The 72,089-nt window shown below is 33.8% G+C and overlaps 2 protein-coding genes and 1 pseudogene across 6 annotated transcripts; 1 reads left to right on the plus strand and 2 right to left on the minus strand.

Annotated features, from left to right (window-relative positions):
• Positions 1 to 27,133: 27,133 nt before the first annotated feature.
• LOC112778413 (uncharacterized) lies at positions 27,134 to 27,699 on the minus strand (annotated as a pseudogene).
• A 3,833-nt stretch (positions 27,700 to 31,532) lies between these two features.
• LOC112775547 (hypothetical protein At1g04090) lies at positions 31,533 to 34,801 on the plus strand. Its single transcript, XM_025819244.3, has 2 exons — positions 31,533 to 31,976; positions 32,521 to 34,801. The coding sequence occupies exons 1-2, from the start codon at positions 31,868 to 31,870 to the stop codon at positions 34,086 to 34,088; spliced, it is 1,677 nt and encodes a 558-aa protein (XP_025675029.1). The 5' UTR covers positions 31,533 to 31,867; the 3' UTR covers positions 34,089 to 34,801.
• Positions 34,802 to 41,649: 6,848 nt separating this feature from the next.
• Positions 41,650 to 67,070, minus strand: LOC112779234 (protein CHROMATIN REMODELING 20). Of its 5 annotated transcripts, none has more exons than XM_025823483.3 (27): positions 66,758 to 67,070; positions 65,841 to 65,977; positions 64,544 to 64,671; positions 64,364 to 64,426; positions 63,016 to 63,111; positions 62,842 to 62,934; positions 61,905 to 62,095; positions 61,590 to 61,830; positions 60,748 to 60,861; positions 59,699 to 59,782; positions 57,594 to 58,016; positions 53,345 to 53,667; positions 52,588 to 52,678; positions 52,303 to 52,506; positions 51,259 to 51,378; positions 50,263 to 50,429; positions 49,514 to 49,655; positions 49,180 to 49,329; positions 49,040 to 49,095; positions 48,650 to 48,950; positions 47,765 to 47,897; positions 46,937 to 46,998; positions 46,563 to 46,789; positions 43,913 to 44,116; positions 43,500 to 43,578; positions 43,185 to 43,426; positions 41,650 to 42,457 (listed from the first exon to the last, which is right to left on the minus strand). In XM_025823483.3, exons 2-27 carry the CDS (start codon positions 65,923 to 65,925, stop codon positions 42,079 to 42,081), a joined length of 4,398 nt encoding a protein of 1,465 aa, XP_025679268.1. In that variant the 5' UTR covers positions 65,926 to 65,977; positions 66,758 to 67,070; the 3' UTR covers positions 41,650 to 42,078. The 5 variants fall into 5 exon arrangements, with proteins under 5 accessions (XP_025679268.1, XP_072084762.1, XP_072084761.1 ...); XM_072228661.1 differs by having other exon boundaries at positions 63,016 to 63,104; positions 65,768 to 65,977; positions 66,758 to 67,066; XM_072228660.1 differs by having other exon boundaries at positions 65,768 to 65,977; positions 66,758 to 67,066.
• Positions 67,071 to 72,089: the final 5,019 nt, after the last annotated feature.

Here is a 72,089-nt window from a genome sequence, read left to right on the forward strand (position 1 = left end):
ATGTGGGTAAAAGATAATAAAATCCCCTAAAATCAATACAAGATAAACCCTACAAATGGGGTTTATCAACTATGTGTCGCCTTTGCTCAGTGAAGATGACGACTTTGTTCCGTAATGGGTTTCTGTTAATTGATGAAATTGGTTTTAATATATATTTTGATTTTTACTTGATGAATTGCTATAAAATTGGGTTTAGGGTATGAATTTTAGGTTTAGGTTTAGGGTTTTGATTCTATAAATTGATAAATTTGGATTATAATACTAAATTTATTGTCAAATTATTACTAATTGTTATAATAGTGTTTATAAATTCTTACAGATTCTAATTTTTTCACACTTTTTCCTCTAAACCTGCGGATATCCACGGATATCCGAATATCTGAAGGGTACCCGGTCCCTGTTACCCATCACGGGGACGGGGCAGGGACGGAGAGTATTTTTGGAGGCGGGGGTCTCCCGCCCCAATAGGAACTCGTTGTCATCCCTAGGAAAAATGGCAATTTAGTAACCCTACGGGTAAAAACGTTACTATAAAGCCTAAGGAGAGTAATTAAAGAAAATGTTAGAAATAAGGGTAAAACAGGAAATTCATAAAATACTAGAGGCAAAATGGTAATTTGTGACAAATGCTTATGAGATTCAGAGATAAGACCGAACACAAGATTTATTTAAAAGATTAAGGGCACATAAGACTCTCAGAGAGAGAATTTATTAAGATGTACCATGGAGAGAAACTCTAAACCCCAATATGCTAGAGATTACCTGGTAGAGCAGACTTTCATGCTACCTAGCCAAAGACTATATGATGGCGGGGACACCCATCAGAATGCACACTATTCATCCAACTGTTGGCATACTATGGCGTCAAGTTTTGCGACTATTATCAATTGCTAGAATGCATGTGGCTTTGTCCATTAGGAACGTATGCTGAACGTATGCAGTTGCGGAAACCATATCTAAGACTAGTTCCTAGGTAATGTCAGGTTGCGGGGTGTAAACCAACACATGAGTTCATGGCCTGCATAGGACCAAACATGCATTATAATTGGTTGCTGCATTTCTCTGTGTTTGTCATTGCTTACTTTTATATGTAACTATTATTTTGTTGTATATTTGTGCTTGTACTTATTTTCATGACTTACTAACATAACTGTGTGAATTCTTAAACTTAAGCTATGGAACCCCTTAGTTTCCAGCTTAGTACCCTGCTAGAAACCTTAGGTTCTCACCCCCTTATTTTTTTCCATTCTGCAGATGGAAAATAGCGTGATCTTCTTTGAGTTCCCAGCATTTGGACAGGCGAGCAACAACATCACGGGTGTGTCCAAATGATTTTCTCCTTGCTTCAGCATAGTGTTTCCTTAGCTATCAAGATATCCATGAAGAGCAGCAATAAAAGTAGTAGTGGTTTTTCCCTTCTCTCTATATAAACTTTTAGAGGGCTAGCTGCTTTTATAAATATCTATATATGTAAGCTAGAACGGGTCCTAGACTAGGGTAACTCTTGTGAGCCATGCCTATTAGTATAAATAATAGAGTCTGTAAATATTAATAAATAAGCAGCAGTGAATTTCTGTATGAGTTATGGTGAGGTACTAAACTGAGCCTCCCAGTATATACGTATGATATTGTTATTCTTTCCTATGTTTATATGCTTTATGTATTATTTGCCTAACTTATATCTATTCCGCTATATCTGATTAAGACGCAATCACGATAAGCGATACAAGCTCATAGGTACATATTTAATATAAGGTCTAGATTCCCTAAGGTGAGCCATGAAGTAGCGCCTGACAACTAGCATTTGTCATGATGTGCTAGAAGTCGGGTCGTTACAGCCAAAATGCTATCCATCTTAGCAAGAATCTGACGTTTCATTTCATATCGAAGTACATAAAGGTGAAGTGTCATTGGATATGTTAAGCGCTTGAGATGAAGTCGTATGTACTTGAGAAGATCCATACTGATGACAATGGTTCAGATATGGTGACTAAGAGTTACCTGTAGTGAAGTTTGATTCTTGCAAAGAGAAAGACAGGCTTGATGGAGCAACCTATACCCGCTTGAAACTTTCAATCTCAAAAGAGGAATTAAACAAAGAGATCTCTTATCCCCTTACCTCTTTGTTCTTTGTATTGAAAAACTTTCTCAACTTATTTTTAAATTAGTGGAGGAAAAAAATCGGAACCTATTATGTTAACTAGAAATGGGCCTAAAATTTTGCATCTCTGTTTTGCATATAATATAGTCCTATTTACTAGAGTAAGCAAGGAACAAGTGAAGATCATTAAAGAGGCTCTCTATTTGTTTTATGGGAGTTTAGGACAAAAAAATCAGTCTCAACAAGTCTTGCGTCTATTTCTTCGAGAATGCCAATCATAGCATTAGACAACAGTTGAGCCAGGGCCTTGGAATTGCATTAACAGCCAACTTAGGAACATATTTGGAAGTTTCCTTCATATAGGAAAAATGCAACCAACAACATTTTCGGTTTATCCTGGATAGAATTCAAGCTAAATTGTCAAGCTGGAATAAGAAAACTTTTTCTTTGGCAGGAAGGTGTACACTAGTATAATCTGTTCTTACTACTATTCCTAGCTACTACATGCAAACTATGAAAATTCCAACAGAAGTTTCTAATAAAATTGACAAGCTCTGCAGAAATTTTATATGGGACAGTAGCGATAAGGAGAAAAAGATTCATTTGGTGAGTTGGGACAACATCTGTAAACCTAGAAAAAGGGTGGTTTGGGGATTTGCAAAGCCCAGGACACAAACCAAATTTTTCTCATGAAACTCAATTGGAATCTCATCCACAATGGGTCCAAATCATGAGTGCTAAATATAATTGTACAAATAGTATGGTATTGAAAGTTCATCTCAAAACTACCAATTCTAATGCTTGGAAAGGAATAGTCAAAATCCGGGAGAAATTCCAAAGCAACTTGATTTGGAAAATTGGAGATGAAAAAAATATTTCTTTTTGGAAAGACCACTAGGTTTCAAAAATTTGCAACTTGAAAAGTCCAGCTACTACAACTCCAGATGATGAAAGTTGGAAGAAAATAGTATTTGATTATACCACTGGGCAAGGCAATTGGAATTGCGAAACTATCTTGCAAGTTTTGTCAGAAGAGATTTTGGATATCTTCCGCACCATTAAAGTGCCAAACCCAAATATTGGTACAAACTCTATTTGTTGGTTACTAACACCTAATGGGGTATTCTCTATAAAATCAGCATATGATTCCTACTTCAATGAGGATATGGAAGGAAAAATGACTTTCAAACAAATAAGGAAAGTTAAAATTCTGCAAAGACTCGAAGCATTTGGATGCCTCTTATGTCATAAAGCTTTACTTACTAATAAGAAAAGAAGAAGAAGAGGACTCACAGAAGATGATAGATTCCCAAGATGCCAAGTCAAAGAAGAGACCATGCTCCATATGAAACATCCTACCACACTAAGCTTTACGCTTAAGTCGTAAAACAGAGGTGGTGTGGTATTACGACCTCTAAAATAAAATGAGTATATATAATTATATATAATAGCAGAAGAATTATAATATGCTAGGAGCCTTGAAGAATAGAGGGAATAAAAATCGCGAAATAAAAGCGCAACGCTCAAGGTACGAGTTAACTTATGTACTAAGATGACAGAAGTAGGAATAGAGTGCCAAAGATACAAAATAACAAGCTCCTAACTCAACCTGCAAATTCAAGACTGGCCGGAGAATATTTACACATATATACATACATATCCAAAACCCAAAAGAACATATACACAATCCTGCCTCTCTATAAACCTCTAAGAGGATCCAAAAAGAACAAGTTACGCAGAGAGAAAACTAAGTACATATATATATATATATATATATATATATATATATATATATATATATATACACATCACTGTATAGAAAAACTACCCAGTAATCACTCCGCTTCAAGAGTCCAGACGCCTAACAAGATGTCTCTCGACCTGCATCTGAAAAACAACAACATAGTATGGAATGAGAACCGGAGGTTCTCAGTATGGTAAAGGTGCCACACACATAATATATAAGGTCTTGAGAATGCCAGAGGCAATCCTAGAACGCCAATACTCAGATTGTAGAGCTTAAAGTATTAAACAAGAGCCATAAAAGGTGGTTTTCTAAGAATATTTAAACCTAACTTAACTTAACCTTAAATCTAAATCCCATACTGCCATTCCTCCACACCTCCAACTCCATCATGCATTTCACAGACAGATAAATAGATAAAGGCAAGCACAAGAAGGTTACAAATACTGCAGGTAACAAATACACATTTAACATGGCAAGTGCATTTAGGCACACCCAATTAAAGCACAAGCAAGTAATTCAAGTAATATGCATATGATGCATGCCTGTCCTATGGCTGATGAGGCTCATCTGTCGGTTATCCAGCCAACCAGACAAGTCTGAACATACTTAGACAGTCCCCCGATGTACATCCCCAAGAGTCTTTGCATAGGTTTTCTCAAATAATTAATATTGCTCAATGGGGGTTACATTCACGGGAATTTATATAGTGCCCGGTCACACATACGTCATAGAGTTAACAGAGTATCGAGTTTTCTACCTAGTACACGTGGTGGCAAGCCACGTCACTTTATCTAGGGAATCTCGTATCTCAGATTATTCAAATTCATAAGCCATATAAATAATTCAATTATAATTCATCAACATCCACATCATTCTCAATCGCATCTCATTCATCATCATACATCAATCATATTTAATCCTTATCCTTCATTATCACACCTCCCATTCCGTCCACTAATAGTTCCAATTCAAAACATAATTCATTCTTTTCTAAATGAATCAAACTTAAAACATGCTCATTTTCTTAATAACTCAAAATCAAACCTTATAACCTTTGAATCTAAATCTTTTTAAATAATCATATAAACAAAATCTCTAATTTTTATAAAATTTCGGCAGCATCTCCTCTAAAACTCAGACTTTGCCACCCTTTTCGGGTCCAAACCTGCATTCTCTTCAATTCAACATACCCTTCCTCATCACTATAACAATCACTACAATAAATCTACCTCAGTCAACAAGTAAACTCATACAATATTCAAATCCAACAACCAAAATTTAACTAAGAATCATAGTTCTCAAATCCTAGTCTTTTAACACAAAATACTTCATTATCACAACAACCTCCACAATAGTTATACCTCAAATCAATAATTCACCAAATCACCAGTTAATCAACAAGCACCAAACCAACCATGTTCATCAACAGGATACTAAGTATTAAATATACACATGCAATCCAACATATCTTATGGTCACCTAGCCTAAGTTTTCACAGAACAGTATATATTAAATGCAAGAAACCTAAACCATACCTTAGCCAATTCCCAAGTATTATTCCAAGACAATTTTCCTAAAAGAACACAGCACTCAAAACCTCAACTAATCTGGTTCAACCGGTTCGGTCCGTTCGTTCCAATCTTGGACCATTTTCTTCGAAATTGGTGTCAAAATTCTCGTTTCGATGAGCTCTATCCTAATTTGATATAATTTTCATATTTCTAATCCTCCTTATTAAAAACTGATTTACTAACTAATTATCTAATAATTAATCGTGGTTTACATTCTACCCACCTAACAAAGAATTTTGTCCTCAAAATTCAAATCTAGTTACCTGAAAAGAGATGTGGATAGTCCTTTCGCATATCTGATTCGAGCTCCCAGGTGTGTTCCTCGATACCAGCTCGACTCCAAGCTACTTTTACCAATGATACTTCCTTTTCACGTAATCGTTTAATACTAGTATCATCAATTCTCACTGGAATTACTGGAAGTGTTAGATCTTCTCTTACTTGGATTGGTTCTGGTTCTAGAACATGACTTGCATCAGGAGTATGCTTCCGAAGCTGTGACACATGAAACACGTCGTGCAAATTCAAAAGATACGGTGGTAAAGGCAATTCTATAAGCCACTGGCCCAATTCTCTTCAGGATCTCAAACGGTCCAATATAACGGGGATTCAGTTTCTTAGTCTTAATAGCTCTTCCCACTCCAGTGGTTGGTGTAACTTTCAGAAAGACATGCTCCCCTTCTTCGAACTCCAAAGGCTTTCGCCTCTGATCAGCATAGCTCTTTTGGCGACCTTGGGCTATAAGCATTCGGTTACGAATCTTCTTTATTTGTTCAGTGGTTTCAGCTATCATCTCAAGTCCAAACAAACTTCTTTCTCCAGTTTCATGCCAACATAGTGGAGACTGATATTTTCTGCCATACAGAGCCTCATATAGAGCCATTCCAATGCTCGCATGATAGCTATTATTATAAGCAAACTCTATTAATGGCATATACCGATCCCAGCTCGCCGGTTGGTCCAATACACAAGCCCTTAGCATATCCTCTAAGGTCTGAATAGTTCTCTCTGACTGACCATCTGTCTGAGGGTGATACGCAGTACTCAAGCTTAACTAAGTCTCAAATGCACGCTGAAAAGCTCCCCAGAACCTTGATGTAAAGCGGGAATCTCTGTTAGATATAATGGTAGAAGGTACGCCATCTAACCTGACAATCTCTTTGATATACATTCGAGCCAATTCCTCCATTGTGCAACTTATTCGGATAGGAAGAAAGTGAGCTAATTTTGTTAGTCGATCCACAACCACCCAAATAGTGTCACAACCAGACCGGGTTCTAGGCGAACCTATCACAAAATCTATTGCGATACTCTCACATTTCCATTGTGGAATCTCTAAAGGCTGAAGGGTCCCCGATGGTCTCTAATGCTCAATCTTAACTTTCTAACATGTTAAACATTTAGATACATGCAATGCCACATCATTCTTCATACCTGGCCACCAGAACATCGCTTTCAGATCTTGGTACATTTTAGTGCTCCCTGGAAGGATTGAAAACCCACTCTTATGAGCTTCCTTCAAGATTCTCTGTCGCAGGTCTCCAATATCTGGCACAACAATTCGGTCCTTAAACCTCCATAAACCATCATGTCCTTCTGAAACTCTCCACTGTTTCCCCTGTTCAACTGCTCGTAATACCTTACGTAACGCTTCACTGTCTCGATGAGCCTTCAGATGTTCTGATTTAAATTCACTTGAAATCTGCAACTGACTCAGACACAAAATTCCATATTCTTCTCTAATTCCCAAATTCAAACCTTGAAATGCCCTTAGTAATTCTTCCTCTCGTAGCATCATCCAAGCTGCATATAAAGATTTTTGACTCAAAGCGTCCGCCATAACGTTCGCTTTTCCTGGGTGATATTGCAATTCAAAGTCATAATCTTTCAGAAGCTCCATCCACCTCCTCTGATGCATATTCAACTCTTTCTTCTCAAAAAGATACTTCAAACTCTTATGGTATGAGAAAACATGAAACTTAACGCCATAGAGGTAGTGCCTCCAGATCTTTAAAGCAAACACAATAGTAGCAAGTTCCAAATCATGTGTCGGATAGTTCATTTCATGGGGCCTTAATTGCCGTGAGGCATATGCTACAACATTTTAGTGCTGCATCAGAACGCACCCCAAACCTTTCAGAGATGCATCACAGTACACTTCAAATGGTTCACTTGGTTCAGGTAATACCAATACAGGTGCAGTAGTCAACCTGTGCTTCAATGCTTGAAACTCTCTTCATACTCCGGAGTCCAAACAAAAGGCGTATCCTTCCTAGTCAATTTAGTTAAAGGTAAAGCGAGCTATGAAAATCCCTTAATGAATCTACGATAATACCCCGCCAAACCTAAGAAACTCCTGATCTCTATCACTGAAGTTGGTCGCTCCCAATTCATTACTGCTTCCACCTTAGTAGGATCCACAGCTATTCCCTGCTTACTCACCACGTGACCGAAAAACTTCACTTCACTCTTCCAGAACTCGCATTTAGATAAATTAGCATATAACTTCCTATCTCTTAGAATTTGCAACATAGTTCGCAAGTGATCAACATGCTCTTCTTCAGTCTTAGAGTAAACAAGAATGTCATCAATGAAAACAATAACAAATTTGTTCATATACGGTCGGAAAATCCTGTTCATATAATCCATAAATACTGTCGGGGCATTAGTTAACCCGAAAGACAACACTGTATACTCATAATGACCATAACGCATCCTGAAAGCAGTTTTTGAAATATCCTCGTCTCTAACCCTTATCTAATGATACCCGGATCGCAGGTCAATCTTAGAAAACACACTGGCACCTTGTAACTGATCCATTAGATCATCGATTCTAGGCAACGGATATTTATTCTTCATAGTGATCTTATTCAATTTCCGATAATCGACACACAACCGCATACTCCCATCCTTCTTCTTTACCAGTAACACTGGCGCTCCCCACGGAGAAACACTTGGTCGGATAAAATTCTTACCCAACAGATCTTCCAGCTGAGCCTTCAATTCAGCCATTTCTAAAGGTGACATCCTATAAGGAGTAATCGAAATCGGACCATCTCCAACCACCAACTCAATTGCGAATTCAACTTTTCGGTTAGGTGGAAATTCATTAATATCATCCGGAAACACATATGAAAATTCACATACAACCGGAATCTGCTCTAAACTCTGATCATCACCTGATACTCCCACAGTTAATAACATGATACCCTGGCATTCTGTTCCATAACATTTTACTATCATAGAATTCAAATAGTAACTATTCACTACAACCGGTGCTTCTGACCCTTCCGGCATAAACTGTACTGACTTTTCAGAACAATCAAGCAAAACATGATTCTTGGATAACCAATCCAATCCCAAGATGAGATCAAGACCAGTCATAGGCAAACAAATCAAATCATGTACAAATTCACGCTGTTGTACTCGAAAGGGAACTTGTTGACATCCTATCCTAGTCACCATAGCTTCATGAGTAGCATTATATACTTTCAAATCATAACCTAAAACCACCATTCTCAATCCTAACTCATTGGCCTTTTCAAATGCAATAAATGAATGAGTTGCTCCTGAATCAAATAAAGCATTTAAGATTTTACCAGTCATTTCACAATTACCTCTAATCAGTGTCTTAGATCCCTCAGCACCTACTGTAGAAGTAGTGTATACTCTCCCCGGCTGCTGCACCCTACCAGCCTCATACTTCTTCTTCTCTGGGAAATTAGTGGCCATATGCCCGGGCTGTCCACAGGAATAGCATACTCCAAGTCCCAATCTGCACAGAACTCCAGGGTGATACTTTCCGCACCTCTGACAATTTAGATCCTGCTGTGGCTGCTTCCCAAACCTTCTTCCTTGATTGACGTTAGTATTCGGCCTTCTGTAATTATCCTGGCCCTGAGTCTGATGTGGAACAAAGCCTCCACGCTTAAAATTCCTACCTCTCGGAGCAAAGTTCCTCCTTGAAGGCCTCTGAAAAGGCACCCTCAAACTTCCTTTCTCTGCTACTGCCTTTCTCACACAATCTTCAGCCACCCTACTCTTATTCACCAATTCAAAAAATACTCTGATCTCCATTGGGACAACGAAGCTCAGAATATTGCTCCAAAGACCTTCCTCATATTTAATACACTTCCATTCAGTAAAATCTTCAGGCGCACCTTGACAGATACGAGAAAAGCGACATAACTCCTCAAATCTGCTAGTATACTCAGCAACAGTCATATGTCCCTACTTTAACTGCATCAGTTCAAGTTCCTTGGCATTTCTGGCTGAATTAGGAAAATATTTCTTATAGAATTCTGTTCGAAAAACCTCCCAAGGAATCACAGCACCATCAGGCTGCAGGATACGTCGGGTTCCCTGCCACCAATACTGAGCTTCGCCTTGCAACTGATAAGTTCCAAATTCAACCCATTGCTCTTCAGGAACCTGTTAGGCCTGTAATGCCTATTCCATAGTCTGAATCCAATTATCTGCATCGGTGGGATTTGAGGTTCCCCTGAAGGTCGGAAGGCGAACTTTCAGAAATGTAGCAAGTGTCATAGGACCGTCCTCATCATTATTGTTCCCATGATTACCCTGGTTTATCTGATTACCCAATGCCTCAGCTGTCGCCTGCATAGCTGCAGCCATATTTCCTAGGGCAGCCATAAAGTCTACTGGATCAGTCCCTATGGGAACAGGAGTAACGGTGCCTGTCCTACATCTACCTCGCCCGCGACCGCGTTCGCGAGTCGACATCTGGTCCTTATACACACCAAACAAGTGATATTAAGTTGATCAGTCTCAATATTGCAGGTCTAATACTTTAAGCTCCAAATGCATGCTCACAAACATTTATGCCATATATATCAGTCAGATATCCTAATAGCACATAAACACATACACAGAGAATGCACAAAAGCACAATCAGTCCGTCTTTCAGGCTCTATAGGAACGAACTGCTCTGATACCATAATGTAACACCCTACCACACTAACCTTTATGCTTAAGTCATAAAACAGAGGTGGTGTGGTATTACGACCTCTAAAATAAAATGAGTATATATATATAATAGCAGAAGAATTATAATATGCTAGGAGCCTTTTAGAATAGAGGGAATAAAAATCGTGAAATAAAAGCACAATGCTCAAGGTACGAGTGAACTTATGTATTAAGAAAACCATAATTATTAACATAAGATGACAGAAGTAGGAATTGAGTGCCAAAGATACAAAATAACAAGCTCCTAACTCAGCTTGCGAAGTCAAGACTGGCCAGAGAATATTTACACATATATACATACATATCCAAAACCCAAAAGTACATATACACAATCCTGCCTCTCCATAAACCTCTAAGAGGATCCAAAAGGAACAAGTTATGCAGAGAGAAAACTAAGTACATATATATATATATAATATATATATATATATATATACATCACTGTACAGCAAAACTACCCAGTAACCACTCCGCTTCAAGAGTCCAGACGCCTAACGAGATGCCTCTCGGCCTGCATTTGAAAAATAACAACATAGTAAGGAATGAGAACCGGAGGTTCTCAGTGTGGTAAAGGTGCCACACACATAATATATAAGGTCCTGGGAATGCCAGAGGCAGACACTCAGATTATAGAGCTTAAAGTATTAAATAGGAGCCATAAAAGGTGGTTTTCTAAGAATATTTAAACCTAACCTAACTTAACCTTAAATCTAAATCCCATACTGCCATTCTTCCAAACCTCCAACTCCATCATGCATTTCACAGACAGATAAACAGATAAAGGCAAGCACAAGAAGGTTACAAATACTGCAAGAAACAAATTCACATTTAACATGGAAAGTACATTTAGGCACACCCAATTAAAGCACAAGCAAGTAATTCAAGTAATATGCATATGATGCATGCCTATCCTATGGCTGATGAGGGTCATCTGTCGGTTATCCAGCCAACCATACAAGTTTGAAAATACTTAGACTGTCCCCCGACGTGCATCCCCAAGAGTCTTTGCATAGTTTTTCTCATATAATTAATATTGCTCAATGGGGTTACATTCCCGGGAATTTATATAGTGTCCGGTCACACTTACGTCGTAGGGTCAACAGAGTATCGAATTTTCTACCTGGTACACGTGGTGGAAAGCCATGGCACTTTATCCAGGGAATCTCGTATCTCAGATTATTAAAATTCATAAGCCATATAAATAATTCAATTATAATTTATCAACATCCACATCATTCTCAATCGCATCTCATTCATCATCATACATCAATCAAATTTAATCCTTATCCTTCATTATCACACCTCCCATTCCATCCACCAATAGTTCCAATTCAAAACATAATTCATTCTTTTCTAAATGAATCAAACTTAAAACATGCTCATTTTCTTAATAACTTAAAATCAAACCTTATAACCTTTAAATCTAAATCTTTTTAAATAATCATATAAACAAATCTCTAATTTTTATAAAATTTTGGTAGCATCTCCTCTAAAACTCAGACTTTGCCACACTTTTCGGGTCCAAACCTGCATTCTTTTCAATTCAACATACCCTTCCTCATCATGATAATAATCACCACAATAAATCTACCTCAGATCAACAATTAAACTCATACAATATTCAAATCCAACAACCAAAATTCAACTAAGAATCATAGTTCTGAAATCCTAGGCTTTTAATACAAAATACCTCAATATCACAACAACCTCCACAATAATTATACCTCAAATCAATAATTCACCAAATCACCATTTAATTAACAAGCACCAAACCAACCATGTTCATCAACAGGATACTAAGTATTAAATATTAGTACACGGAATCATGCTCTCACACTTTTCATACAACTCTGTGCAACTAACCAGCAAGTGTACTGGGTCGTCAAAGTAATACCTTACGTGAGTAAGGGTCGATCCCACGGAGATTGTCGGCTTGAAGCAAGCTATGGTCATCCTTGTAAGTCTCAGTCAGGCGGATTTAATTGGTTATGAGGTATTGATAATAAAAATATAATTAAAAAAGAAAATAAGATAGAAATACTTATGTAATTCATTGGTGCGATTTCAGATAAGCGTATGGAGATGCTTTGTTACTTCTGAACCTCTGCTTTCCTACTGCCTTCTTCCAACCATGCGTTACCTCCTTCCATGGCAAGCTGTATGATCCTCTCAGATGAAAACAAATCCATCTGCAGGAATAGGACCATTGTCCTTTTGCGCACTGTCACTTGCGCCCCACATTCATAGGTTTGAAGCTCGTCATAGTCATCCCTTCCCAGATCCTACTTGGAATACCACAGACAAGATTTAGACTTTCCGGATCTCAGGATGCTACCAATGGTTCTAGCCTATACCACGAAGACTCTGATCTCATGGAATGGAAGGCTCTGTTGTCAGGAGAGGCAACCATGCGTCGTGAACCAGGAGGCCAAGAGATACACACTCAAGCTGTTGCAGATAGAACGGAAGTGGTTGTTAGGCACGCGTTCATAAGTGAGAATGATAATGAGTCTCACGGGTCATCACATTCATCAGATTGAAGTACGAGAGTATATCTTAGAGAAGAAGTAGGCGTGAATTGAATAGAAAACAGTAGTAATTGCATTAATTCATGAAGAACAGCAGAGCTCCACACCTTAATCTATGGGGTGTAGAAAGTCTACCGTTGAAAATACATAAGTGATGAAGGTTCAGGCATGGTCGAATGGCCAGCCCCCTAAACGTGATCAATAGATCAAAAGTTATACAAAGATAGTCTCAATGATCTGAAGATGAAAATACAATAGTGAAAGGTCCTATTTATAATGAACTAGTAGCCTAGGGTTTACAGAAATAAGTAAATGATGCAGAAATCCACTTCCAGGGCCCACTTGGTGTGTGCTTGGGCTGAGCATTGAAGCTTTCATGTGCATAGGCTTTTCTTGGAGTTAAACGCCAGCTTTGGTGCCAGTTTGGACGTTTAACTCCAATTCTGGTGCCAGTTTGGGCGTTTTACGCCAGAAATTTTAGGCTGATTTTGAACGCCGATTTGGGCCATCAAATCTCGGGCAAAGTATAAACTATTATATATTGCTGGAAAGCCCAGGATGTCTACCTTTCAACGCAATTAAGAGCACACAAATTGGGCTTCTGTGGCTCCAGAAAATCCACTTCGAGTGCAAGGAGGTCAGAATCCAACAACATCTGCAGTCCTTTTTCAGCCTCTGAATCAGATTTTTGCTCAGGTCCCTCAATTTCAGCCAGAAAATACCTGAAATCACAGAAAAACACACAAACTCATAGTAAAATCCAGAAATTTGATTTTTATCTAAAAACTACTAATTATATACTAAAAATTAACTAAATCATACTAAAAACTACCTAAAAACAATGCTAAAAAGCGTATAAATTATCCGCTCATCACAACACCAAAATTAAATTGTTGCTTGTCCCCAAGCAACTAAAAATAAAATAGGATAAAAAGAAGAGAATATACAATAAATTCCAAAAACATCTATGAAGATTAGTCTTAATTAGATGAGCAGGGCTATTAGCTTTTTGCTTCTGAACAATTTTGGCATCTCACTTTATCCTTTGAAGTTCAGAATGATTGGTATCTATAGGAACTCAGAATTTAGATAGTGTTATTGATTCTCCTAGTTCAGTATGTTGATTCTTGAACACAGTTACTTTATGAGTCTTGGCCGTGACCCTAAGCATTTTATTTTCTAGTATTACCACCGGATACATAAATGCCACAGACACATAACTGGGTGAACCTTTTCAGATTGTGACTCATCTTTGCTAAAGTCCCCAGTTAGAGGTGTCCAGAGCTCTTAAGCACACACTTTTTTTTTTTTTGCTTTGGACCACGACTTTAACCGCTCAGTCTCAAGCTCTTCACTTGACACCTTCATGCCACAAGCACATAGTTAGGTACAGCTTGGTTTAGCCGCTTAGGCCAGGATTTTATTCCTGTGGGTCCTCCTATCCATTAATGCTCAAAGCCTTGGATCCTTTTTCTACCCTTGCCTTTTGGTTTAAAGGGTTACTGGCTTTTTCTGCTTGCTTTTTCTCTTTTTTTCCCTTTTCTTTGCATTTTTTTCTGCAAGCTTTTCATTGCTTTTTCTTGCTTCAAGAATCAATTATATGATTTTTCAGATTATTAAATAACATTTCTCCTTTTTCATCATTCTTTCAAGAGCCAATAATTTTAACATTCATAAACAACAAATTCAAAATTATGCACTGTTCAAGCATTCATTTAGAAAACAAGAGGTATTGCCACCACATCAAAATAATTAAACTAATTTCAAGATAGAATTCGAAACCATGTACTTCTTGTTCTTTTGCAATTAAAAACATTTTTCATTTAAGAAAGGTGAATGATTCATAGGACATTCATAGCTTTAAGGTATAGACACTAAGACACTAATGATCATGTAATAAAGACACAAACATAGACAAAACATAAAGCATATAATTCGAAAAATAGAAAAATAAGAACAAGAAAATTAAAGAACGGGTCCACCTTAGTGATGGCAGCTAGTTCTTCCTCTTGAAGATCTCATGGAGTGCTTGAGCTCCTCTATGTCTCTTCCTTGCCTTTGTTGCTCTTCCCTCATGGCTGTTTGATCCTTTCTAATTTCATGGAGAATAATGGAGTGTTCTTGGTGCTCTATTCTTAGTTGTTCCATGTTGGAACTTAGTTCTCCTAAAGAGGTGTTGATTTTCCCCCCAATAGTTTTGTGGGGGAAAATGCATCCCTTAAGGCATCTCAGGGATTTCTTGATGAGGGACTTCCTCATGTTCTTGTTGAGGTTCATAAGAGGACTCTCTTATTTGCTCCATCCTCTTTTTAGTGATGGGCTTATCTTCTTCCATGAGGATATCTTCCTCTATGACAATTCCAGCTAAATTGCATAGGTGGAAGATGAGATGAGGGAAGGCTAACCTTGCCAAAGTGGAGGTTTTGTCAGCCACTTTGTAGAGTTCTAGAGATATGACCTCATGAACTTCTACTTCCTCTCCAATCATGATGCTATGGATCATGATAGCCCGATCTATAGTCACTTCGGATCGGCTGCTAGTGGGAATGATGGAGCGTTGGATAAATTCCAACTATCCTCTAGCCACGGGTTTAAGGTCATGCCTTCTCAATTGAACCGGCTTGCCTTTGGAGTCTCTTTTCCAATGAGCTCCTTCCACACATATGTCCATGAGGACTTGGTCCAACCTTTGATCAAAGTTGACCCTTCTAGTGTAGGGGCGTGCATCTCCTTGCATCATTGGCAAGTTGAATGCCAACCTTACATTTTCCGGACTGAAATCTAAGTATTTCTCCCGAACCATTGTAAGCCAATTCTTTGGATTCAGGTTCACACTTTGATCATAATTTTTGGTGACCCATGCATTAGCATAGAACTCTTGAACCATTAAGATTCTGACTTGTTGAATGGGGTTGGTGAGAACTTCCCAACCTCTTTTTCGAATCTCAAGTTGGATCTCCGGATACTCATTCCTTTTGAGTATGAAAGGGACCTCAGGGATCACCTTCTTCTTGGCCACAACTTCATAGAAGTGGTCTTGATAGATCTTTGAGATGAATCTCTCCATCTTCCTTGACTCAGAGGTGGAAGCTTTTGCCTTCTCTTTCCTCTTTCTAGAGGTTTCTCCGGTCTTAGGTGACATAAATAGTTATGGAAAAACAAAAAGTAATGCTTTTACCACACCAAACTTAGAAGGTTTGCTCGTCCTCGAGCAAAAGAAGAAAGAAGGGAGGAGAATAAGAAAAGAATGGAGGAGATGGAGAGGTGTGAGTGGTTTGGCCAAAAGGGGAGAAAGAAGTGTTTATGATGTGTGAAAATGAAGGAGGGATAAGGGGTTTATATAGGAGTGAAGAGAGAGGTAAGGTTCGTGTATTAGGGGTTGGGTTTGGGAGGGAAAAAATTTGAATTTTGAATTGTGAGGTGAGTGTTATGGGGGAGAGAATTGGAGGTGATTGGAGAGGGGTATTTGAGGAAAGGTGTTATGGGAAGGTGTGAAAAAGAGAGAGAGAGAGAGAGAGAGAGAGAGAGAGAGAGAGAGTTGAGGTAGGTGGAGATCCTGTGGGGTCCACAGATCCTGAGGTGTCAAGGATTTCTTATCCCTGCACCATTTTGGGCATGTAAATGCCCCTTGGAGTGCCAATCCTGGCGTTAAACGCCAGGTTACTGCCCATTTCTGGCATTTAACGCTAGCTTTTCTCCCTTTTCTGGCGTTAAACACCAACTTTTCTTCCCTTTCTGGCGTTTAAACGCCAATCTGGTGCCCTTTTCTGGCATTAAACGCCCAAAATGGTGCCAGACTGGGCATTTAACGCCCATTCTGCTACCCTTACTGGCGTTTAAACACCACTAAACTCATCCTCCAGGGTGTGCTATTTTCAATGCTATTTTTTATTTTAGCTTTTGTTTTTGTGACTCCACATGATCATCATCCTAAAGAAAACATAAAATAACAATAGAAAGTTAACATAGATAAGTAAAAATTGAGTTGCCTCCCAACAAGCGCTTCTTTAATGTCAATAGCTTGATAGTGGGCTCTCATAGAGCCTCACAGATACTCAGAGCATGATGATGCCCTCCCAACACCAAACTTAGAGTTTGAATGTGGGGGCTCTGTTTGACTCTGCATTGAGAGAAGCTTATCAAGCTTCTTCTCCATGTGTACAGAAGGAGATTCTTTAGTTTTAAACACAAGGTAGTCCTCATTCACTTGAAGAACCAACTCTCCTCTGTCAACATCAATCACAGCTTTTGCTGTGGCTAGGAAGGGTCTGCCAAGGATGATGGATTCATCCTTACTCTTCCCAGTGTCCAGGATTATAAAGTCAGCAGGGATGTAAAGGCCTTCAACCTTTACCAAGACATCCTCTACAAGTCCATAAGCCTGTTTTCTTGAATTGTCTGCCATCTCTAGTGAGATTCTTGCAGCTTGCACCTCAAGGATCCCTAGTTTCTCCATTACAGAGAGGGGCATGAGGTTTATACTTGACCCAAGGTCACACAGAGCATTCTCAAAGGTCATGGTGCCTATGGTACAAGGTATTAAGAATTTTCCAGGATCTGGTTTCTTTTGAGGTAATGTCTGCCTAATCAAGTCATTCAGTTCATTGGTGAGCAAGGGGGTTCATCCTCCCAAGTCTCATTACCAAATAACTTGGCATTCAGCTTCATGATTGCTCCAAGGTACATAGCAACTTGCTCTTCAATAATATCTTCATCTTTTTCAGAGGAAGAATACTCATCAGAGCTCATGAATGGCAGAAGTAGGTTCAATGGAATCTCTATGGTCTCTGTATGAGTCTCAGATTCCCTTGGTTCCTCAAAGGGGAACTTCTTTTCGTTCAGAGGACATCCCATGAGGTTTTTCTCACTGGAAATCATGTCCTCCTTACTTTCTCCAGGTTCGGCCATGTTAGTCATGGTTATGGCCTTGCACTCTCTCTTGGGATTTTTTTCTGTATTGCTTGGGAGGGTGCTAGGAGGAGTTTCAGTAATTCTCTTACTCAGCTGACCCACTTGTGCATCCAAATTTCTAATGGAAGATCTTGTTTTGTTCATGAAACTTAGTGTGGTCTTAGATAGATCAGAGACTATGGTTGCTAAGCCAGAACGGTTCTGCTCAGAATTCTCTGTCTGTTGCTGAGAAGATGATGGAAAAGGTTTGCAATTGCCAAACCTGTTTCTTCTACCATTATTGTTGTTGAAGCCTTGTTGAGGCTTCTGTTGGTCCTTCCATGAGAGATTTGGATAATTTCTCCATGAAGGATTATAGGTGTTTCCATAGGGTTCCCCCATGTAATTCACCTCTTCCACTCCAAGGTTCTCAGGATCATAAGCTTCTTCAGAAGAAGAAGCTTCTTTATTACTGCTGGATGCAGCTTGCATTCCAGCCAGACTCTGAGAAATCATATTGACTTGCTGAGTCAATATTTTATTCTGAGCCAGTATGGCATTCAGAGTATCAATCTCCAAAACTTTTTTTTCTAAGTTGTCCCATTATTCACAGGATTTCCTTCAGAAGTGTACATGAATTGGTTATTTGAAACCATTTCAATGAGTTCCTGAGCTTCTTCAGGCATTTTCTTCAGATGAAGAGATCCACCAGCAGAGTTGTCCAATGACATCTTGGACAGTTCAGACAGACCATCATAGAATATGCATATGATGCTCCATTCTGAAAGCATGCCAGAAGGACACCTTCTGATCAATTGTTTGTATCTTTCCCAAGCTTCATATAGGGATTCGCCTTCCTTCTGTCTGAAGGTCTGGACTTCCACTCTAAGCTTACTCAATTTTTGAGGTGGAAAGAACTTTGTCAAGAAGGCATTGACCAGCTTTTCCCAAGAGTTCAGGCTTTCTTTAGGTTGTGAGTCCAACCATGTCCTAGCTCTGTCTCTTACAGCAAAAGGGAAGAGCATGAGTTTGTAGACCTCAGGGTCAACCCCATGGGTCTTAACAGTGTCACAGATTTGTGAGAATTCAGCTAAAAACTGATGAAAATCTTCCAATGGAAGTCCATGATAATTGCAATTCTGCTGCATTAGAGAAACTAATTGAGGCTTAAACTCAAAGTTGTTTGCTCCAATTGCAGGAATTGAGATGCTCCTTCCACAGAAGTCAGAAGATGGTGCAATGAAGTCACCAAGCATCTTCCTTGCATTGTTGGCATTGTTGTTATTTTCGGCTGCCATGTCTTCTTCCTTTTCGAAAATTTCTGTCAGGTCCTCTCCAGAGAGTTGTGCTTTAGCTTCTCTTAGCTTCCTCTTCAAGGTCCTTTCAGGTTCAAGATCAGCTTCAACAAGAATGCCTTTGTCCTTGTTCCTGCTCATAAGAAAGAGAAGAAAACAAGAAGGTATGTGATCATCTATGTCACAGTATAGAGATTCCTTGAGGTGTCAGAGGAAAACAAGAATAGAGGGATAAGGTAGGTAGATAAGAATTCGAACATATAAAGAAGGAGAGAGAGTCCGAATTGCTAATTAAAGAGGAGTGTCAGTCCTTAAATAGAAGAAGGTGAGGAGGGGAAAAATTTTTGAAAACAAATTTTTAAATAAAACTAAAGATTTTTAAAATAATTAAAAAGAATTTTGAAAAAGTGGTTGATGGTTTTTCAAAAATTAAAAGTGAGAAAGTGGTTAGGTGATTTTGAAGAAGATTTTGAAATCAGTAATCAAAAAGATATGATTGAAAATTATTTTGAAAAAGAAGGGGTTGAGAGAATATGATTGAGAAGATATGATTGAAAAATAATTTTAAAAATTTTTAAATTAATGATATGATTGAGAAGATATGATTGGAAATTAATGACTTGGCTAACAAGAAATTTAAAAGATATTATTCTAAAATTCAAATATTGAACCTTTCTTAGCAAGGAAGTAACAAACTTGAAATTTTTGAATCAAATCATTAATTGGTAGCCAGGATTTTCAAAAATAGTGAGAGAAAAATAGAAAAAGATTTGATTTTGAAAAAGATATGATTTGAAAAGGATTTGATTTTGAAAAATTATGAAGATTTGAAAAAGATTTGAATTAAAAACTAACTTACCTCCCTTGTGTTGTCCTGGCGTTTAACGCCCATTTGGCTACCTCCTTGGGCGTTTAACACCCAGCCAGGTACCTTGGCTGGCGTTTAAACGCCAGAATTCCTTCTTCACTGGGCGTTTTGAACGCCCAGCTTTTTCTCTGTGATTCCTCTGCTGTATGTTCTGAGTCTTTAATTCTCTGTATTATTGACTTGAAAGACATAATTTTTGAAAAAAAATTTAGAAAAGAAAGACATGCAAGACACAAAACTTAGAAATTTTCATATTAGAGACACTAACAAATTGAGAATGCACATGAGAAACAACAAAAGACACAAAACAAGAGAATTGAAACATCAGACCCAAGAAAATCATCAAGAACAACTTGAATATCAATGAAGAACATAATGCATATATTTTAGAAGAATGCAAGAAAATTAAAAATATGCAAAATACCAAACTTAAAATGTGACACTAGACTCAAACAAGAAACACAAATTATTTTTTATTTTCATGTTTTATTAAATTTTTTTGTATTTTTCAAAAATTATTTGGAAAAAGAAAAAATAAGGATTTCAAAATTTTTAATAAGATTTCCAGGAATCATGCAATGTTAGTCTAAAGCTTCAGCCTAAAAAGATTAGACATGGCTAGCCAAGTTTCAGCAGGACATTACATACAACAGCCAAATTGATGGGAATCAATTAGCTCCTGAGATGATAAAAGCATCATCTGAAACTCTAGAATTCATTCTTAAAAATTCTGAAGATATAGAATAATTTATTTTTTTTGTTTTTTGAAAATTTTTTGAAAATAAAAAGCTTTAAAAATAAAATAAAATTACCTAATCTGAGCAACAAGATGAACTGTCAGTTGTCCAAACTCGAACAATCCCCGGCAACGGCGCCAAAAACTTGGTACACAGAATCGTGCTCTCACACTTTTCACACAATTCTGTGCAACTAACCAGCAAGTGCACTGGGTCGTCCAAGTAATACCTTACGTGAGTAAGGGTCGATCCCACGAAAATTGTCGGCTTGAAGCAAGCTATGGTCATCCATGTAAGTATCAGTCAGGCGGATTCAATTGGTTATGAGGTATTGATAATAAAAATATAATTAAAACAGAAAATAAGATAGAAATACTTATGTAATTCATTGGTGGGATTTCAGATAAGCATATGGAGATGCTTTGTTGCTTCTGAACCTCTGCTTTCCTACTTCCTTCTTCCAACCATGCGTTACCTCCTTCCATGGCAAGCTGTATGATCCTCTCGGATGAAAACAAATCCATCTGTGCTGTCACCGCAGGGCTAATCATCTGTCGGTTCCCGCTAGCGTCGGAATAGGACCATTGTCCTTTTGCGCACTGTCACTTGCGCCCCACATTCGCAGGTTTGAAGCTCGTCACAGTTATCCCTTCCCAAATTCTACTCGGAATACCACAGACAAGGTTTAGACTTTCCAGATCTCAAGAATGCTGCCAATGGTTCTAGCCTATACCACGAAGACTCTGATCACACGGAATGGAAGGCTCTGTTGTCAGGAGAGGCAACCATGCGTCGTGAACCAGGAGGCCAAGAGATACACACTCAACCTGTTGCAGATAGAACGGAAGTGGTTGTCAGGCACGCGTTCATAAGTGAGAATGATGATGAGTGTCACGGGTCATCACATTCATCAGGTTGAAGTACGAGAGTATATCTTAGAAAAGAAGTAGGCGTGAATTGAATAGAAAACAGTAGTAATTGCATTAATTCATGAAGAACAGCAGAGCTCCACACCTTAATCTATGGGGTGTAGAAAGTCTACCGTTGAAAATACATAAGTGATGAAGGTTCAGGCATGGTCGAATGGCCAGCCCCCTAAACGTGATCAATAGATCAAAAGTTATACAAAGATAGTCTCAATGATCTGAAGATGAAAATACAATAGTGAAAGGTCCTATTTATAATGAACTAGTAGCCTAGGGTTTACAGAAATAAGTAAATGATGCAGAAATCCACTTCCAGGGCCCACTTGGTGTGTGCTTGGGCTGAGCATTGAAGCTTTCATGTGCATAGGCTTTTCTTGGAGTTAAACGCCAGCTTTGGTGCCAGTTTGGACGTTTAACTCCAATTCTGGTGCCAGTTTTACGCCAGAAATTTTAGGCTGACTTTGAACGCCGATTTGGGCCATCAAATCTCGAAAAAAGTATGAACTATTATATATTTCTGGAAAGCCCAGGATGTCTACTTTCCAACTCAATTGAGTGCGCGCCAATTGGGTTTCTATGGCTCCAGAAAATCCACTTCGAGTGCAGGGATGTCGGAATCCAACAGCATCTACAGTCCTTTTTCAGCCTCTGAATCAGATTTTTGCTCAGGTCCCTCAATTTCAGCCAGAAAATACCTGAAATCACAAAAAAACACACAAACTCATAGTAAAGCCCAGAAATGTGATTTTTATTTAAAAAATACTAATTATATACTAAAAACTAACTAAATCATACTAAAAACTACCTAAAAACAATGCTAAAAAGCGTATAAATTATCCACTCGTCAAATATACACATGCAATCCTACTTATCCTATGGTCACCTAGCCTAAGTTTTCACAGAACATTATATATTAAATGCAAGAAACCTAAACCATACCTTAGCCGATTCCCAAGTATTATTCCAAGACAATTTTCTTAAAAGAACACAGCCCTCAAAACCTCAACTAATCTACTTCCTCCAAGTTCCAGTATTCACAATTTCGAACTCTAATTATTTATTTTCAACCTAATACACATTCATAACACATATATATATCCAATTTAATACTCAAAGCTCAAATTCAATGAAATTAAAATAAAATTATCGTATCCTCACCTTACCCAAGCTTCGCATAAGCAAGAGTGAACGTTTTCCTCAAGCTAATTGGATCCTAAAACATCAGAAATCAAAGAAATTCAACATTCCTTCTCAAAATTTGAAAATTCGGGGAAAGAAGAGGCTGAGGTGAAATAGAAATTTACCTATAAAATTATTCCGGTAGAAACGTAGAGCTCGACGCAGTGAACGCGTGGCCGCAAATAGTGCAGTAATCGGAACTCGGACGGAGAAGTTACGGCGTACGGAAGATTGCTGTAAGGGTTCGGCGCTACTTCTCTTCCCTGGGTGCTTTACGCTGCATTCAGGTGAAATGTGGGAGAGAAGAGCTGTTGGGCTCATTTAATATGATGGCCCGGTTGGACCGATGGCCCGATTTGGACCCAGTTCAACCGGTTCAACCCGTTCGGTCCAATCTTGGACTGTTTTCTTCGAAATTGGTGTCAAAATTCTTGTTTCGATGAGCTCTATCTTAATTTGATATAATTTTCATATTTCTAATCCTCCTTATTAAAAACTAATTTACTGACTAATTATCTACTAATTAATCGGAGTTTACACCATACTTTGAGGGACTACCCATTCATCCGAACTGTGTGGAATTAGCTTGGTTGACAGGAATTCCCAGGCAAGTTTTCTTAGCCAATCTTTTTAGGAAAATACAAAGTTCAAAAAAGTCTCTCCAAATCAAAATGGAAACTTATGGCCCATTACCTTTATAGCAACCTGCAATACAGCATGGAGATGTAGGAATAAACGTATTTTCAAAGAGGAGAACGCACAGAGCAATCAAGCTTTACAAATGAACAAAGTTCTAACAGAAAATTATGATATGGTTCTTAATCTAATAGAGAAAAGCAAGAAGCTTCTAAGCTTATACAAAGAGGAACAAGTAGGTTGGGAACCACCAGAAGAAGGATGGATCAAATTTAATGTGAATGGATCAGTCTTCAACCAGGAAGCAGAGGAGCTTGCTGCGGATTGTTAAAGGACTTCAGGGGTAGAATGCTTGTGGGCTTCATTATGAATATTGGAACATGTACCATAACGATGCTGAGCTTTGGGGCATATATATTGGAATTAAAATGGCTGTGGAGTTGGGAATCAACATGCTAAATGTGGAATTTGATTCAAGGGTAGCGCTCTCCTTAATCCAAAAGAACTCGATTGAACTTCACACAAATATCTCGAGTGACCTACCAATTCGGTCCTTGTCCATTTCTCAGAATGACAATGCAACTCCTCACAATAAAAACGATCTACTTCGGTTCTTGTCCTCTACTTCGATTCCTGTCCTCTACTTCCGTGATACAACGCGGTTCCTGTGGATGTTTTTCCGTCAACTCTGAACGGAAAATGCTGACGTGTCAGGTTCAGAAATGGACAGGAGCCTAATTGTCTTTAAATTCAAATTGGTTAGGGATTTATTTGTCCTTATTCTTTAAACAATATATTTGTCAAATTATTTTTTTTATCATTATATTAATTTTTTTAATATTTTATTAAATATATGGTATAATAAGTACAAACTAATTAATAAATTATTCAAATTTAAAAATATCATTTATTATGAAACTAAATAAATACTTCTTAAATATAATTTTAAATATATAAATAATAAATATTAAAATACGGTTAATACATTAATAATAATAACTCTATAATATAATATTAGTATTATGATCTAGATATTTTTCACAATAAAATAAAAACTAATAAGCATATTATTTGATATATAGTAAAAAAAATTTTTTTGAGTAATAACAAATTTACTTTTTTTTCTCTCTTTAAACTAAATTAATAAGTCTATTTGATATCTTTGCACTAAAATATACTATGAATAGACTATTAATACTAAATGAAATAAAACATAATATATATATATATTGAAGGCCATTTATAAACTCAATAAACTCAAAGCATTAATAATATTATTAATCTATTAATTTAGTTTAAAGAGATAAAAAAAATTAAATTTGTTATTACTCAAAAAAAATTTATTATATATATCAAATAATGTATTCATTAGTTTTTATTTTATTGTGAAAATTATATAGATCATAATACTAATAATATATCATAGGGATATTATTATTAATGTATTAACCAAATTTTAATATATTTTATTTATATATATTTAAAAATTATATTTAAAAATTATTTATAATAAATAATATTTTTAAATTTAAATAATTTATTAATTAGTTTGTATTTATTATACTATATATTTAATAATTTATTGAAAAAAATATTAATATAATGAATAAAATAAATTTAAAAAAGAATTGTTTAAAGAATAGAAATAAATAAATTTTTAACTAATTTGAATTTAGAAACAATTAGACTTCTATTTATTTCTAAATCTAACACGTCAATATTTTTTCGTTTAAAATTTACGGAAAAATACCTACAAAAATCATGTTGTGTCACAAAAATAAAAAATAAAAACTGAAATAGATATTTTTATTATAAGAGATTGCATTATAATTTTAAAAAATGAACAGGAGCTAAATTAATAGTTAACTCCAAATATCTCCCTAATTCGTTCTATCCAAGAGCTGTTAGTGAAGATTCAGACAATAACAATCAAGCATACCTATAGAAAAGCTCATTCTAGTACAGATTCTCTTGCAAAGGATGCCCAAGACCATCAAATGGGGCTCACTTGCTTCGATGAAGTGCCCTTTGTGCTTCTTCCTCATATTCTCGCTGATAGTAGAAGAGTAGTGGTTCCTAGGATTGCTTTCCACTAATCCAAAAAAAAAAAAATTATTTACAATATAAAAAAATAAATAATACAACATAAAAATATAAATTGTGTTACCTATATTTAAAATATTTATTTAAAAAAAATCCCCCTAAATGTACCCTCCAACGACCACTTCTAAAATGACATGTTATAATTATTAGCTATTAAAAATTTCTAATAGTTAAAACTAAGATATAAGAGACGATAACAAATATGAGAATTTATCATGTTGGCTATGTCTTCATTGCAATTAACGAGATCCTAAAAAGTTAATGTTGTTCTTATCACCAAACAATGTTTTTGGTGCTCGTAACGTTGTCCGTACGTGTCCGGTCTCCCCTAAATTTATTTATTTATTTATTTTTGAGAAAATGACGTTTTCTATTTTTCAGTGATTAAATAATCATAAAATATTTACTTTCTTTTTTAATAAGATTAAAATAATATAATTTTAATTTATTTGATCAAAAATATCTTTAACAATCTTTATAATTATATATAAAATTAGGGATAATTATTTAAATAACAATAATAAAAGAATAATAAATAATTTTTATTATTATTGTAATAAATTTTTATATTTTAAATATTTTATCATATATAAAAAATTGTAACTTGTTCAAAATATGTACTTTAAATTTTTTATATGTTTCACTATTGATGATAAAAATATTAAAAAATTACATTAATAACCATAAAATATATAAACAATTTTAAACTAAATGTTTTTGTAACAAGTTAAAATATTTTATATTATGTAAGAAATTGTTGTTATTATTATTATTATTATTTGAACTCACTAAATAATTATTACTAATTTATATATATAATTACCATGATTATTGATGGTATTTTAGTAAAATAAACTAAAATGTATATTATTTTAATCTTTCAAAAGAAAATATGTATTTTGTAAATAGAGAAAAAGAAATGCTATTTTGACATTTCAAAATGTCATTTTCTTTATTGTTTCCGACCGAATTTCATGCTGCACGGGCTCTATATTTTATTTTATTTTTTTATTATTTTATGATATTGTAGGGAATTGTGTTTAATTTCCTTCTTTTGAACGCGTGTTTATAACCCTTTTTTTTTAACTAAGATACATTTTTTTTCCAATAGATTTGACAAAAAAAATATTTTTTAAATTTAGAAGTAAATACTAAATCAGTATTTTAAAGATATAAAATAGTATTTAATTTTTGTTATTGACAAAATGATTCTCAAAAAATTTTAAAATTTGACAAAAATGACCAACCGTCAATAGAGTTACATGGAGTTAAGATTTAAAGGTGACGTGTTAGTTAACAATTACAATAATTATAAAATTTAATTACTTTTAATTTTTATAATTTTAAAAACACCCCAAATTTCAATTTTTTAAAAATCTTAATCCCCTTTCTTCTGAAAATCTCATCTCTTCCCCTTTCTCATTATCATCCACCAATTTTCTTTCGAAATTAAATCCTCTTCATTTTCATTCGTTGCGGCCTCTACCTTCCTTCTTCTTCTTACTCTTCTAACCAAAGATACTTCTCTAAAATTCAATCCCTTCTTCTCAAGACAAAATCCCTTTTTCATTTCTCATTTTTTTTCTCATATGCCATTAGTTCCTTCAAAAGCTTCTCCACCTTATAGCTCTTCTTCTCCTCTTGATGATGTTGATAACCACTTGACCCACCTGCCAGAACCAAACCCATTCTCAGAATTATCATCAACACAACTCACAAATGGGTCTGCGCTGATGGCACCACCAACATCAATAGCTCCTCCATGATTCAGATCGTAACCAAACTCTAAGTTGAGGTTCAGAGTCCTTGCCTGATTGTTCATGTTGTTGTTGTTGTTGGCATCACCATATTGATACAGAGAAGGATGATTACTCGATTTTCAAATGGGAGGAGAAAGAAGGTTTGAAATAATGTTGTGAGATTATTGAATGGAGTGTTCGTCATCCTCATTGGGAAAATTCACTTTAGCTTTCTTTCCGCGAATCTTACGAGCTTCTCTGTCATAGGTCCTGGCGGCTTCTTTGGTGGTGTTGAAGGCTCCAAGCCAACACATGAGCACCTTTCCTTGGATCGCGAATTTCCGCCATCCATTTTTCCTCTCCACATGCCTTTCCAATCACAAACTGAACCATTGTCTCAAGAACACAGAGTCTTCCATGTGATGCCTCAGCAGCAGATCCCACCCCCTCTATCGCTATTACTACCACCACCACCACCACAATAACTACAACTACAACTACAACTAGAGCCTCGTTAATCACTACCCGATTTCTAAAAATGGCATCGTTGAGAGGAAAAAGAAGAAAAAAGGATATCAGATTTTTAGAAAATGATGATGATTTAGAAAAAGAAATGAGAGTTTTAGGAAAAAAAAAGAGGATTAGTGTTTTTAGAAAAATTAAAATTGGAGTTTTTTTAAATTATAAAAATTAAAAGTAGGTAAATTTTGTAACTATTATAATTGTTAATTGAAACGTCACCTTTAAACTTTAACTTCAGGTAACTTAAATGACGGTTGGTCGTTTCTGTCAAATTTTAAAATTTTTTGGGAATCATTTTGTCAAAAACAAAGATCAAGTACCATTTTGTCAGCGTCAAAATTTTTCGAGTACCAATTTAATATTTATCTCTTAAATTTATTAATGATTACACATTCTCAAAATATTTTAAAATATAACAAAAATAATTAAAAAGTATAATTCTTTTAATAAATGACAAGTGACTTTTGTTTGACAAATTATTTGCGTAATTAATTAAAAATTTTATAGGAATATTTAAATGAATAAAGTTCTACATCCAAACAAAATACTCAATCAAATCTAATCAAGTTGTTATAACCACTTTTAAATTATGCGATTTTTTCTCTGTTTTCTTCTCTTGACCTACTCCTTCTGCTTCTCCATTTCCTCCTCCTCCTCCTTTTAAATTTGTGCACGCAGGTTCTTCTTCTTCTCGTCTCCTCCTCCTCCTCCTCATCCTTCTTTTTCTTCTTCTTCTTTTTCTTTCTCTTTCGTTATCATCATCATCAACAATACCAACATTTTGGTAACATCTTTATTGGTTCTGATTTTTTCTGGTATTATCATTAAATAATTTCGTTTCATTTCTTAGTTTATTTCGGTTCATTTGTGTGTTAATTGAAGTTCATTTGATGCTGCTGATAAGTATTGACCAAATTTTTTATTCTTTAAGTAATTTCGGTTCAATAATTAGTTTAATTGAAGTTAATTTGATCTAGAAATGAATTGGTTGTGTTTTTGTTGATAATTGAGTTTTTTTTACTATTTGTTCAAAACTGAACTAATTTTAGTTCATTTGTGTGTTAATTGAGGTCCACTTAATGCTGCTGATAAGTATTGACCAAATCTTTTAGCAAAGAAGAATAGAATTATTAATTATCACTTTATTCAATTGCATTAGATTTCATTCCATTCCATTCCATTCAATTAGTTCAGTTTTGAACAAGCAATCAAAAAGACTTAATCATAAAAGAAAACACATCGAAGTCATTTTTGGATCTAAATGAACCTCAAATAAACTAAGAAATAAACCAAAATTACTTAAAGAATAAAAAACTTGGTCAATATATAACAGCAGTATCAAGTGAATCTCAATTAACACAAATGGACCGAAATTATTTCAGTTTTGAACAAGCAGTCAAAAGACTTAATCATCAATAAAATCACATCAAATTCATTTTTGGATCCAAATGAACCTCAATTAAAAGGAGAGAAAAAACCGCAGCAACAATAGCAGCGATAAAAGAACGACGATCGAAAGAAAACACACGAAGAAGAAGGTGGAACGCGACGAAGAAGAAGGAAAAACACCAAGAAGAATAAGGAATAACGCGAAGAAGAAGGAACGCGAAGACGAGAAAGTTTGAATAACGCGAAGAAGAAGGAACGCGAAGACGAGAAAGTTTGTGTTAGTGAAGCGCATGTTTACACGCTGGTGTAATGAAAGTGGTTTTTGTTGAGTTTGGACCAACTTAATTAAACTTGATTACCAAAAAACCTAAATGTGTAGTTCAACTATATTTAAATAAAAATTTTTAAAATAAACTGAAAACACAAAATAAAGTCTGATCTTTTGTTTTTCTATTTTGAAAATTATTTTTACTATTGACAAAAAAATTGCAAAATAATAATATTTTTTATCGTGAAATCATCACATTTTTAAAATAAAAATATATTATATTTTTAATTATATTTATAAAAAATCAAATTAAAACTTAATCTCTGAATTGTTTTTGAGATTACATGTTTAACGAACGAATATTTTTGTCAAATTTTAAGATAATTTAAAAAAAAATTGTTAATAACTTTAGAAAGTAACTTTTTCAGCAATTTGACCATTCAGGAGTAATTTTAAATTTTTAATGATTTATCCTCTTTTTTCTCTCTCAATGTCTCTCTCTAGTCTCTTCCTCTTCTCTTCTCTCTCTACTATTTTTTTTTTGTTTTATTTTAATGCTTTGTGATTTCCAAAAATTTAATCTCACAATAATTTTTTTGTGCACCAATCATGTTACTTTAAAATCTTCCAATCACAGAGGAAAAAAACTTCCAATCACATATTAGCACCGTAATAACTACAACTTTCTTATTAATATTCAATTATGTATTATTATATTAATAAAAATAATTAATTTTAAATAAATTACATAAATAATTATCCAAAAAATTAAATATAGTTGTGACTGTTAAAATTGTATATATTTCACGTATTAAAATTAAACTTTTAATTATATAATTATTCCAAATAAAAGTGGCTCAATAATAACAATTAGCCACTTCAAAATGTTCTATAACATTAATTAATACTTTGATTTCCTTAAGCTAGTTTTTTGAAACGGATAGTGTAATCTAGCTCTGTTACAACTCAAAACTTTTATATATAAACTTATCATTTCTTTGTGCTCTTTATTATATAAACTTATATATAAAAATCATTACTAAGAAAAAAGCTTAAAGACAAGTGGGAATGAATGTACAAAGATTAAACATAGACTAATATACTTAAGGAAAATAAATGTATGAGAATGCATCCATTTGCATTGCAAGGGGGTAAATTAACCAAAAAGAAAGAGGGAAGTATGTCTTAATCAACAACAACAAACCTAATAATTGATTCCTCTTTGATGCGTGTTAGAAACTCATTCACCCCCACAAACATTGTATGTACTTTTACGCAAGCTTGCTTGCTTTACTTGCTTATGCCATTGTTGCACTATACTATACTAGAGATATTTATTTCCTCTATGAAGAAATTATTTGTACATTTCATATAATATACGACAAACGACATTGTGTTAATTTATACATTATTTATTACTTACATAAATTGAATTGAAATGAAGTAACAAATAGAGTATGAGCCAACATAATAAAGAAATTATTTGCAAGTTAAATTAACATTAATTTATGCAATTAATTTTCCTTTTTTATAATTGTACACGATAATCAATTAATCATAGAAAAGCATATGGTTATAATTGAATATATAAATACACTTTACATGTGTTTTATACTTTATTCCTTACTTGCAGAGAATATATAGAGAACAATGCTCTTTATAAACTCTAAAAAATAAAATTTTAATTTTTAAATCTTAAATTCTAAATTATAAATTATAAATTTTATATTTTAAATTCTAAAATTCTAAACTGTAATTCTTAAATTTTAAAATTTAAATTCTAAAATAGAGCTATTCATATAAAATATAATAACGAATAACTATAATTTATTTAATTAAAAAATAGAAAAGTATTAAGGGGTTAGTAATTTTTGTATTTTATAATTATTAATTGGTCATCAATAATATTTTTAATGATGTAAAATTACATTTAATAGTAGAAGATCACTTATTTTTTTTATAGTTAAATACTGGTCACAAAATATAAAAGTTGGTGCCTCTAAACTTTCTCTAAAAAAAATATAATACTTTAAGGATGAGCCTCTACGTACCATTCTTGTTAAATTAATAAAAAAGTCTGAAACAAGGAGCAAACTAAAAGAAAAGAAAATTAAAAAAAAAATTATAGCAGGAACAAGGCAACCTCAAAAAACCCGAAGCAAGAATTAAAAAAGGAGCAGCGTCTCTGCAAAAGAACAACACTCCAACTAGAAGAGAGAGGGAGAGAGAAAGTTGACTTTTTCTTTACTGTTACTGAAACACTCTTCTTTCTCTCTTTCTTCTTCATTCTTGAAACTCCTTTGTTGAAGGCAACGGAAACACCAAAAGAAACCCATTTGTTTTGGTGTGTTTGAAAGAAAGAAAGAAAAAGAAGAAAAGGGGATGATGTTGGGTTGTGAGTGTTTCTGTTGGGATTGTATTCCTAACTACGATGATTTCTCTGAGCCACACCCTTTCTCTCTCCCTTCACCTCTTCCACACTGGCCACAAGGTATCTCTATCTATCTACCTCGATATATGTATTTATACCAACTTGTCTTAATAAAAAGCTTTCACCAATTTTCAAGCTGAAATGTGTCTTCTTGGCTTTCATTAATGGGTGCTTTCGTAAATATCATTATTCAGAGCACAAAACAAGCTCCTTTGTATCTCTTGATTGTTCATCTCTAAAAAAAAAATTTCTTTTGGTGGGGGCGGGGGTTGGGTTGGGTGCCATTTTTGTTGAGCAAATATTTAATTTTTATTAATTGAGAGATGTGTATGGAAACTTGCAGTCATCAAAATTCTTTAATCACACAATTACTAGGCTTAGACACTTTTGATTAATATGTATGCATCAAGTAAGCATCTTCAATGCATATTTTGGCATGTGTAATCTATTGTGTGTGTGTTACTAAAAAGATGAAATTTTAAATCTTGCTATCAATAATCTCTTTTGTTATGCTGGTTCTCTTTGATTTCGTCTAGATTTGCCGTTATAAAATTCTATGGCTTAATCATCTGTATTTATCTAATAGTGTATATGATCTGTTCAGGTAATGGTTTTGCCGGTGGAAGAATACGGCTCGGAGAAATCGAAGTTTTGCAAATAACCAAGTTTGAGAGGATTTGGAGATGCACTCAGTTGGCTGGAAAAGCGCAGCCATTCACCTTCTACAGACCATTGGAGATTCCAGACGGCTTCTTCTCCCTTGGCCACTACTGCCAATCGAATGGCCAGCCACTGAGAGGATATGTGCTTGTGGCGCGTGAAATGACTCGTGAATCCGAATCTCCAGCTCTTAAGAAGCCTCTTGACTACACTCTAGTGTGGAGTTCGGATTCACATGACGAATGTGCTTACTTCTGGTTGCCGAACCCTCCAACGGGTTATAAGGCCATGGGAGTAGTAGTTACTAGCACGCCAAAAGAACCGGAAGTTGAACAAGTTAGATGTGTGCGCACAGATCTAACGGAACCTTGTGAGACTTCTAATCTATTGGTAACTATGAAGTCCAAATCTTCAAAGGATCCATTGCAGATTTGGAACATACAGCCCTGTGACAGAGGTATGCTCTGTAAAGGTGTATCTGTCGGAACATTTGTTTGCGGCGCTTATTTTGATTCCGAGGAAGTAGTGGAAAATATTGGTTGCTTGAAGAATCTCGACTCTACCTTGCACGCAATGCCAAATCTGAACCAGATTCATGCGCTTATCGAGCATTATGGACCTACTGTGTACTTCCATCCTGATGAGACATACATGCCATCATCAGTGCAGTGGTTTTTCAAGAACGGAGCGCTTCTGTATTCGGCCAATGGCAAGAAGGGTAGCGCCATAGATTATCAGGGCTCGAATTTGCCTAGTGGAGGAACAAATGATGGTGCATTTTGGATTGATTTGCCTAGCGATAACGATGCAAAGAATTATCTAAAGAAGGGTGACATAGAGAGTTCAGAACTCTATGTTCATGTAAAGCCAGCATTGGGAGGTTCCTTTACAGATATTGCAATGTGGGTGTTTTGCCCCTTCAATGGTCCTGCCACCCTCAAAGTTGCATTGATGAACATCGAGATGAGCAAGATTGGTGAACATGTGAGTGATTGGGAGCACTTCACCCTCAGAATAAACAACTTCACTGGGGAGCTGTGGTCTGTGTTCTTCTCTCAGCATAGCGGAGGCGAATGGTTGGATGCTTCTGATCTTGAGTTTATCAAGGACAACAAACCAATCGTTTACTCTTCAAAACACGGCCACGCTAGCTACCCTCATCCTGGTACTTACCTTCAGGGGTCATCCAAGCTTGGAATAGGTGTGCGTAACGACGCAGCTAGAAGCGAATTCGTAGTGGATTCCAGCACAAGGTATCAGATTGTTGCGGCCGAGTATCTTGGCAATGGAGCCGTGAAAGAACCGTGCTGGTTGCAGTACATGAGAGAGTGGGGTCCTTCGATCGTGTACGATGGGAGATCGGAAATAGAGAAGCTAATAGATATGCTTCCAATGTTTGTTAGATTTTCTGTGGAGAACTTGATTGATTTGTTTCCAACAGAGCTATATGGTGAGGAGGGTCCAACTGGTCCAAAGGAGAAGGAAAATTGGCTAGGTGATGAATATTGCTAGTCCTGCTTTAATCACACCATCTTTGATATATTTAATGTGTGCTCGATGAACATTTACAATCACTCATTCATTATTTTTCTATAATTTTAAAGCACTATAAATGAAAATAAGTGGGTGTAAATGTTCCGAACTCGCATTACATGTGGTATTTGTCCTGCTACTAGCCGTTGTCCCTGAATACTTTTTTTTTAAAAGAAAATAGCTCAACACAACAACATGGAGAATGCTTTTCCACTCGTTGTTACTACGTCCAGTGCACATTATTTGTCAATTTGGAAATTCGATAAACCATAACTCAATGTATTCCGATACATAGGATATGATTTATGAGTGTTCTGAATTTGTTATAGTGACATATTTTAGAACGGTTGGAGTAATTGGAAAAGAATCCAACTTGTGAGGTAGTATCTGTTATTAAATAGTATGTATTAGGTATTATTTTGGGAAGTTGGCAAGGTGAAGAGGATCAAGAAATCATCATTGGTTAATGATTGTAAAGGAGGTGTACCTCAGATAGTGGCAATTTATGTCAACTTGGTGGAGTGAAAATGCTATAGTTGTAACCTGTTCGTGAAATGTAAATGCTAAGGTTATTGGTTGTATATACATTCAATAGTAGTATTCGTAGCAACTATGTTCTTGATGTCATTTGAACACTTTAAAAGGAATGATATATTATTGGTGAATTTCACTCTAGGGAATTTTTGAAGAAAGATTTTGTGCTGGTAATTTGAAATTTTTTTAGTTAACTGATTAAATTGACTTGTTTAAATTTTCGTTGTGAGAAATACATTTTTGAATTTTATTTGAATTGATCTTGTAAAGTTTGATCTCATATTATACAAATATACAAGACTTTAAGTAACACCAATATATATAGGAAAATTTGAAAAGACATATATAGTATGAGACTATTTTATAAGATCAATCCAGATAAAAAAAAATTGAGAAAATTTATTGGTTGTATAGATTTATGTCAAAGAAAAATGTTACTTGAAGTATAATGGTATTTTGTTGTAAAATAAATAATAAGGAAAAGAAAATAAATATAAAATAAAGAAGTATAATTAGATAACTTTAGTAGTAATATTAATATTAATATTTATCACAATTAATATCTCAATATAATAGAAATGATTCATATATATATATATATATATATATATATATATATATAGTAAAGTATATAAATGAGAGAGAAGAGTGTTTTGGTAGTATAAAGAGAAAGAGAATTGTTATTGATTGTTGTTGTTTATATTGTTTCTGACTATGCCTTCTATTTATACATGTAAAGTGTTTTCATTTTCAACATTCATTAATTTAAATTCTTCTTTGAAAATGATTCCTTTAATGTTTAATCGTCCAAGTCATACATAGGCATCCAGGTATTTGTTCTTATCCATATAAAATCTCTTCAAAATATTTTCTGTATATGTTGTTTGATGAATGAAAATTCCATTTTTTGTATGCTCGATCTGCAAGCCAAGACAAAATTTAGTCTTTCCAAGATCTTTCATCTCAAACTCTTCTTTTAGAGTTTTTATAATTGTTGGAATCTCTTCAGGAGTTTCAATGATATTTAAATCATCAATGTACACAGTAATTATAATGAATCCAGATGCAGATTTTTTTATGAAAACACATGGGCAAACATCAACATTCTTGACTCCGTTTTTGGCCAGATACTCAATAAGACGATTATACCATATTCATCCAGATTGCTTTAAATCATATAAAGATCTTTGCAATTTGACCGAGTATAACTCCTGTGAATATTCATTGGATGATTTAGATATTTTTAATCCTTCAGGGACTTTCATATAGATATCACGATCTAATAATCCGTATAAGTAGGCTGTTACCACATCCATTAAATGCATATGTAGTTTATGGTATGCGAATAAACTAACCAAATAACGCAATGTTATTGCATCCACTACAGGGGAATATGTTTCTTCATAATCTATACCGGGCCTTTGTAAAAAATCTTGTCGCACAAGTCAAGCTTTGTAGCACACAACTTCATTTTTCTCATTTTGTTTTCTCACAAATACCCATCTGTATCCAGCAGGTTTTACATCTTTTGGTGTACGGACTATAGGTCCAAAGACTTCACGTCTTACAAGTGAGTCTAACTTAGCCTTCATAGCTTCTTTCCATTTTAGCCAATCATTCCTTTGTCAACATTCTTCGACTGTTCTTGACTCAAGATCCTTACTTTCATGCATGATATTTAATATCACATTAAATGCAAATATTTCATCGAAAATTGTCTTATTTTGGTCATATTTCTCTCCCGTAAAAACATAATTTATCGAGATCTCATCATTTTCACAATTTTCAGGTACTTGAACGTCTTTTGGCGTCAAAATTATATCAGAATTTTGGACAAACTACAGATGTCTTTACTATATCTTTTTCAACAGGAATAGTATTTATCTCTTTTATTTTTCGAGAATTTTTGTCTTTGGAACTGATAGGTTTACCACGCTTCTAACATGAATTTGTTTCGGTGGTTATTTGTCCGACTGGGACATCTATTCGAATTGGAGTATTTTCAACTGGTATATAGGATTTAATTTTCCTTTTTGTATCAGAAAATGTATCAGGTAATTCATTTTCTATTCTTTGCAAATGTATAATCTTTTGAACTTCTAGTTACCCTGATCGAGGATCTAAATGCATTATGCATTCTAATTAAGTTCCTTTTCAAGAAGCTTATTTTCTCCCCCTAATGTTAAAAATTTTGATTCATCAAAATGACAATCTGCAAATCGAGTTTTAAATACATCTCCAGTTTGTATCTTAAGATACCTCACTATAGAGGGAGAATCATATCCAACATATATATCCCCAATTTTCTTTGGGGTCCTATTTTGGTGCGAGGTGGTGCAATGGGAACATATATCGCACATCCGAATATTCTTAAATGGGAAATATTTGGCTGCTGGCCAAAAGCTAATTGCATAGGAGAGAACTGATAGTAACTTGTTGACTTCAAACGAATAAGTGCTGCAGCATGTAAAATAGTATGCCCCCAATCCAAGGTTGGGAGATTTGTTCTCATAAGTAAGGGTCTAGCAATTAACTGGAGGCGTTTAATAAGTGATTCTACTAACCCATTTTGTGTGTGAATATGAGCTATCGGATGTTCAACGCTTATTCCAATAGCCATACAATAAGCATCAAAGGCTTGGGAAGTAAATTCACTAGCATTATCAAAACGAATTGCTTTGATTGGATTTTCTGAAAACTGTGCTTTTAATCGAATAATTTGAACAAGTAATATCATAAATGCCAAGTTGCGAGAAGACAACAAGCATACATGTGACCATCTCGAAGATGCATCTTTTAGGACCATAAAATATCTAAAAGATGCACATAGTGGATGAATAGGTCTACATATATCACCTTGAATCCCTTCTAGGAATTCAGGGGACTCAAATTCTATCTTTACTGGTGATGGCCTTAAAATTAGCTTTTCTTGAGAACATGTAACACAATAAAATTTACTAGATTTAAGAATCTTCTAGTTCTTTAGTGAATGTCCATGGGAGTTTTTAATAATTCTCCGCATCATGGTTGTTTTCGGATGACCTAATCGATCATGCCAAGTTATTAATTCATTTGGTCTAGTAAACTTCTGGTTTACAATGGCATGTGATTCAATTGCACTAATTTTAGTATAATATAACCCAAATGAAAGTAAGGGTAACTTTTCTAATATAATCTTTTTATTTGAATCTTAAGTTGTGATACATAAGTACTCATGATTTCCTTCATTCATAGTTTCAATATGATATCCATTTCGATGAATATCTTTGAAGCTCAATAAGATCCTTAGAGACTTAGTAGATAATAGTACTTTATTTATTATGAATTTTGTTCCTCCAGGAAACAAAATTATAGCTCTTCTGGAGCCTTCTATCATATTACTGAAGCCAATAATAGTATTAACATATTCTTCTTTTGGCATAAGATGAGTAAAATCTATTTTTAATATATAAAAATAGATACATAAGTTTACCCATATTACTTTTAAGACATCTTTCTTCTCCTACTAATGCCATGTCAGCAACATCGCTTACTTGACAAAATTTTAGAATCAACCACTCAATTTTTGCCAAATCATCTATTATTTCCATATATATACAAAAAACAATAAAATAATTACCAACTTACAAAGACATTAAATCCATATTTCTATATTTATTATATCTTACCGTTGTAAACAATACAATAAATTTATAATTCTAATAATTAATTCATTAATTTCTATAAATAACTCATTCAATGTAATAAACATCCATATTACAAATGTCATATTAATATTATTAATCATAATAAATTTTACGTTACAAATTTTCAAATTCCATATTATTTGAATTACTTATATAAGTCTCTTATTACTATTCTTTCAAATAACATCAAATTTAGCACAAAAAATTTATTTTCGAACTACACACCATCTCAAACTTATTCAATGGAGATAATTACGTTGAATGTGAAAAGTGTAACAAGAAAGCATATGAAAAAAGAGATAACTACATTTGTGACACATGTAATCAAACACCACACTATCCAACAATAAAGTAACTCTATATATTTTTCATAATCCCATCTATCAAATTATTAGTTACTAACTCAATACTTATTTTAGGTTCAAAATTTAATTAAAGGTTTTAGATCAAAGTAGTACAACAACTTTTGTACTATTTGATGGCAAAGCAACGGTTTCAAATTTAATGGTACTCCAGAAAAATAATGACATTGAAACACCACCCCAATTAAAAAATTTGTGCAACCTCACTTATATTTGAAGTCAATGTAAATGATTTTAATCTTAAAGAAAGTTCTAAATAATACACTATTACCAAGACATTTGTTCCAACAAAAAACACTGAACCTCAACACTCATTATAACAAATAAAACAGGTAATACTAAAAAAAATCACTTATTTTAGTTATTTTAGACATCATTTTTATTTTTAATTTAAATTATTTATTGATTATAGGAACTAACTTCGCCAACACTAATATCATTAGATGAAGATCACATACCATCAAGAGATTAAGGAGAAAGAAAACTATATAAATTCAAGACACATATTCGGAAGAAGAACATACTTGCAAAGATGGAACAAACAACACAATAAAAAGTACATATAACTCAACAATTCATAAAGAACATGTCTTCACAAGAACCTGCACAGAAAGAAGAAAGTAACAACTCTAACAACAACCAATAAAAAAAAGGAGGACGAGCGCCACATAAGAAGACTAAGTTCATCAACTAAAACAAATGCAAAAATCAAACCACCAAATAAAAATGTCATTTTGTACATACAACTCTAATATCCAAATTTTTTGTACTACAAATTATTTTAAATAAAATACCTTTTAAATTTAACTTTAGTTTACATATTTAATTTAATTCTACAAAATATAACAATTTTTAATATTTATTATATACTATCATTAATTTACCGCCCTGCGCATCGCGCGGGTCTCATTCTAGTATATATTACTTTTGAGAATGGTGTGCGAACTTGCACTATCCGCTAGGCAAACATCTTCATTATATGTCCTTGCCATTTTCTTCAAAGACAAATAATAACAAAATGAGTAGAAATATTTGCACAGTAAAATTATTTTCTTGATTGAAATATTTTTCTAAGAAGTATAGTATATACTAAAAATTTTATTATTATTATCTTAGCACATTCAGTAATTTTGAAATTCATAAATATTTTATTATTTATATACATCATACTTAAAATTCAAATGCATAGAGAATAAAACTTAACAAGAAATTTTTTACAAACCCACATATTAAACTTTTTCATCATTGATCAAATGGCCAATATTTCTTTAAAGATCCTCAAAGAAATCAGATACATCATAATGAGTGGTGTAATTTTCAGCAGCATCATTTGAAACAAAATTCGTTTTCTTTCATTTGTCGTCCTTTTTCGAAGATGTTTGATAAAGATCGACTAGGTGCCTTGGGGTACAATAGGTATGCGACCAATGGCCCTTTCCACCACAATAGAAATATTTATTCTCTATTGATTTATTTTGCCCATTGTTTCTTTTTTTTCTTTTATCCTACTTCTGGTGAGATCCTTTCTTGTGAACATAATTTTTCTTCCTTTCATAATTTTTCTTGTTACTAAAACCTTGCTATTTACATCTTCTAGAGTAATAATTTGTCGCATTTTCTTCAAAAAATGGGGCAGCGCCAGCTGGACGCGTTTCGTGATTGTTTAAAAGCAACTCATTGTTGCGTTCAGCAACAAGAAAGCAATAAGTTAACTCAGAATATTTTTCAAATCTTTTTTTCTCGATACTGCTGCTACAGGAGCACATTCGAAGCATGGAAGGTCGAGAAAGTTTTCTCTAACATATCATTATCAATTATCTTTTCCCCACATAATTTCATTCATGAGGTGATTCAAAACATTGCTGAATTATATTCACTTATGGATTTAAAATCCTGTAGACGCAAGTGCGTCTATTCATATCGGGTTTGAGGAAGTATCACTATCTTTTGATAATTATACATTTCTTCAAGGTTTTTTCACAGATCTGCAGGATATTTTAATATGAGATATTCATTTTTCAATGCTTCGTCAAGATGGCAATGAAGGAAGATCATGACTTTGGCTTTATCCTTATGGGATGCATTATTTTCAGCCTTAATGGTATCTCCAAGATCCATTGAATCAAGATAGATTTCAGTATCTAGTATCCATGATAAGTAGTTGTTTCCAGATATATCAAGAACATTAAATTCAAGATGAGAAAGCTTCGATATAATGAAAATTTGTTACCTAAGTCCTCTTAAAATTTGATCAGAGTCTTGTACTGATAACGTATTGTAAAATAAATATAAAATAAAAAAAAGTATAATTAGATAACTCTAATAGTAATATTAATATTCACCACAATTAATAAGTATAATAGAATGATATATATAGTAAAGTATGTAAAAGGGAGAGAAGAGTGTTTTGATAGCATAAAGAGAAAAAAAAATCGTTATTGATAATTGTTGTGTATATTACTTTAAATGATGCCTTCTATTTATACATGTAAAATGTAAAGTGTCTTCACTTTTAACCTTCATTAATTTAAATTCTTCTTTAAAAATAATTCCTTTAATGTTTAATTATCGAAATCATAAATGGACATCCAAGTAAACCCTAAACCCTAAACCCTAAACCCTAAACCCTAAGTATTTGTTCTTATCTGGATTTGTTCTTATCACAACATTTTTAAGTTAGTGTAATTTATTCACTATATACAAGAGATTTCAAACCTTATGGAATTGTAACTTTTTTTTTTTTTTTTCATAAAACAATATAAAACTTTAGCACTTTCTTCTTTAAATAAGGAAAAGTTCAATGAAAACTTGGCCTCTTCTCTCTCTAATTTATCAAAATCAAGATTCTTTTACATCTAGTCCAAAATATTTCTTCCAAATATATAGAAATAAATAAATAATATTATACGTGAACAATCCAAATATCCTTGCTAAATTTTCTATTTTATCGAAGACAAATTAATCAAGAACATGTTGCACATTGCATTTATAACCAAAAGAATAGATTGTAGATTTGGTTACATATTGACACTTAGGATTGTCTCATCCTCACCTTGTCGCATTTCTATTTTATCTAAACAAAAAAGGAAAATAAATAACATGAATTTCCGAAAATGAGCATGATGATAGAGTGAGAAAGTAACAAGTCAAATTATCCTTAACTTCCATTGTAAGTGCAACTATTGATCCAAGAATAATTAATCTTTTACTTTCTCTGTATCAACATGCTCACTTTAAGTATTCATAATCCCCTTTCAATATGGGGGCAATAATCCCTTTACAACAACCCCAGAAAAAAAAAAGAAGAAAAAAAAAAAGATTAGATTAATATATATATATATTAACAGATAAAACTATATAACCTTTCACCATTGCCCGTTTTCCTATCTATTTAGTAATCTTCAAGTCATCCCACCTGATCTCCTGAGCACATTCCCCACAAACTGTACAGCCACCTTGTTTTATTCTCTGACTTCTGAGTGTGAGCATGTGTGCAAGGTTTGTGCACTTTCTCATGTTAAAACGATTCCTTATCCTACTACTTGACACCATGCTAAGAGGGTCTTTCACCTGTTGTAGTTTTGAACTTGCAGCCATCTCTGCCTTTTGATCAGGCATGGGGTCACTAATTGGTACCCTCCCCACTTCTTCCCATTCAAGTGATTTTTTGTACACCTCCCAAGCCATGTCTTTCTCCTCTTTTGATAGCTTCTCCTCTTCATTTTCTTGTAACAGGGTTTCATGTTCATGATAATTGGCAATCCACCTGGCATCAAAATATTAGGTTAGATACATTATGATTACTTATCCTTGGAAGGAAAAAAAGGGGGAGAAACTGAATTGAAGAATCAGGTATTTTAGAGAACTGAGTCTAGCATGCTATTATCTAGCCGCTCAATCTTGAACAATTTGGTTCAACTGATGTCATAAACATACTAAAGACCGCAACACCTAGTGACCAAATGTCCTAATAGAATTTCTTTTGCCGCTCTTAGGCTCTTACGCACCACAAAATTTGATGGAGGGAAAAGTTGCTCCATTTCAAGTTATGCTTAGGTTGCATATATTAGTATAAGAGATAATATTTAAAGAAACACTATTACCTAAAGATAAACCCAAGACCTTTCTATTGATGTTTGATCAATTGGGCTTACACAGTCATTGACAAACGGGAACTGTTTTCTCAATCCAGTGAGTACCCAGCACAAACATTTGTGACTCTTTTCCATTAAGTTGTACAAGAGTATGTGACTTATGGATAGTAGTTTCGTTTGTCAATTATATTTAAAGTCTTTGGTAATACACTGAAAAAAAACAAGTACTAGAGTTCAATTTTGTTCGAAGATTCAACACTAGTCAAGACCAACGGTTAGGTTAAAAGGGTAAAAAGTATGTGTCATAACCTACCATGATAACTTAGATGTCAAACCTATAAAGACAGCATAGTCGTGGAAAAGATTCATTGAAACAACTTTCAAGTCAAGAGAATGTACCGGGGTTGATGATTTTTAAGTAAGCTTTCCATTAGCTTATCAGAGTTGCTACTTCCATTTGAATGTGGTGTTGTATGTTTAACTGTATTACTACTGCTGCCATTTTCTTGATTAAGTTCAGCCAAAGTCTCAGGGTTCTCATCATCACCAAACTCAAACAGATGTAACATCTCTTCTTTAGATATGGTCCTATGCACCTGTTGCCTATCAACCACTCTAGCGGCAAGCCCCTCCTTTGTTACCTATAAAACCATTTCCATATATCAGAAATACTGAAAAGAGAACAATAGAAGCATATGATGAAGTGTTTATTACCTGGCGCTTATATATTTTCTCTTCCATGGTGCCATGAGCCAGCAATCGGTATGCAAATACAGGTTTTGTCTGCCCATACCTGCAAGTATGGAGATACTGACTTCAATCAGGTTCAAGCGAATTGTAAACAGATAAGCTGTTATTGAATAAAGTGTGCAAACATTTTAAACTTTAAAAATATCTTTCCAAACCAAGAATATTGTGTAACATTAACCATCGAAAAAGAGCCCTATGTAGCACTCTGCTTTTTGTTATGTTTGTCACCCAAAATAAAACTGTTAAACAGTCAACACCACATCCAATTTGAAAGTTGCTTTACCCACATTACTTTAAAATTATATTACAGATCTGATTGCTCAACTCCAAATATATCTAGAAGAAAACTCATTGAGGAAAGATTATCCAGAGCTTACCTCCAAGCTCGATAGATGGCCTGCAGATCGTATGTTGGATTCCAAGAACCATCAATTATAACAACACGGTTAGCAGAATGAAGGTTAATACCCAAAGAGCCTGCTCTGGTTGAAATCAGAGTGCATTTTACCCTCTTATTTGAGGGCTCATTAAATCTTTCAACAATCCTCTGCCTTTCAGAGCTCTCTGTCCTTCCATCCAGCCTGGAGGTTAAATCAAAGGGTAATAATGAATTTAGGAAGGATCATTAATAATAAGAACCATCTAAAATTCAAGTACACCTTGAACATTAAAACATTAAGTTCTAACATAGCAACATCATAAATGCAGATTCAGATGAAACCAACAGAAAAGCAAAGGAAAACAAGAAACAGTAGGAAAAGAAAAGAGTACAAATGTAAAAAATTAAATATACTAAATGACTAGATGAAACAAGAATTTTACTTGTAAATAACATATGGGCCAAATTAACCAAAAGGAAAATAAAAAAAGAAAAAACAGTAGAGACATTATTTAAATCAAATAGCTATTACATATATCTTACTTGGATGGAGAGATAATTGATAACCCTCCCAACCTTTCGATTTTTGGCATAAACTGGTCAGCAATGAAATTTATGCAGTCCATACATCACATAACTATATCACAATATGATGATTGAGAAGTTTCATACATAAGGTTCTATGAGAATACTCTATGAAATGAGAGTTGAAACCGATTTTGGCCCCTGAAATTTTCGACCGGCCTCAATTTCGACCCCTAAATTTATAGTTAATTAACACCTCCAAATATTGGATTATGCCCCCACGCTTGCCCCTGTAGCTATCTCCGTTAACGGAGATTTGATGTGGCACGTTAAGTTGACAGAGTGTGTATCCACGTGGCACCCAACTTGCTAGAATGGATGTGTAATGAGTGAATGACGTGCAAAAGTTGAATGAACTCAATTTGCGATCCTCTTTTCCCAATATGTTCGAGACTTTACTGGAGAAATTGAGTTCATTCAACTTTTGCCACATCATTCACTCATCACACATCCATTCTAGCAAGTTGGGTGCCACGTGGATACACATTATGTCAACTTAACGTGCCATATCAGATCTCTGTTAATGGAGATATCTACAGGGGCAAACGTGGGTCACAATCTAATATTCGGAGGTGTTAACTGGGTAACTATAAATTTGGGGGTCGAAATTGAGGCCGGTTGAAAATTTCAGGGGCCAAAATAGGTTTCAACTCATGAAATGAACATGTCTCTCTAAAAGATATCTATTACTACTACCATATTTTGCAAGACTGTAAATAATAATGTAATCATGCTGATAACACATTAGTGTAATAAATCTAGAAGCAACCAAAACAGAGACTACCCCACGATTTTAAAATAATAATGCCTGAAAACTAAAGCATTTAAGAAATTTCAAGCAACTAAGTGTTCTTGACATTGCTTCTTGTCTTCTAACCCTGAAAGGTTGTGGTCACTTCATGCATCTAGTATGTACAGTTGTAAATCCTAATTCCAGTTTCTAACTCACTCCTTAATCCCAACACCTTTACACCTTGATAAACCCATCTAGAAGTCCAAAGTTCCCTCTATCGTTCGATCCTTTATTTGGACAGCTGTGCTTAACATGATTATTGATTAATCTCCTGATGTGTGTGTGTTTTGTGTCAGAAAAGTTCAGAAACAGATTGACATGCGTTTGCACTGTTCTATGGCTGACTCTTTTTGTAATAGTGAGCTGAGTAAGGGATCTAGAAGAGCCTAGAAGCTGTGAGAATCTAGAAACTGCTAGTTTTAGGAGCTGGCAACTAAGATAGATTCCACCCTAACAGTCCCTAACAAACTAAAGTTGGTAAAGACCCTTCTACCCGTTTGGTCTAGAGTGCCGAAAACTCGCCTTTTCTATGTATAAATACTAGCTCATCACTCTAATAGTACATCCTCATCTTCTACAATTCTCTGCTTCTCTCTCCTGCTCTCTTTCTACTCTGAAACTCTATTATTGTGGAATACTTCATTCAGTCTATCTTAGGTGTGCCTTGCATCCTTAGATCAGTTTCTATTGTCTATGTTCATGGATTTTAGCAGCAGGAAAGAGGGAAAACCTTTGTGGCACTGTACAGTATACAACTATACGCTACTATCTGGAATATTTGGCTAGTGCGCAATATATGCCCCTTTAACAATGGATTTTCCGATAAACAAGTTTTTTTCCTCTTTTACTTTGGGGGGAAAGGAGAGAGAGAGAGAGAGAGAGAGAGGGGGGGGGGGGGGTTATAGAATTAGGCGTCTGGCCTCTATCTATTGCAAATCTCATGATCTGTTTAGAGGACTTCCCCTATCAGAAATGTTGAAAGATTGGACAGCTACACTTCAAAAATCTTTTGTTGCAATCTTTTTTTGTTTCCAGGATCTCTTTTTCTCCACTATAGTGTATCATTCTTTTCTCTATTAATTATATTCTTCTTCTATATCAAAAAGCTAAAATGTTTCAGGAGAGACAGCATAAAAATGGTGCAAGCTAGAAAAAACGATTGACCAATAATTTTTTTAAAAAAAAAAAAAAGAGGGGGGGGGGGGGGGATACAAAATCTGGATAGAAAAGGAGTTTAACAAAAGTAGCAGCAAATTGGGCATGTACTTACCGATACCAATCTTTCCCCTTCTTCCAACGCTTCCCAGGTTTGCCATGTCGAGGTATCTTTGAGAGATAAAGTTCTATGAGGTCTAGCGTTGGTATGCTCTGACTAAAAACTAATACCTTATCGCCCACACTAGAACTCATGGTTAATATCTCTAGTAGCAAAACCATTTTGCCACCATGATCAGGCTCTCTATAAATCTTTCCGGGAAGTAGATCATGCCACCAACCCTAGAAAGATACAGATAAGAAGCATCATCACTATATCAGAAGAAATCGCCAGAAGGCAACACATCATCTCATATTCGAAATTCTAATGCAAAATGAAAAGATTAAGTAAAATATTATATCACGAATCAATTGATAGTCTTTTCATACCTTTACAAAAAAGCCAGTACCATCTTTCTTTTGCGGCAAATCATTTGCATACCTCATCTTCTCTGTAAGGTAATGAGTTGTCAAAAGACATACTGTGGAGAATTGAATCTATTAGAATGCAAAGGAGAACGGGAGGGGGGAGGAGGAGGAGTGTGCGTGCGCGCGCGTGGGGAGGGGGGAACCTCAAAACAGTCCATGAGTTATGCTCGGTAACAAACATCAACAAATGTTTCATTACTATTTGATTACTTCTCTCTATTATGTTTCCCTAGAATCACTATCTTCATGTCACAAACAAACAAACAAGACTCATTTTCATACCTTTTGTTTCTTTTAAAAATACCACCTGAAATTCAGCCTAACCGCAATTATAATTAGGATGAATAGAAGGATATTGAACAGCATGATCATTACATGCTACCCAGACATTTGGAAGAATTATTAGGATTCATTGGTTTTCAGCTGATGCAATAGAGCAAAATGTAACTTGAGCCATTAAATCTATTCATAGTATACTAAAACAAAGACCAAAGTAGTTGCGCATTGCACTATTTACGCTTCAAATTAGCTATTAAGATTGGGATTCTCTAATTCAACTTAGATGTTTTTTAAAATTAATTCCTTTCATTCTAGTTGCTCTTATTCTGTTAAGATGTCAACAACATCAACAAGTTTATACAGACTCAGCGCATACTAATAACTTACTAAGAACAACTCACGATAATTATTGCTTATGCAAATGCTGAGATGCATACTAAAAACTACCCATGGCATATTAAGGAAGCCTTCAGTAAACAAGTAATAATATTTAAAAATATAGAAAACTACCTCCAACAGCATTAATATCGGAATTATCATCACTGCTGCAGTCATCCACGATAAAATTCTCAACAGCTTCTTCCTGTCTTACATAGTCCTTGTCTTCTTTTGTTAATTGCAAGATCCCAGGGTGGTTCCATATCTATCACGCACAACTTTTTATCATCAGGATTCATGAAATACCAAATAAGGTATGATGCAATAAAACAGTTTACCACATTCCTATCACTAAGACACTAATCAAAAGTATTCTGCTGAAAAGGCAAAACATTTATCAAGAACACAACAAATTAACAGAAAATAACTGACCAATATTGACAATATACAATTACCCAAAAACCAATTAAGTTTCTAAACAGCTGCTGCTTGAAATTATACATTAAGAAGCACTGACTGAATTAAAAAGAGATTTATGAGTAAAATAGAGAAAAAGAGACTATATGCATCAACAACTCATTAATTTTTTCAAACTTGAGTCTTACCCTCAACAGAATCCCCCTACCCCACAGCAGGGAAAAAAGTACTATAACTTCTACCATTTCCCTAGACCCCTAATAGTAAGAACCCAAAGAAAAGTAGAGACTATAGAGAGAACAGAAAGTGACTATAACTTCTAAGATTTAGTGTTTTACTATGGTATATATAGGTGAGGTTTGTGTACCTTGCAGTGCAAGGTAATTTGAGAGGATAGTCATATACACTGGGTTTGCTCTATATACAGGTATCAGAGGGCTATAATTCTCTACATTGCAGCAGCTTACAATAACCAACTCTATTATCCCCTCTTGTCAAATTGTTCCTATTTCCTACAACTACCTGTTTCTTTCTTTTATTATCAATACTGACATAGCAGACAATTAAACTGACTACCACATGGTCTATGTAGAAACTTACCCGGGCTAACGCCTGGTAACCAGCAAAAAAACATCTTTTTCCAAACTTTTCATGAGCCCTGTCTTTACTGAACCCATGCACATCAAGGAATCTCTTGTACAGTTTTCTTTGTAACAAAGAAAGCTTGACAGTTACCACAAAGACAGTTTTGGGGGGTAGATCCTTTTTCACCACAGTCATGTCCATTCTTTGGACAAAGCCTTTTAACTGTTCATAGAGAATATGTGATCTTTGGTTCATAATTTTCACATCTGTGAGTGTCGAATTAGTGTGTTGACCATTCTCTATAGGATTCTGGAAGCTGCAAATACAGTAAAATACTTTCTAAGAAACATAAAAGGAAGTAACTCTCAGCAAAAATTAGAGAAGTGAGAGTAAAGAAAGCCTTGCCGGTTTCTAAATTCATGGCTGCTTCCAAGAAAACCTTCTCTTACAAAATCAACCATCTGTTTCAAAGAAAATGAAAGATTCAAAAGTGCATACAATAGCTTATTCATCATCCAATTTTTATAACTTCAATGAAGACTTACACAATAGTATTCCATGAGATTGTTTTGAAGGGGCGATCCAGTCAGGGCAATTCTTCTTTGGCATTTTACTTGTTTCAAGGCATGAGTTACGTCAGCCCTTGTATTTTTAATCATATGGGCTTCATCACAAACAAGAATGTCCGGTCCATCCTACAGTAACAGGTCAACAATTCAGAGGAATGCATGGGTTTAATAATGTAGATAAATACTTTGCCTTAACATAAGTACTGTAGATAAGGACTATACAAGTCTTAGATTTCCAAGTAGTATCATGATAGTTGACAACAGAAAAAGAAATTTTCAGCTAACAAGGGATGCTATTTCAAGAATCTACCTGCAAAGCATGGCAAATCTCTCTGGCCACATTCCGGTCTTTCACATGCTTTCCAAAAGATAAATTACGGAAAGCAGTATAACCAATCAAAAAGACACCACCTTTGGTTCTCCACTTTGCAAGCAGCTCAACCCTCCTATCTCTGAGAAGAGTTAAAAAACCAATGTGATGATGACTGTAATCGTTGAGTTGAAATGTGTGAGAGTGAATAGGGCTCCAGCAACATGGATATTACAGTTTTTTTTTTTTTTTTTTTTTTTTACCAAAGATATGAGACTCGAACCCGCAACCTCTTAATTGAGTATGGGGTGCCATTTGAGCTATTACTCATTGGCTACATGGATATTACAGTTGACTTCTTGTATTTGATGTTTCAAAATCTAATGTAATGATTAAGCTCATAAATAATAAAGTAATCATTCTTATCTCTCTCTCTATTGATCAAAGATAAATACATCTATCCACTTACTCCAATCTTGCAAGTGATGAAGAAAACACTTGAAAATAATTACATTACTATTCATCAACCAATATAAGGCAATTTGAATAAAGAATCAGTCGCAATTTGTCGATACACTGGTAAGAAATTTCAAGAGACAAATACAAAATGATAACCCTTTCCTCAAGAATCAATATCAACAGGTTTACGTGCTTGCATGAATGGGCCACCATATTCAAAGTGAGCTTAAGTAGACAAATATAAAATGTGACAGCTCTCAATTGACATCGAAAGAAAATAATAAGCAAACCTTGGTACATCTTCCAGCATGAAGACTCTGAGTTGCTTTAACTCTGAGGGCTTCCACTTGATAAACTCCTGACGCCAATTATGCAGGACATTGACAGGTGTGACTATAAGTGCGGTCCTTAACCCCAAATCAACACACCTCATTGCAGTGTACAAGAAAGCAATCACCTAAAATAACAGAAAATAATAAATATTTATGATAACAATAATTACTAATAAAATAAAGACATTTTCTATGGAAAATATAAAATGTGATTGGAACATAATATAACTCTTTATGGATCATAATGTTTTCAATATTGATAGTGCATTAAAATTAATCTCTGTAAATAATACAACTTATTTTAATTTCATAATCCAATAAACATTTATAAAATTATATTTTATGACAAAAATTGATTTAATGTTCAATTATGATAAATTGTAAATATTATGATACCAAGAGGTAAAAACTGAGTTGAGAGATTTCATCATTTAGATCAATTTTTTTGGAAGTGATTTGATATTTCATTATACCATTTAACATATAATATAGTTTTGAAAATATAAGTGAATAACAATTATTACATTACATTTCTATTAATGTCCGAATTTTCTGAAATTCAGTAAGCTTGCTTGTCAAGGTACTACCACATAAATCAATAGTTGAATTGGTAAAATTCATAATTTATAAAAGTTATTTGATGGTGTAAGGGGATCCCCACTCAATAAGAGATTATATTTTTTTATACACTGTACTATTAAAAATTATGTAGTATTAGAATTTTAAGAGCCCTTAAAACATCCAGCGAAATAAACCTTTTATGGTTAGGTATTATCCTGTCCTACCTTCCAAAGTGTCCTAGATAAATATAATTCACTTCTCAAATCAACCAAATGAAATGCACTATCATCCTTTCACATAAATGACATTTATCTGTCATAGGTATCTTCAACTAACAAGAATTCACTGATCAGTCATAGAATAGAATACAGCCAATGGTATGAGCTAGAATACCTGAAAAGTTTTACCAAGGCCCATGGTATGAGCTAGAATACAGCCAAGACCTTTATCCCCAGACTTCACTTTTCTTATTGACTCTACTATATTTTCCCACATAAATCTTATTCCTGCAATCTGCAAATATAAAGAAAAAACAAAGTTGTACATCTTGCAAATTTTCAAGAAAACAACAGACTTGAAATAAAGACATCCAAAGATTCTCAAAGAGGCGGCACTAAGAAAATACAAATGAACAACGGAAGCATATCCCAAATCTTCCCTATTTAGCAATTAAAGCTCCCTTATTCTAGTAGCAAATGAAGAAAATGTATCAGCATCCAAGATTAAATGTTTCAACACTGTTTGGAACATATGTTCAGCTCATGCTTAGATTCGCCATACAGAGGATTAAATAAAAAGGAAGCAGTCCGAAATAAGAGGTGGCAACATCGTATTATCTTTCTCATTTCTCATTTTCTTCTACTAATATAGTACAAGAATTTTCTTTTCAATTGGAAGTGATGCATATTGTGGTGGTTTTGGTACTTCTGCAGCCTTGCACCTCTATTGAGTAGTGAGGGTAATAAGTTTCACCCTTGAGAGCTACCCATAGCAGTTGTAAAGTAAGGTTAGCTTTCTTCCCTTTGGCAAGGGAGGATGAGAACAGAATAGAATCATTTTTCTTACTTCCACAGAAGCTATATTCCACCTCATCCATGCAATAAGTGAATATTGAATAATATAGTTTTATTGCAAATCAATGCCAAGTTTTTTTTTTCCCTTTTTCCCAAGGTTTAGGTAGCCAATCCCAAGGCCAAATAAAAGAGGAAGATATTGACAAACAGCATAAATAAAAAAGTGTGCAATTTCTTCTTACACCAAGTAGATCCTAAAATGTTTGTCTTCCCTAAATAAATAAATCTACATGGATAACCTTAACATGACGGACTTAAGCAACTGGTTACTAAAAAAATAGCAAGCAAAAATGAGAAGTTACATTCAAAGAGAAAAACATCCAAGGAAAAAGGAGAAACAGTTTTTAAGTAGGAAACAGAATACCTGATGGGCTTTGAGTTTAGCTGAGATGCTCGGAGGAATTCTGACAGCTTCTTCACCTTTCTCCCTCACAACATTCACTATGTAACCTGATGCCGCATCGCCAAGAACTTCAACACTAGCCCCTTCGGATAAATTTGATGAGCTCATTTCATTTGGTGAAGCAGAGAACTGGCCTCGCAAAGACTTCAAGCGTTCCTGACGTTCCTGCAAAAGTAGGGACAATAATTGACAAGCTGGAGCAGTAAGACAAGTTTCAACACAACAAAATCATTATCAAAATGCCACCTTTTCAATTGCTATTTTCTTTTTTGTTTCTTCACCTAATTCCGTATCATCAAGTATCCTTCGAATCTTCTTTTTGCGCCTTCTCTTAGAGCTGTAAGATAATAAGATATTATAATGACCATCTCTGCAACTAAACTATAGAGACTAATAATGGTAATTTACTGCATACTCCATCTCCATGCAAGAATCAGTTAAATCAACACAGCAATAAAAACATGTAAAATGAAGTTTTCCAATTATAGATACCTAAAAGTAAAAAACAAAAGCAACACACCATTAAAGAATAAAGACTAAGGCACATCATTTCAAAATAATAACCAGAACATATCAACAGAAGAATGACAACGGAAATAAATAGATAAAGGAACATCACTATAACTCACACAATGGCATTACCGGCTAAATATCAACAATAAGAATGTTAAGAATTGCAGTGTAAGGCTGCTTATTAATAGAAAAATATGAAAAATTACTTATTAGCCTAAATTACTTATGAAAAATTGGAGGAAATCCAACAGTCATGTTCAGCTCCAAATAAATCAAGAAGACCTGGGTACATAATCAATTAACTATATTGAGTACAAATCATTACATGTTCTGAAGTTAACATGTACAATACACCTTGACTGCAAATCTGATTGGAAATATTAAAGAATCACATGCAGGCCATACATACATACATACATACATACATATATATAAGGTACACCAAAAATGTCAAACATTATATAAATTAAATCTATAACAATAACTCCACCTGATTGTAGCATTAATCTCTGCATCAGACTCATCCGAATCATCTGAATCATCTGAATTTTCTGAATCACTGCTAGAGCTGGAAACTAGTTTAGCAGTAGATCCCATAGCTTGCTCCAATAGCAGTGTCAGTCTTTGCAGACTATTTGGCTGGCAAAAACAACAATCCCAGCCAGTGGCCTGAGCTTTAGTAAGAGATTCTGCACCAAGATTCTTCTTTATGCAGTTGGTGCAGAATAACATTGTGCATGATTTACAATTAATTAATCCACTGCTTCCTCCACACCATGCACAATGACTTGAGGGAGAATCAAAACTCAGGTCCTGCAACAAATTAGTAGCTTCTAATCAGAATTCAACCAAATGAAATACGATAGAAAAACTACATTACTACATCAGCCCAGAAGAGCTTTTCATAGTCACAGAGTAATACCAGGCAAGAATATTTTTCATCAACATACCATACCAATCATGTACAAACTGTATTCTGGAAAATGCAGAAGTTTGCAGCAGCATGTAAGATTACTCTTACAAGGTGCACGGCAAGTAGAATTATTAAACATAAATGTTAAAAGTGAAAATCCACCTTCAAAGCCATAAGTTTAGCTATCAGAGAATAATATTTGACAGATTTAAGCCCATTGCATAGTGCACATATTTCATATTTAGTGCACGATTCCCAAACAGAAGTGGGTATGAAGGGCAATAACAGAATAGGTTAATGAATAGCTTATGAGAGTAGTAGCATAGCCCAAAGAGTAGTGTTCCAGCTAGGACGGGGCAGCTGTAACTAACTTATAGCTGTCATAACTAACTTAAGGTTAGAAGGACAGAATTGCCCCCAAGTCTAGGTTGCTCAACAAACTAGAACACAGTTGTATATAAGGTCAGTTTGGATTGGCTTTTGAAAAAAGTACTTATTTTTTTCATCTTTTTAAAAAGAGAAAATTTCACTCCTCTCCACTTTCCTCCCCTCTATTTTATAAATGTACATTTTCCTCCCTTCTAACTTTTAAAAAACCTCCTCTTTAACCAATTTTAAACTTTGTGTTAACTAATATTAACTTTATCTATTTTTTAAGAAAAAATAAATTATTTTTTTAAAAAATACTCATTAGCAAAAATTTTATTTTTTATCATTAAATTTTGCTTACCAAAATACCCTTTAATAAATTATTCTTTTATTGATTAAATTATATTTTTAAAAAAATTTAATAATTATATTATTTTTTTTCTAAAATACCCTTCAATAATTTTTTAATTATTAAATTATAATTTTACCAAAATTTTCGTTAACAATTTTTTTAATATTTTACTATTAATTTTGCGATATCTATATATATTATTTTAACATTAAATAAAAAATTTTAGTAAAATTATTTTCAATATCAATATATATTAATTGTTTTTCATATTAGCAGTGGTAAGATTTTTTAATTTAATGTTAAAATAATATATATTGATATCAAAAAATTAATAGTAAAATATAAAAATAATTATTAACAAAAATTTTGATAAAATCACAATTTAATAATTAAAAAATTATTAAAGGGTAGATATCTTAGAAAAAAATAATTTAATTATTAATTTTTTTAAAAGTATTTTGGTAAAAATATAATTTAATTAATAAAAAAATAATTTATTAAAAGATATTTTAGTAAGCAAAATTTAATGATAAAAAATAAAATTTTTGCTAATGGGTATTTATTCAAAAAATTATTTATTTTTTCTTAAAAAATGGATAAAATTAATATTAGTTAACACAAAAAAAATTTAAAATGGATTAAAGAGGAGGTTTTTCAAAAGTTAGAAGGGAAGGGAATGTACATTTATAAAATAGAGGGGAGGAGAGTGTCATTTTAACATCTCGTAGGGGAGGAGAGTGGAATTTTCTCATTTAAAAAATATCTTTTTTCAACAACAACAACAAAGCCTTGTCCCACTAGGTGTGGTCGGCTACATGAATCAAACGACATCATTGTGCTCTGTCATGTATCATGTCTACAGAGAGACCGTTTACATGTAGATCTCATTTGACCACTTCATGTATGGTCTTCTTAGGTCTTCCTCTGCCTTTCACCCCTTGTCCATCTTCCATCTTCCATCTCATCCACCCTCCTGACTAGATGTTCTATCGGTCTTCTTCTCACATGTCCAAACCACCTGATGCACGATTCAACCATCTTTTTCACAATTGGTGCTACTCCAACTCTCTCCCTTATATCTTCGTTCCTTATTTTATCCAATCACGTATGACCATTCATCCATCTCAACATCTTCATTTCTACCACACTCAGCTTATGTTCGTGCTCCTCTTTGGCCGCCGAACACTCCGTACCATAAAGCATAGCCGGTCTTATAGCGGTGCGATAGAATTTACCTTTAAGTTTTAAAGGTGCTTTTTTGTCGCATATAAAACCAGATGCACTCCGCCATTTTGACCAACCTGCTTGGATCCTATGATTTATATCCTGTTCAATCTCTCCATTATCCTGTATGATGCACCCAAGATACTTAAAACTTTTAACTTTTTTCGTAGGATGTTTTCTCCAATCTTCACCCCTATATTAGGGTTTTCCCTTCTCAAACTGAACTTACATTCCATATATTCCGTCTTGCTACGGCTTATGCGCAGACCATACACTTCTAGAGCTTCTCTCCATAAGTCTAACTTCTTATTTAGGTCTTCCCTCAACTCTCCCATAAGGACGATATCGGCAAAAAGCATGCACCATGGCACAGGCTCTTGGATGTGCTCTGTGAATACTTCCAAGACTAATGTGAAAAGGTATGGATTTAAGGATGATCCCTGGTGTAATCCTATACCAATAGGAAATTCCTCTGTCACACCACCTTGAGTCTTCACACTAGTTGTAGTAGCAACATCATACATGTCTTTAATTGTACGAATATATGCGATCCTTACTCTCCTCTTTTCTAAAACCTTCCATAAGACCTCCCTTCCACATGATCTTTTTTAACAGACAAAAATGATTTCACACTTGATAGGCTTCTTAAAAAGTGTTTTTAAGTATTAAAAACGCCTTTTGCTTTTACTTTTTTAAAAAAGCAAGGTATTGCTAGCTTTTAGAAAAAGCAAATAATTTCCTTTTTTTAATAAAAGTATTTTTAAAAGACGTATCCAAATAGGTTTTAAATTGAATAAAAGTACTTCATTTAAAAAAAAAAGTACTTTTTTCACTAAAAAAGCCAATCCAAACTTGCACATAAAGCACAAAAGAGTGCTTTCTTCAGTAACAAACAAAAACAGATTCAGTTACAATCAATCACTCACCCTGTCTCATTTGTTAGCTATATAAGCATTCATGCGCCTCTACCCAACAGCTTAAGCTTTTGAGATACATGATTTCATAACAATATTAAAGCTTCTATGACCAAAAGAAGGTCCAGAGTTCAATCCTTGTTACTTCCAAAAAAACAAAAGAATTTAAGCATAAGGCAAACAAAAAAGTTTGACCTACAGTTCAATCCTTATTGCTCCCAAGTGAAAGAATTTAAACATACGACAAACAAGACCAGAAAAAATACCTATGCACAATTCACACTTCAAGCCCAAAAAAGAGATTCTTACCAGAAGAAACATGTTAGATATATAACCATTCATGTGTCCCTACCTAACAGTTTGAACTTTTGGGATAAGAGTTTCCATGTATAACTGTTGCTTAAAGTTCATACTTACTAGAATGACTAAGAATTTAAATTAAGTTTCTCAACCTTCTTTTATGGATAGAAAATTTCAACATTAGGATGTGAGAAAAATGAGCCTATTCGCAATAAGGATATTGTCTTAACTTATCTACATCTATAATATAATAATATATATTTATTCATAACTGTATTTAAAACCATGATTTTTCCTCTAGCTGCTTTTGAATAACATCCTACTCCTTCGTAAACTAATCAAACAACGTATTAATCAATTTAGGGAATAAATTCTCTCAATTTTTTTTTCTCTCAATTGTTTTGTCAAGTGTGATCTCTCACCATATACACTCCTTAAGTGGGACCAAGAGAAAACATGTGAGAGAAGATGTTGAATGGTAGATGATCACACTTAACAAAACAATTGAGAGAAAAAAAATTGAGAAGATCCATTTCCATCAATTTATATATCTTCACAAAAATACCTGCCTTTCAACTTCTTCAACACAAACCCGGTTCTACTAATATTGCAAACTGGGCAAGCACATATATATCACTAAAATTTAAAATTGCCTTAAATTGTGTACCTTTCGGCGTATCTTTTCCTCCATTAAGCAATTGCAATCCCCACAAATAATCACCTTCAACAGAGGGTGTGAGTGAACTTCAAGAGCCACTTGATCACAAATTGTGCAGTGAAATTTCTCATTTGGACACACTGAAGGAAGAGTATCAGCACCACTGTTTAATAAGCCTTTTACCTTCTCTAGAGTACTCATATTCCTATCTACCTTGTCTTCAATGGCATCTGTGTCATCGTCACTGTCATCACTAATAGTACGAGGCTTTTTATTATCAGTGTCAAGCTCACCATCATTCAAACGCTTAGTTCCCCGCTGTTCAATAATATCATCCAACAAAGATTTGGGTGGATCAGCCAAGTCACCAGTACTCATAGCATTTTCCTTTTCAAGATCGTAACCAGCATCAAAATCTTCAAGTTTATCGCTCTGCAAAATCAGAAAATGTCATCAGACATAATTTTCCCATCAACACAAGTTCCTTCCGTCGGACGAATAATAGGTTTATGGTTACAGAAGAAGGGAACGAAAAAGATGACAAATAAATAGCACTTACGTCATTGGTAAGTTTTATAGTGATTAAAAAGGAGAAAAAAATCAAATGCCTATTTATTCAATTAGATAGGTCAAATTAAATACTTTAACAGTTGTACTATACAGTGTTTTTTCTCTTTTGGGATAAAAACAGAATTTCATTAAGATGAGAAGGATAAAACAAATTGGGGATAATGGATCCCCTATACAAAAGCAAAAGAAAACAAAAGATTTATCTATTAAGCATAACTTTCCAATCTCTCAACATGTCTAAGAAGGAAAGTCCTTTATGAAGATCATGAGTTTTATACTAAATAGATGCTAGATGCCTAATTCTATCCCTTAAAACTTTCTTGTCAGGCACAAACACAGAGAACATGAGACTCACCACCCATGGAGTTCAGTTTTTTTTTTTAGATATTTGTGTGTGAGTTGGGCGGGCCCCCGGGGGGGGGGGGTGTTCACTGTTCTGATGAGTTGATTGATAAGTAAAAATGTTAAAAATTTTAGCATATGTTTGGCCACAGGATAAAAAGGCGATGCAAAAATTTTTCAGCAGTAAGCTTCCTATGCAATTTTACACATCAAACTCATCCGTGAAAATTTCCACCCCATTTTTACCCATCAACCTAACATATCCTTAGGGGGTAATAATTATTCTTGTTTGAGGGTAAATTGTTAACCCATTTAACTTATGAAGTGTGCACCATTCAAAATGTGCACCATCACCAATTTAAATTTCTGCTCCCACGTCCATTAGAGATTGTTACTTGTCACAGTGGTCAACACTGGCTTCTATTGCATGAAGTAGAATGCACTTCGAGCAACCTATGATATCTTTACCAAAAAGAAGAAAATTCCTTTCAAATTTTCAACTTAATCTCATCCAAACACAAGCTGAGAAATCACATGTTTTGCATCTTGGTTGTGTCAACCAATAAAGAAAATAATGAAATTGAGATATCAGTGGATTGTAAGGGAATAAACTATTCAACTAAAGTAGTCACAACAAAATTCGAAACTTTTTCCTTACCTCTAGAGAATTCAATTTCATTCTTTCAAATTTCACTCCAGACATTATTACTTGAATTTCTCCCTTTAAAGGTAAACCAGTCACAGCCTACCCAAATCACTAAACGGTTTCCTGAGTTAGAGGACTACTTGATTTTACAATTTAGTTCACAGATAATATAAGCTAATCTGAAGATAGTCCAAATATACTCTTAAAATGATTTAGATCGTCTTTGAAGCTAAAAATGATTAGTTTGAAGCTTTATCATGTGGCTACTATCTGCCACCTGGTCAGTGAGCATACCTCTCACTGAATTATGTTCATATTTAATACGTGTGTGATAATATCTAATCTAAGTTATAAACTCAAATAAGTTCAATCATTAATAAGCATTTTCATTTACCCAATATAAAATATTATTAGACCAGGTAGATGATACAGAAATAATCTTTCACAAGTAACATCTAAAATCCTACGAACAACATATCCTATAAAAAACACTAGTAATTTCTGACAGTTTTGGGATCAAAAAAATGAGAAAGGAGAATAAAAATCAATAATTCACCTGTTTACTTTTCTTCCGACGCCTCCTTTGTTTCAAATGGATTTGAAGCTTCCTATCAACAATAGCATCATCCTCTTCTTTGACCTGTACAAAAACAAACAAGGAAACAAAAAGTAATCAATTTCCTGAACACACAAACTTATGGACAGCATAGAGTAGAAAATATGCAGATGGCAACAAAATTCATTAACAGGGAATGCCTATATATTTACTGATGAATCTAACACTAGCCAGATGCATTAAACTTTTATGCAGTCCCTAATTTATATAATTATATGTCCTTAGTTTTTTCTTGTTTATATATATTTCTACCACAGGTATCTTGAATATATTATATATGATAATGGAGAAATTGAGGACATAAAACATAGGATTCAAGCGGGCTGGACAAAGTGACGGAATGCGTTTGGCTTTATATGTGACCAAAAAGTACCTTTAAAATTCACAAGTAGATTTTATCGGAGTGCCATTAGACCAACTATGTTATATGGAACGAAATATTGAGCAGCAAAGAGTGTGCCCGAGCATAAGCTTAGTGCGGCAGAGATAAGGATGTTTAGATAGATGAGTGATCAAACACGTATGGACAGAATAAGAAATGAAGATATAAGAGAGAACTAAAGTAACGCCTATTACTGAAAAGATGGTAGAATTTTGTCTTAGGTGGTTTGGACATGTGGGGCAAAGATCGATAAAGCATCTAGTTAGAAGGGTGGATCAGATAGAGGATACACAAGTGATGAAAGGTAGAAGAAGACCTAAATAGATCATACATGAGGTTAGCAAAGAAAATCTACATATAAATGGTCTCACTATAAACATGACCTATGATGTAGCTGACCCCACCTTGTGGGATTAGACTTTGTTGTTTTATAAACAATTTAATCCTTTAGATTATCCAAACTCATTTCATGTTGCTGTTGTTGCATAATTCAACAAGTAGATTATAAACTACACAAAACCAAACAATAAATTATGAATGCAGTACATTTTCAAGGACCAATACACATTTCATGCAATAAATGACAGATAACGTAATAATAGCCAACCTTCTTAAATTGTTTCTTTTGCTCCTCAGAAAGATCTAGTTCTCTTTCATTTGCTATGGCAGCTGCAACAAATGGATCAGCAGAATTGCCATCAACATCGTCAATCTCCTCTACCTAAAGGAGAATGGAATTCAAAAGCAAAAACGGGTGAAAAAACCAGTCAATTAACAACAAATATGTTAACTGACAAGAAAGTAAAACATAAGGGTTGGCTGCTAACAGTGATGGATCTAAAAAATTTTGACAGCGGAGGCAAAATATATATAATGTGCCAATAAAATTAATTTCATAATAATTTAATACAATGGGGTCAAATTTAATAACATAATGGGGCAAATAAATATTATGATCATATACCACTAAAAATTTCCAAATTCGAGTTGGGGCAGTTGCCCCCACAACATATAACATATATTCGTCCCTGGCTGCTGAAGTGCATTTTGTGTCAATACAAGACCAGGATTTAAGAAAGCATTGACAGTATATAAAGTCCAAGTGCCACAGAAATCAACCAATGTGCTAGTTCGGGACAGAACCATACAAACAGCAGTAACTATAATTGGCAAACCCTCAAATAACAATCCAAAACAAAAGAATAGATCATGCAATCTCAATGCTAATGCCACAGCAGTTAGCAAACTCAAACAAGTTTTCATTTTTCAAAGACAATTGCAATGCCGAAGAAGGCAAACATGTTGCATTATATTAGGAAGGGGAACTTAGTAAAACCCAACATTTAATAAGGAAAACAAAAATCAATTGCTGACACTATCTTTTTTTCTTCATTGGACCGAAAAAGCATCATTACTGTTAACCAGCAACAGTTAAAATTGTATATTCACCTCATTAACTCCAGGAAATTTGAGTCCCATCAGTGCTGCTTGCTGTGGGGTGCTGGCCAAATAAACAGAAGCCCAGTGCTTACTGCCAAATGAAACATCAGTGCCACTCCCATCAGACACTATTTTATTGAACAAATCCCAATCTCCCTCCATTCCTTTCTTTACAGGATCCTTGGTTTCATCACCAAATTTTTTTTGGAGAAATCCACTAGCTCCCTCTTCAAGTAGTTTACCATGTCGCCTGAACCAACACCACAAAACCATGAATATTGTATTTGAATATATCCTGATTCAAATGCCAAGTAAAAAACATACCTTCTAACAGGTCTGTTTACTTGTAGATACTTCTCAGCAACAGCAACTGATTCAGCAATTTCCGTAGTTGCCTGCAACCCTACCCAATGATTCCTCTTTTTCCATGCTTCAGTGCGGCAACCATTGGGAGCTTCCTTTTCAATCCACTTATAAAGGCTTGGGAGCTCAATTCCAGCACCATCGAGTTGTTCCTAAACATATCATATCAAAGAGTGGCAGATAAAAATCATATGCACATCCTAATCAAGAAAGAATTTAAAAACAACTCCAAGAAAACTGCCCATACATATTAACCACAAAAAATCCCATCAAGAACTCACATCAAACTCGAGCATAAAAAATAAATAAATAAAGGATGCCCAATTGCTCAAAGCTCCCACCATTATGGGGCAGGATTAAAAGCAGAGGCTATTTGTGCAATGAGAATATGTTACCATCAGTTAAAAAGAAATGCAGCAAATTCCATGATGTTGACGCTCAACAGAAATATGATTAAATAATGACGGTGACTAATGAACTTAAGCTTGTATTATGTGAACCAGTCTCTAACCAAGGGCACAAAAGGACTAATGCATAAAGAGGAGGTTGAGCCATTGCTCACTCCAATATGGCTATAAGTAACTAAAACACACCACAATGCACACTCAACTCATTGAGGTAAAAATGACTTCCATTTGGAACAAAGTATTATAATATGCAACATTACATAGCTCTAATAAATAGTCAAATCACTAGCATTTTCTTTTAAGCCACTGGCCACATTAGCTCAAATAAAAGGTAAGTTTTGCAGGTTTAAGATCACAGTCCAGGCTGTCACCATGGGTCTGGGTTTAATTTAAGAGAAGACAACGGATAACAACAATTTAAATATAGACGACAATTTTAATCACAATCATCAAGCATACAAACCAAAACATCTATTGAAAATTGAAGATACCAGCAAGTTGACACTTTCAGTTTCAAGGTCGTCCAGCACAGTTTCCCACTCTTCTTTAAAAGTAGCCATCTCATCAGCAACAGCAGTTTCCAACTACATACAAGACACACAAGTCATGACAAATAAATAAAATCCAAAAGATAAAAACAGCCAAGGCCAAAGAGATGAACTAACATCATCCTCTGTCAGAGTTTGCTGCAATTCTTGTCTAACATCACTCTCCACTTTGGCAAGAGACTCCTCTTCAAGAGCTTCTTGGGCCTCTGCAGCCTAAAAAACCATTAGAGAACCTCCATTTATGACTTTTAACACATGCAAAAAATAAAAGTGCATACACCTCGTTGCAAGTTTGCATACCATACTATCTTAATAGTTGAGTTACATTTTACAGGAAAAATAACTCTTGCTACTAGATTTTCTTGTCCTTTTGTGTTTAATAAAAACCTCCCCAGATTTGTATGTGTAAAATCATAGTGTTATGAAGAGTAGGATGAGCTTCGTATCTTAAAGAAAAATGAACAGTATACCCATTATGTGGAGCCTGAGGCAGGATAAAATTGACACAATTAATGTCCGTGCTCTTCCTGTGCCTTTATGTGATCTGCATTCTCTGTTTCTGGTTGTAATAGACCAGGATTCTATGTTTCTATTTAAGTTAGAGATATGTTTGTCGAATTGAATTTCCTACAAATCTTGACTCAGTCTCTAATTTTCTTTTCTATGTTGGTATTTATGTATTTCATTGTTCCTTAATATTGCTCAAATTTCAAATATTTTATTCTTTGTGATTTTCAAAGATGAAATTATACTAGTGTAATTAACAATACATAGCCATAATGCAAAAATCCATTGTGGAAATATAGCAGATAGCATCGCAACATATAGCTGAAGGCATATCCTTACTGTTTCATTATTCTTTCTCTAAAATAACCACTTGAAAAGCAGTTTAACTTTTTCCATGACTAAGGTTGTTACCAAAAAGATTAATAAATTTATAATTTATAGAATATATAATGACATATTCAATATATACGACTTCTGCCATAGGTCACGACACTATATTTTCATAGCAGATTCCGGGCGGCCACTATCTGCAATTAATTACAGTAGAATAATTTCATCTTTGAAAAATCCCAAAATAAAATAATTCTGGGTAAAATTTTTTACATGATGCAGATTAGAAACAATTAATAGCTCAATTTTTCAAACAGTGGATAATGAGTAACTACATTGATTATTGATTATTGTTCCTAAAGTATAAACGTGATTACAAAATTCGAAAAATGGTTTCAATATATTTCTGGAGCAGTTACCAGGAAATGGCAAGGAAATTAACGGTAAAGAAATTTGTGATCTCTTTACCATTCTACTTCCAAAATTTTAAATGCTCTAAAAGTTTAAATATGGCTTTATCATATATAAGTATTATGGAGAGCTTGATTCAACAAACTATACACCAACAGTAGTTAAATGTTTCTCTCTACTGATGTAATGAATTATGAATTATGAATTATAATAATACCTTGCTCTCTACTTCTAACAACTCAGAAATAAGGTCTTGTATCTCCTCCTCAGTCAAAGGTTCCTTCATAATACAAATAAAATTATAAAACGAAGCGCATTGAAGTTTACACATGGATTAATCACTAAAAAGTTGAGAAACAAAGAGGAAAGTGAGAAACAAAATATCCACATGGCTGACCTCAAGATTTACTCTATCATCATCAACTTCAGGAGGCAAAGATCCCTCATCATCAGAATCATCATTGAAAGAATCACTAGAACCACTCTCAATATCTACCACCTCATCCTCGGTTTTTCCCTCCATCTCTAGTAAAAGTTACATCAAAAGGACAGAAAAAAAAAATACAAGATTGAACATTAAATTGTATCAACTACATATGTATTTACAACCTTCTCAGAGAGTAACAACATGCAGAGAAAAAGAATACAGCAGTGCAATATACTAGGACAGCAAACTATATAAAATTCATTTAGAAAAATTATCGTCACAATCAAAGATAATAGTTTCTTCCCATGATTAGTAAATCAGTTAGAGTACCCCATGGATATTGAATTCATTATTTTACCTACGATTTGTGTTCTTTAAAAGCAGACAAGCTTTTTAAGTCACAAATAATTGACATGTCCACAATCCACAAATAACAATAGCACAACCTTCATAGATTCATAGACCTTATTGACTCATTCAAAATGAAGATGCATTTTCCTACACTGCCTGAAAATGGGAAGTGATTGGCAATTTCTTCCAAAACAATGCCAACATGAGACTAATAGATACAATTACTTAACCTGAGATGAGCTTTCAAGGATCTAAACCCATCCAATGAACCATCGTTTAGCCTCAGTGAACTCACAAGAAGGAATGTATTCTCAGAATCACCAGAAAGCATTTCTAAACAGGGGTTACCAAATGTTGCACAATTAAGCATTAAAGTTTTTAAGCATCAAGTATCATCATAGACCTTTAGGGTTGCTAGAACTCCTTATAAAATATACTTAAATCCATCAATCTTCCACAAAATGTTCTAAGCTAGTATCAACGTATCCCACACCCATCTATGAACTTGCAAACATGGAAAAGCTGGAACCTAATGATAATATTGACTTGTTTTCCAGAATTGATTTTAATATTAGTTCTATGACACAATCGGCAAGAGTTTTTTGTTTTTTGTGTTTATTAGTACAGATTGATCTGCATCACTTGGTATAACACAGTAATACACAGAATAATCTACACATACAGAAATAATACAAAACTTCAAACTGCCAAAAATAAATTATCTTGTTATAGGAATTAGATACGCCATAGAGGCAACACATGGTCTTAAAATGCTGGAACCATAATTCCTGAGAGAAACATATAAACATTTAATCTCCTTACTGTAGTCTCGTAAAACCTCACCAGTAAACTCTACGACCTAGAATGAAAGGATGCCCACTAGTAAAAGAATAACAAATGTTGATAAGTGAGAAACCTAATGCAGTTGTTTTAACGATCGGAAGGAATCCAACTGAACAAGAATACGAAAAGTGGATGACAGTTTCCAGGTCAAGTGTCATTCATTTGGACAATGCAGGCTTGGTGTTACTCGTCCCCTTGATCAGGTCAATACTACAAAGCAAAACCGAAGCAACAGGTTATCGACAAAACCCACATATATGAATCTAGTTGCTACAATAATAAAGTATAACCAACTTGATTTAATTCAGCTCTTTCAAAATAAGTAAAAATCTTTGTTACGAAAAATCAAACAGTTTTTTCATTTGTGGCACTTTTCTTTCCCTTTGTATTCGATGGGTGAGTCACGGATATAGTTGCCCTAAAGTTACCGAAATTCCTTCGTTTAGGAAAGTTTTCACAATATCATTTCCAGTACACAAAATAAATAAATAAAATGTTCTCCTGAACCAAACAGGCGTTATTCACTCATGATCATCCAATGTTTCATTCAACCCTGCAAATGTTTTACCAAAGAGGAAACTTTTGGCACACTATCCTTATTCTGCAGCTAGGTAAACAGACCTCATGAACAATATATGATGAATGAAAAAAAATGCCACAAATTTATCTGATATTGTAACACAGCCCTAGGAATATAGGGTTTTATCCCTAACTCCAATCATCGCTAATATATATAATGGAAATTGAACAGCAAGGTACACATTAATAAAAAAAAGCCACAATAATACATTGAATAAAAAAGAGAGAGCTTAGTATATCCCATGACACGTTAAAAATCAGGAGCTAATTTTTCTATACACAATTTAAACCAACCAGTTCGGCAAACACTTTGTTCAAGTAGCGCATTCCAAAGGAACCAGCATTTCGAGAATTCGTGGATTTAAAAGTAACCGTTTTGCAAATCAAGCTAAGAGCGAAGCGTGTTGGTACCTTAATCGGAAGGTTGGGATTGCAGCGGTGGAAATGGCAACTCGGATCTTTCTAGGTTTTGCAGAGAGAGAGAGAGAGCGCGTGAAGAACAAGAAGGAGTTCGGTACACACCCAGAGAGAGCAACCCTCTTATTTGAGGAAAGAAGGTAGAGAGAGTGTAGAAGAGAAGGTTTGATATGTGTGTATGAGATTTAAACGTTATTGGGTTGTGTTGGTTTCGGTTGCGGAATATGGAAGAAGTGGTGTCATGTGTGGTGTTTTGTTTTACGGCACGACCGGGGCAAGGGACGAGTACGCCAAAAGGATATCAAACTTTTTTTTTTTTTTTTCATTTTTATTTATAGCAGTTTAACAATTTATTTTTTTGACAATTTTTTATTAAAAATATTATTGATACACTAAAATCAATCACTAAAATCAGCCATCAAAATATATATATATATTAATTTACTCTTAATATATATTTTTATATTTCAATATATATTTTATATTAGTAACTGACTTAATAATTAATTGACATAAAATAATTATTTTTTATTTATTTATTTATTATTATTTGATATTAAAATATAAAAGGTTCTCTAGATTTTTTTTCCATTGGAATGTGATTTTTCATCCTAAAATATTTTTTTCGCGTATTTTTCTCAATCTCACTTAGATATAAAGGATTATAGAAGATTGGGGATTAAATTGTTCTATTTAAATAAGTTTTTTTTATCAATTTTTTATCTATAATCTATAATCTATAATCTATAATTTTATAATATAATATAATATATAATGGCAATACATGAGTCCAAGATTTCTTTTCAGTATTACTCTTTTTATTAACTTCTCCACTATTTGTCCACCTTGACATAAATTTTATTCATTATCTTTCACCTCTCATCAGTTTCTCTCTTCTCATTTCATCTCTTATTAGTATTATTGAATACAGATAAAAATTTTTTTATTTAATTTACTTTTATCTATAACAATATATAATGACAATACGTGGGTTTGGTGTCCAAGATTTTTTTCCAATATTACCCTTTCTATTAACTTCTCCACTACTTGTCCACCTTGACATAACCTTTATCCGTTATCTTTCACCTCTCATCAGTTTCTCTCTTCTCATTTCATCTCTTATTAGAAAACCCTAAAAAATCCTAGAAAATTCTAAAAACCCTAAAAAACCCTAGAAAATCATAAAAAAAACCCTAATAATCCTAGAAAACCCGAGAAAGCTCTAAAATTCTTAGAAAACCCAAAAAATTCTAAAAAACCATAAAAAGCCTAGAAAATTTTAAAATATTCTAAAAAACCCGAGAAAACCCTAAAAACCCTAGTAAACCATAAAAAATTCTGAAAAATCCTAGAAAAGTCTAAAAATCCTAGTAAATCCTAAAAAACCTTAAAAAATCCTAGAAAACTCTAAAAACTTTAGAAATCCCAAAAAAAAAATCCTAGTGAATTCTAAAATCCCCTAAAAAACCATAAAAAAAATCCTAGAAAACCATAAAAATCATTGAAAACCGTAAAATACCGTAAAAATCCTAGAAAATCTTAAAATTTATAGAAAATCTTAGAAAATCCTAAAAACTTTATAAAATCCTAAAAAACCCTAGAAAACTCTAAAAAACTCTAGAAAATCCAAAAAAGTCCTTAAAAATCCTAAAAACATCCTAAAAAACCCTAAAAGCCCTAGAAAACCTTAAAAAAGCCTAGAAAATCTTAGGATTTTTTAGTCTTTTTCTCGTATTTTTTAGAGTTTTCTCGGGTTTTTCTAGTTTTTAGGGGTTTTAAGATTTTCTAGGATTTTTTGGATTTTTTAGGATTTTCTACGATTTTCTAGAGTTTTTTAAAGTTTTTAGGATTTTTATGGTTTTCTAGGGTTTTTAATGGGTTTTAGGGTTTTTTAGGATTTTCTAGCATTTTTAGGTTTTTCTAGGTTTTTATGGATTTTTAGGATTATCTAAGATTTTTTGGATTTTCTAAAGTTTTTTAGAGTTTTCTAGAGTTTTTCAGAGTTTTTAGGGTTTCCTAGGATTTTTCGAGTTTTCTAGAGATTTTAGAGTTTTCTAGGGGTTCTCAGAGTTTTCAAGGTTTTTTGGGGTTTTCTAGGGTTTTTAGAGTTTTCTAGGGTTTTTCACGGGAAAACAAAAAAAAAACTCCTAGAAAACCCAAAAAAAAACCCTAAAAATACTAAAAAACACTAAAAACCGTAAAAACCCTAGAAAAGCATAAAAAACCCTAGAAAACAATAAAAACCCTACAAAACTCTAAAAAACTCTAGAAAATCCAAAAAATCATAGAAAATCCTAAAAAATCCAAAAAACCTTAGAAAACCCTAAAAAACCTAGAGAACCCTAGAAAACCCTAAAAACCCTAGAAAACCTTCAAAACCCTAAAAAACCCTAAAAAACCCAAGAAAACTCTAAAAACTCTAGAAAATCAAAAAAATCCTAGAAACCCCTAAATATCCTAGAAAATCCTAAAATCTCTAAGAACCCTAAAAACTCTGGAAAACCCTAGAAAACTCTAAAAAACTCTAGAAAATTCATAAAATCCTAAAAAATCCTAAAAAGTTCTAAAAACCTAAACAACAAAAAAATCCTAAAAAACCCTAAAAATCCGAGAAAACTTTAAAAAACTCGAGAAAATCCAAAAAAACCTAGAAAATTCTAAAAACCTTAAAAAAATCCTAGAAAACCAGGTTTTTTAGGATTTTCTAATGGTTATTAGGGTTTTTTCTAGGATTTTCTATAGGTTTTTTAGAGTTTTCTAGGGTTTTCCAGGGGTTTTACGATTTTTTAGTGTTTTCTAGGATTTTGTGTTTTCTAGATTTTCTAGAGATTTTACAGTTTTCTAGGGTTTCTCGGAGTTTTTAGGGTTTTTTTAGGGTTTTCTAGAGTTTTTAGAGTTTTCTGGGATTTTCTAGAGATTTTAGAGTTTTCTAGGGTTTCTCAGGGTTTTTTGGATTTTTTTATGATTTTCTACGGTTCTCTAGAGTTTTTAAAAGTTTTTTAGGGTTTTTATTGTTTCCTTGAGTTTTTAGGGATTTTTAGAGTTTTCTAGGATCTTCTAGGATTTTTTAGGTTTTTCTAGAATTTTCTAAGTTTTTTTTAGAGTTTTTAGGCTTTCTAGGGTTTTTAGGATTTTCTAGGGTTTTCTAGGATTATTAGGGTTTTCTAATGTTTTTTAGGATTTTCTAGTCTTTTTAGGGTTTTTTAGGATTGTCTAGGATTTTTTTGGTTTTTCTAGAGTTTTTTCTAGGATTTTTAGTGTGTTCTAAATTTTTAGGGTTTTCTAGTGTTTTCTAGGATTATTAGGTGTTTTTAGGATTTTCTAGGATTTTTTTGGCAGTTTAGTATTTTGTAGGGTTTTCTAAAATTTTTTAAAGTTTTTCTAGGTTTTTATGCTTTTCCAGGGTTTTTTAATGGTTTTCAAGGGTTTTTAGTATTTTCTAGGTTTTTAGGGTTTTTTAGGGTTTTCTAGGATTTTTTGGGTTTTTTACGATTTTCTACGGTTTTTTGGGTTTTTATGATTTTCTAGGGTTTCTTAATGGTTTTCTAGGATTTTTAGGTTTTTCTAGGGTTTTTATGGATTTTTAGGATTTTCTCGGATTTTTTGGATTTTCTAAAGATTTTTAGAGTTTTCTAGGGTTTTTTAGAGTTTTTACGATTTTCTAGGATTTTTAGAGTTTTCTAGGTTTTTGAGAGACTTTAGAGTTTTCTAGTGTTTCTCAAAGTTTTCAAGGTTTTTTAGGGTCTTCTAGGGTTTTTAAAGTTTTCTAGGGTTTTTCAGGGTTTTAGGGTTTTTTAGGGTTTTCTAGGGTTTTGAGAGTTTTCTGGGTTTTCTAGATATTTTAGAGTTTGCTAGGGTTTCTCAGGGTTTTTTGTAGTTTTTTGGATTTTCTACAGCTTTCTAGAGTTTTTTAAAGTTTTTTAAGGTTTTTATCGTTTTTAGGATTTTTAGGAGTTTTTAGAGTTTTCTAGGATTTTCTAGGATTTTTTAGGTTTTTATAGGGTTTTTAGGATTGTCTTGGATTTTTTTTTGGGATTTCTAGAGTTTTTTAGGGTTTCTCAGGTTTTTTTACGGTTTTCAGGGTTTTCTAGGGTTTTTAGGATTTTTTTAGGATTTTCTAGGGTATTTAGAGTTTTCAAGGATTTTTCAGGATTTTTTAGGGTTTTTACGGTTTTCTATGATTTTAGGATTTTTTAGGTTTTTCTAGGGTTTTTTAGGGTTTTCTAGGGTTTTCTAGAGTTCTTTAAAGTTTCCAAGGGTTTTTATGGTATACTAGGGTGTTATAACGTTTTCTAGGGTTTTTAGGGTTTTTTAGGATTTACTAGGATTTTTTTGTGTTTTTAGAGTTTTCTAGGGTTTTAAAGTTTTTCTAGGGTCTTTAGGGTTTACTTGGGTTTTCTAGGTTTTTTAGACTTTTCTAGGGTTATTTCAGAATTTTTTATGGTTTACTAGGGTTTTTAGGGTTTTCTAAGGTTTTTAAGATTTTTTAGGGTTTTCTCGGGTTTTTTAGAATATTTTAAAATTTTCTAGGCTTTTTATGGTTTTCTAGAGTTTTTTAGAATTTTTTGGGTTTTCTAAGAATTTTAGGGCTTTCTCGGGTTTTCTAGGATTATTAGGGTTTTTTTTATGGTTTTCTAAGGTTTTTTAAGGGTTTTTAGAATTTTCTAGGATTTTTTAGGGTTTATAATAAGAGATGAAATGAGAAGAGAGAAACTGATGAGAGGTGAAAGATAACGGATAAAAGTTATGTCAAGGTGGACAAGTAGTGGAGAAGTTAATAGAAAGGGTAATATTGGAAAAAAATCTTGGACACCAAACCCACGTATTGTCATTATATATTGTTTTTTAGGATTTTCTAGTCTTTTTAGAGTTTTTTAGGATTGTCTAGGATTTTTTTAGTTTTTCTAGAGTTTTTTCTAGGGTTTTTAGTGTGTTCTAAACTTTTTAGGGTTTTCTAGTGTTTTCAAGGATTATTAGGTGTTTTTAGGATTTTCTAGGATTTTTTGGACAGTTTAGTATTTTGTAGGGTTTTCTAAAATTTTTTTAAGTTTTTCTAGGTTTTTATGCTTTTCCAAGGTTTTTTTTATGGTTTTTAAGGGTTTTTAGTATTTTCTAGGTTTTTAGGGCTTTTTAGGATTTTCTAGGATCTCTTAGGGTTTTCTAGGATTTTTTTGGGTTTTTTTGGTTTTTTAGGGTTTTCTAGGATTTTTTGGATTTTTTACGATTTTCTACGGTTTTTTTGGGTTTTTAAGGTTTTTATGATTTTCTAGGGTTTCTTAATGGTTTTCTAGGATTTTTAGGTTTTTCTAGGGTTTTTATGGATTTT

Source organism: Arachis hypogaea, chromosome 19 (genome assembly GCF_003086295.3).
Source record: "Arachis hypogaea cultivar Tifrunner chromosome 19, arahy.Tifrunner.gnm2.J5K5, whole genome shotgun sequence".
Classification (NCBI taxonomy): Eukaryota; Viridiplantae; Streptophyta; class Magnoliopsida; order Fabales; family Fabaceae; genus Arachis; species Arachis hypogaea.

Coding starts and splice junctions, on each gene's coding strand:
- LOC112775547 (XM_025819244.3), top strand. CDS start 31,868: ATGATGTTGGGTTGTGAGTGTTTCTGTTGGGATTGTATTCCTAACTAC. Junction 31,977..32,520: donor TCTTCCACACTGGCCACAAG/GTATCTCTATCT, acceptor TGATCTGTTCAG/GTAATGGTTTTGCCGGTGGA.
- LOC112779234 (XM_025823483.3), bottom strand. CDS start 65,925: ATGACACTTGACCTGGAAACTGTCATCCACTTTTCGTATTCTTGTTCA. Junction 60,862..61,589: donor AATTTCCTGGAGTTAATGAG/GTGAATATACAA, acceptor ATTCTCCTTTAG/GTAGAGGAGATTGACGATGT. Junction 50,430..51,258: donor GCCTTGGTAAAACTTTTCAG/GTATTCTAGCTC, acceptor CTGTTATTTTAG/GTGATTGCTTTCTTGTACAC.